The 61,725-nt window shown below is 31.8% G+C and overlaps 1 protein-coding gene across 1 annotated transcript; it reads left to right on the forward strand.

Annotated features, from left to right (window-relative positions):
- The first annotated feature begins 9,480 nt into the window (after positions 1-9,480).
- Positions 9,481-59,170, forward strand: LOC129226264 (uncharacterized). The gene is given in 11 exon segments (XM_054860868.1): positions 9,481-9,513; positions 9,666-9,730; positions 12,130-13,849; positions 20,751-20,934; positions 28,434-28,694; positions 36,647-36,811; positions 37,970-38,116; positions 45,099-45,220; positions 54,566-54,901; positions 57,804-58,160; positions 58,162-59,170. Coding segments are annotated over 9 exon segments (4,134 nt in total). The 5' UTR covers positions 9,481-9,513; positions 9,666-9,730; positions 12,130-12,142; the 3' UTR covers positions 59,017-59,170.
- Positions 59,171-61,725: the final 2,555 nt, after the last annotated feature.

The following is a 61,725-nucleotide window of genomic DNA, read 5'->3' on the forward strand; positions in this document are numbered from 1 at the left end:
TCGGTAAAGTGTATGTCAACAAGGTTGATACTCTGAACTCGAACTAAGAGTTACTTGGTACGGCACTAGTGAAAACTACACATCAAATACATACAATGTGAATTTTGAAGCCAGACTTTTATGAGTAATAGTTGGCTAACTTGGATTCATATTTAATTGTTGCAAAATTTACAGCATTCAGAGACTTATAAAACATTACGCTAATTTTAATATGGTAGATTTCCAAAAACTTGATACTTAATAACCCCATCAAATCCAGAAAACTCATCTACATTCTGGCAGGACGAAAACACCTGAGAGAAAAACTTTACATATGCATTCTCATTAACCTGGCATTTTTAAACGCAACCACTTTTTAGTCAACAGTGGGCTGAGTTTTCAAGCAAATATAATACCATTTGAATTTAAATAAAACAATTGGGAAATTGAAAAAAAATCATGCCAAAAAATGCTTATTATTAAGGAGGAGTAAGTGAGACACTTGGAATACATTGGTAAAACCAAAATTCCAGCATATTGAGATTTCATAGCTTTTAGGGAGAAATAATATTAATAGTAGTGCACATCTTGCTAATGTAAACGATGAGGTGCTAAAACATGAATGCAAATAATAAACCCAACATTGGGTCTTTTTGTGCCATCCGACAACAAGGGGAAAGAAAAAATGCAATCTTTATCTTTATAATGCAAACACATGTTCAAGCAATGTGCAATTGAAAAAATTAACAAACTGGATAGATGTTTTGGGGGAATGCATGCTTAAATTGAATGGTTAAACTGAACATTCATAAACATAAAAATTTCTAGAAAATAAGCCTTAAACATTTCCACAAAACAACTTTAGAGTTTTAATTGTTTCAGCAAAGTAACACAACACATGCAAAGAAATCTAAGTTAATAACCTAGTCTACTTGCAAGATAGATTTTTATATTTAAAAAAATGAAAAGTTAACATTGTGGAAGAAATGCAGATCGAACATTCACGAACAGAAATTAAAGTTAGGGTACCTGTGAACTTAACTCTTCATTAGTGAAAAAATTATCATAGAGTAAAAAAAAAAATACATTTACCAGAAACAAAGAAACATACGAATAAAGAAAAGAAAAACGTCAAAACAGTTTAATACTCCACTAAATTTTTAAAACAGCAAACAAAGTAGCAATGGCCGACATTCAAATCAAACGGAAAAGCGGTAGGTAACATACAAACGCTTGCCTTTTGCTGACCAACAAATGTTCTAAAATTTGAAAAACACAAAAAATCAGCAGCATCTGAAACACTTATCTAAGAAAAGAACATCTACATTAATTAATGTAGTAACAACAAAGAAAAGTATCCAGTACAAAATTGTTATCCACCAAACTCACGCCGTATCGCGATCGCGATTTTGTTGATAAACAATGAAGTTTAGAAGAAGTGTTAGTTTTCTCAGTTCACCACACTTTAAAAAGAAATGAATTTAAAAAAAACTCACCTCACATCAACAAAACTTTAAATTAAAAGAATTTTGTCGCAGAGACCTGAATATAAACAAATCAAGTAATATCCAACAGTCAAATATCTAGCAGATATCCGTAAATGAGACTTCGATGGATATTTATTTTAAACATTCAGGTTATTGAACAGTCATCCACAAGCTATCCAAATATCTATGTCTAAAACATGTAGAACTCTGGATAGCTAGACGACTTACGAAAATCCATATCCAAAATCTGGATATCCATAAGCTATCCGAATATCCACATCCAAAACATGTAACCGTTTGGATGTCTTGAAGATATATCAGAAATCCATATCCATAGACATAACCAGATATGGATATCCATCAGCTGTGTGGCAAATCCAATGGATATTTGGATATGCCATGGATCTTTTTGGATGTCTAAGGGCCGCCATTCACGGGCGCTCCATCCATCCGAATGGCGCGGCACCACTCCAAAATCCGGTCGTGAATGCCGAACGCCTCATCCATTTGGATGGCATGGCGCGGCTCGCTGGATATCCAGCCGAGCTGAAATCCATCGCACCGCGCCGATTTTCGACCGTTCCATCGCATCGTGAATGTGAAAACCCGCTTGGAGTGGGAAGTCGAGATCGCATGTACTTGAAGCGACTAATTGATATCAACCAATGAGATAGGCAGCAGAGGGGTGAAAATCGTGATGCAATATTTGTTTTTGTTGATGAAATCATGTTCTCTCGTGTAATGGATATGTTTTTTTCAACTTTTAGCTCTACAATTGGAAAAAAAGCAAATTCAATATAAAAATGTTGCCGTTTAAGAAATGCGTCTTATTTTCTACATACATATTGTATTTGTTTTGAATGAAACGCATAATGTTTAAAGGAAAGCAGACAATTTGACAATCATCCGTTGAGAATGAATCTGACAAGGGTCAAAGATTTTTCAATTATTTTCTCACAACTGAATAATACTTAGGGAATTTTGAATTTAAATTGCAAAATAAAAGCAGTATTATTTAAACCAATTACTGTTTGTGAAAATGCATTTCGTAAACAGAGATTAGGAGAACAAGAAATTGGAAATGAAAAAGATTAACTCGTATGATCTCACTACTCTCGAAAATTAGAGCCTATAAAAGTAACAATATGAAATAAATAGGTTTTATTAACAGTTGTTAGGTTCAATAGATTGTACTCAAGGTGAGGTTTTTTTTTATATGGCTAAAACCAACTTGTGCAGCACATTATTCATACTTGTCAAAAAAAAAAAAAAAAAAAAAAAAAAAAACCTAAAAATTTTATACGTATCTGTTCATCAACTTTAGTTAGTAACAACTAAAGCTGACTTTTTTTTACAGCATACTTTAAATATCTTTTTCGTAACTGTAATGTAAGCATTTTTTAGTGCTACATAATGCTGCACTAAAAACTGCATATTCTAATATGTTTCAGTTTCATCAATTAAAAAAAGAAAAAAAAATCCTACATGCCTAAATTCTTGAATTCAAAGAAAAAAAAAAGAGTCATTCTAATATTTTGAACACAAACAAAACAATATGAATTCTTTTTTCTTAGTGATCAAGATTTCATTGAAATTAATAGTAAGAGCAAATATTGATGGTTCTTAGCACTCAGCTAAATTTTCCTACAAAGACCTTATTACGTTCTTGCAATTAAATGAATAATCAAGTGCATATTTTTATGTTAAGAAAAACATGTGCTATAAATTTTGCACTAGTGCAGATTGAATTTTTTTTGTTTTTTTCATAACAGTTTTGGAATGACAATATATATTAAAACCAAATGTTCCTGGGGGGGGGAGAAGGGGCACGACTTTGTTTGCAGCAGTACAGTTATGAAAAACCTTACCTGGCAGCAATGAAATGGTAGGATTGAGATTTGCATAGCCTTTACAATACTGCCAGGTTAGGTTTGCCCTAACTGTATGTCTTTAATTGATAGCGATGTGCCAGATATCCAAAAGAAAATAAAGATCTGTATCCGTATCATGATTAGTAGATCTTAAATGGATTTTTAGCCGTAAACTCTTATTACATATTTGAAACTCTACATGTGGATAACTATAAAATAACATACAATTAAATTTGAATTAGCTTTACATTTTTTAAAGATATTATAAGGTAACATTTCAGCAATTTTTTTATACTGATTTAGGAATTGTACTATTCCTCCTATTGACTTTTCCAGCCATTCTTCGAAAAATTGAGACAGAATTCTCCGATTACTCTTCGTAAAGATGTTCTTGGCAGTGCTATGTCGGTAACGGCAGGTCGAGAGGAATGGAACAACAGCATTTATATGCCGAAATATTATTTCTAGCCAGTAGATGTAGCAGCTACTAGTATAGCTACAGACCAAGCTAGAAATAATTTTTCACATTTTACTTCGACTTAAATGCAATGCAGTCTCAATCTTATCGACTCTCCCCTTCTCTTCGTTATTTTCAGAATAAATCAAATTCCTGATTATGTTTCTGCTACAGATTGATTTTTTAAATAAATCGTGCTTTTACCCTTACGGGAATACCTTTCAACACAAATTTTACACTTGGACAAGGATCAAATAGGGTTAAAAATTCAAGGTCCATATATGTATTTGCGGATCTAGACATGAATGATCTATATGATTGTCTGCGGATCTACATTTTTATGATCCGGCAATTCACTAGTAATTATACACTGTAGCACTGTTCTATTTTCAGTAGGAGATTTATGGAACCACTGTCAATTTTATAAACACAATTTAATTTTAGAGAAAACTAAAAATATCAATTGTCAATATTCTGAAAATATTAATGATAATTATTTTTCTTTTATTCGTTCAAAAACAAATGCTTTTGATTTTTTTAAAATTATTATTTGTGTGTTTGTGAAGGTACAGGCTTTACAGAAAAAAACATAGATTGAAATAAGAAAAATTCTCGTAATAACAAAATAAGTTTATTCATACAGCATTTATATACATTAATCTTTTAAAGTGAACATTTATTACCAGGTGGTGTAAAGTTGCACACATCAAATAAAAGACTATATTACTAAAATATAAATAGTCAAAAGAATGTTAATATATATATATATATATATATTTAGATTTTATCAATAAGGAATTAAATTTCAATTTCCAAATTCTACAGCAGACAATTCTTTAGCAACAGCAATGGTGTTATTTACTTATACAACATTTTAAAATCAGAACACTCTCATTTTCGCTCAAATTGTAGCGAATTTGTAGAATTTTCATGACGTTGCCTGCGTAGAAAGCTTCATTTTTTAAAAAAGTACTGTGAACAAAGGCAACCAGTGCCAACTTGTATCCAAAAGTATGAATCGGTATGCCTTGTGTACTAAACTAACCTAGGGTAAACCTTTATACCAGGCAAATCGGAATTCTTTTTTTTTTTTTTTTTTTTTTTGAAAATTCGTAATTCCAAGAGGATAAAAAGTTCCCCTTTTGCCCCCACATGTACCATAAAATCATTAATCTCCGAGGCATCTCGTACAAAGCAAAAAATTTATAATTTTTCTTCAAAACCATCGATTATTTCTTCCTTTTTTTAAAAAATCAAACATAAGTCTAAAGAAAATATCAAGCTGAAAAATATATTAGCTAACAAACTTTTGAATCAACATTTGCAAATGAATAATAAAAAAATGACACATTTAAAACGAAAAAAACAACTGAAACTTACAGAAATCAATATTTTTAAGCACCATGCGGGAGATTTTAGTGATGCATGAGAGCAAAAACTATTTCACATTAATTACTTAACTACAAATAATCAAGATAATCAGTTACTACTTACTGTTTTTCTATCTAGCGAATGCTTCCACACTTTCAAAAGTAAAGAGGCATTGGCTTCCACTTTTCTAAGTTCACAATTATTAACTAATCGTAAAATAAAAGTACAGATCGACTATTGTGTTTACAGAAAAAAACAGACTTAAATATGTTTTACATTTTTCTCATGTAATTTTATACAAATTGAAATGGAAGGAGGAAGTCTCTACTGTGGCCATCCTCCTCGATTTTTGAGATTATGTCCCAAATGTATTTGAGAAGGTTATTTAATTAATAATCACGTTAAAATCCAACATAGTCAAATTTTCATTAAAAGTTGATGATAGAAGAGTTTACCGTAATCATCTCTTCCTGCATCTTTTTTGGTGCATCAGCCATCTATAAATCTTTAATGAGCCAACTTATAACTACAGGGCATTAAAATGTATATAATTTAATTAAATCAAGCCGATTTCTTTCAAAGAACTAGCTGTGTCGAGCGTTTTAACTTTTATGGTTCTTTTAAAATAGTCGTATATCTGTTGTTTAATTATGACCACCTTGCCCCATGTACCACTCCTTTTACCTCACCACATGGGGTAAAGCGGTCATAACTACATATGAAAAAGAAAGTGAATAAAGTATTTTTTTTCTTCCGAAAACTTAATGCAATGTGTTCTCTTAATGTAATGTTTCAAAACATATGTGAAGTTTTTAAAGGAAGTCTTAAATATTTATTACGTACATAAGATGGGAAGCAGGATTTTATGACAATTCCTCACCCTTTCCTGACCGTAATAAATGAAACAATATCATAGAGAAAAATAATAAAATACATACACCAAATTTAATTTTTCTTTTTAAATTAAAACTAGAAATTGCATTGCATAAAAATAGTTTTCATAAATATCCTATTTTCAATCACAAGTGATCATAGCCCCTACCACAAACTAAAGGAAACATAAAATTATAAGATAATTTTTTGTGCAGAAATTATTAAACGAAGAAAAACTGTTTTCCTAGAAATTGAAATTGCATAACTTCAACATTTCAAAACAGTAAATATAAAAGTAGTATGAAAGTCAGTGGCGCACAAAAGGGGGTCTAGGGGGTAGGGTGTATGGGTGGGGTCCAAGGGGTCCCCTCCCATAGCTCGCTTTTTTTTTCCCGATTAAATTCCCCGCATGTGAAATAATTTCAAACAAAGGTAACAATTGTTTCAGTTCCAATGAGTGAAAAAATAAAATCCTCGTGTTAAAACATTTTTAAAAATATTGTGCACTTTTCCAATAATGATTTGCCTTTTAGAAGCGCAACAGTGATTATAAATGAATATACTGTAATAACTCTGTTTTTAATTTTGACATTACAAATTGAAAAGAGATTCTATGAACTTGAATCTATTTTTTAATTATGAGAAATGTAAAAGTGTAAATTATTTTGCTCTCTGGTTATTTTGTGTATTTCATTCAATAATGCTAATTACTTATTCAAGTTTATTTTTTACTGTTTTCCATTTTCGGGCACTGATAAAATCAAGTCAATATGTTTGACGGCATATTGGGGTATGAGATAGGAATTGCGCTTTCGACCTTGGACCCTCCCCCTTGCAAAATTCCTGTGTGCGCCACTGATGAAAGTGCATGATAAAAGCGAAGTCATTATTGCAATACAAAAATTATACAAACCTTTCTTTTTTTTACTTCCACTACTGAGGGATACATCCTAAAAGCCAACAAAAGCGAAAGCCAAATTTAAATTAACAGGCAATCACCATCGTATGACCATTGGGACGAATTCCCTTTATGTCACTTACCATAAACATGCTATGCATCCTTTTAAGTTGCATGCATAGTGAACAAAATTGTCATTAAAAATATAATACTGCTGCGGACGGGAAGGTAAAATAATTACTTATTGAAATAAGAAATTTTAATTTAGGGGAGTAACTCAATATTAACAAACTCATATTTTACAGCATTAAAGCAAATGTGACAAGCTGTTTGCTTTTTTTTTTTTTTGAGTAATTGTAATTGTAAATATATATGTACACATGTGTCAGGTTTTTCAAATAGATCATAAAAGAAAGAGACGACTTTATTTTGTGAAGTTAGAGCACACGATAAGGACTTAGAAAATGCTTCTCAGTTAATGCAGTCAGTTAATGGCTCTCTCCTTGTTGGTTGCTATAAAATTAAGAAATAAATTATCTTAAAATAGGCAATGTAAGTTTTTTTACCTTCAAATGTCTGTTAAACAAGGTAGTTTTGCATAGCACATTTGGAGAAACGTCAATCGTTGTGGCGAACGATTAGCAAATTTTAGTAAATAGGTAATCTGATCTATGTTTGCAACGAAAAATCTTAAATTACATGTGAATACAAATGCTTCACCTCATCTTAGTAAAAAATCAAGACACGTTCACACAAATAAATGAAGAAATCTGGCTGATGAAGCCAGGAGATAAACGTATACAAAGCTATTTGAGGACTAGCTATCATTAAATTGACGTTATTTGACCAAGGACATCCAAATAATTTCAAATAAATGCAGGAATAGCGATTTTCTATTTCAAAACAAACATTGGCGCGGTGCGGTGTGGATGCGGTCGTGAATGCGGTTACAATTTTATCCCATTCCAAATGGAGCGACTCCGAATGGCTCGGCTCTATTCGGCTCGCTCGTGAATGGCGGCACTAAGGGACAATTGTGGTTGTCTGGGACGGAACCGTCTAAAAACGAAATTTTGAGCTATAGTGATTACATTGGAGAAAATTGGGGATCCGGGGAATTTCCCCCAAAGTTCTTCGAAACTAATGATTGAAAAACGCAATTTTAGTTTGTTTTTGAATACGTTAAGTGAGATGGGGGTGGGATTGGAGGCCTCTCTAGAGACGCCAATTCAGACTATCTTTGGTAGTAATGTTAGGGAATGGATTTCAAGGATCTCTACCGCAAAAACTTCGAAGAAGAAATGCGAAAAATGCCATTGAGCAATTTTTGATGACGTTATGGAGGGCTGTCTCCAGAAAAGACATTTTGGAGCCATCATTTTTAGGCTATGTTTGATTACATTAAGAAAGAAAGGGTGAATAAGAGACCTAATTGGATCCTTAAAATCGGAGATTCAATCAGCGAAATTTTCCGAAATTAAAGTCCTAAAAACGCAGTTCGAAGCTTTCTTTAGTCTCGTCAAGGCATCCTTTTGGATCTTCGTTTTGGAGCCACACTTAAAATTTGTAACCCGGGGCAAAGGCTCTGTCCTCCTACCTGATCTGAAACTGGGCAGTTCATTCGTGATTTTAATTAGAAAAAATTGCTGTAAAGGGGGAAAATTAAAAATTTTAGTTCGTTGATTATATATGTTTGACTCTCAGGGGAGTCGCAATTTTCCATTGTCTCTCCAGTCTCCACGCATCCACGACTGAGGAACACAGAATTTGTTGTTTGAAATACTTGCGAGAGTATCCTATCAACATAGTTTTTTTACACAAAATATGTCTTCATTGTTTAGGGATAATAAAAACTTGGGAAGCTGGGTGAAGCATTAGTGAGCTTTAAAAGGCACCCTTTCATGCTTCGGGGTGGGGGTGGGGGATTTTCGTCACTGCCCCTCCCCTGTATCCATGCCTGATTACCAGTTCTGTCACAAATTTTACAACCAAATGAAGCACGTGTGTAAAGAGTTGATATTAATGAATAATGGAGCAACACAATGTGCTCTAACATTCCATTTTTCTTAATATGCTATGCTGTTGTAAAATTGGCACTTTGATAATTGAACATTTAAAATTCAGCATATTTATTAGACTTATTATATTATCTTGTGAGAAATTCTTGAGGAATTTTGCTTGATTAAAAGAACTATATGATGCGGCCTGCGGCCGCCCCTTGCTTTGGCCGCCCTTGTGCGGTGCACACTCTGCACACCTGCTAGGATCGGCCCTGGTTGCAGTGTCTCCTATACAGTTTATTGAGCTGCGAATGTAGGAACCACTGTAAAGTCCCTATATTTTCATAGGGACTCTAGGAACAAGAGCAGAACAGGTTCCAAAAGTCGCCAACTGGATAAACGGTAGCTCTATTCAAACATGGTGTTTCCATGGTATAATTTGAAGAGTGCAGTAAAACTAGTTGGCAACAAAAACTTTATTTTGGCGCTCCAGTAGAAGTTTTGGTTTGATTTTGCAGTGCTGTGCTGAGTGATATATATAACCAGTGGTGGTGATAGCAACGTGTTCTAAGGAATAGTAAGATATTTATCTTCTATGTAAATACGTGTTTGTCATTTGCATGTTTTGTTTAGAACGATTACAATTTTATCATGTGTACATTACTTGATGGAATGTTTCAGATTGTGCTCTTGTGAGCAATCGAATTTATTCTGTCTATCATTTTTTACTGTTCTGAGCTTAAAGGATTGGTCACGTTTACTCATATATGCAGGTTCTTGAGATCTTGTTGAAAGTAAGCATTTCTTTAAAGAAAATAAAAAGACATGTGTCATATAGATATTTCTTTTCATTTTAGATATTTTTATTATGTTTGAATTGTTTTTTTGAACGTGACTTTTATCTGCTATCGTATATTTGATATTGTGTGGTAAAACCCTTCTCGATTTAGAAACGAATGCATTTTGCATGTATTTTGATGTCCCCTCCCCCATAAATTACATTAAGTTTTGTATGTACCGTACCCTTCGTCCGCCCCACTTCCCTCAAAAAATTTTAAGAGCGACGGGCCCGACTAAATCTTTAGGCATCTTAAAAAAATAATATTCCTTTGTTATCATTTTGGTAAGTCATTTTCTTGCATGAGAATTAATGTACATGAAAATGTGACGATCATGTCTTCTTCGTTTGAAAACATGCAATTTTGTGGAATTTAATATCGTGAACTATTCTCAGAAAAATATTTGGTTCGATAAAGTTAAGTGAATAGTTACGAAATTTGCTTGTTTATACTGGCCATCTTTTTCCAGTTTTTGCTTTATTCTCCTTATCTGATTTTTGACTTGAATATATAGTGTTTGATATATGTTGATATGATGCTTTATTTCTAAACTGCATTTTTAGAAATAATATTTTTTTGATCAACCTAGTTTCTTAAAAGACATTGAACTTCAATAATTAGTCAATTTACCCTAACTAAACTTAAAGTCTATATTTTTAAAATTTGCAAAATATTGCATTTCAGGTACAAAACATAAGTTTCCTAAAGAACTTCAACCAAAACCTTTCACAATGTGATGTAAAACAGTAGAACTTTTTGAATAGGATTGTCACCAGACCAGAAGTTTCATCAGCTAAAATGGGGAGGATTACATTTTGGAATTAAAAAAAAAGTTCATAGCAATTCAGTCAATTAAAAATATTAATTGACAATCGGAGTTTTGTTTTGCTCTGTGAAAACTAATACGATTTGGATTTATTTTCTATTTAAATGTGTTGCTATTCCGTTTGTCTTGCATAAAATAATGGCAATGTATATTAAGTAAGAAGCTAACTAACTAAATTAAGCGTTAAATTTATTAAATGTGAGTTTTATTTTACCATTGTAAATCTGTTTCTCTTTACAAATATTTTATTTGTTTGCTGCTCATCTCTCTTGGAATCTCTTTTCTTGAGAAAATTTCTTTTAAGCTCTTCACTACATGTGTTTTTGAAGTCCTATTTTTTCAGACCATTTCCGTTCACACTCACAAGTACACCTGTTTGGACGACGACCTTAAAAATATAATTTCATCTTTTAAACTATAATACGTACAAAACTTAACATAAATTTCGGTCAGTCAATGCTTACCAAGTTATTTTTCTCCATCAACTAACAGAAAAATATGCGCTTTTAACATTTAGCTTGTATTTGTAGTGAGAGTCTCGAAACATTTCTCTTTGTCATCAAAGATGACATGGAGAAATGGTTACTTGCATTTATGGGTTTATTGGATATATATAGAAAACAGATATATTCTTTGTTTGAATTTGTTTCCTGTGAAGAAAATCTGTTGAACTTCAAAACGTTGGGTAAGTGATTCATTTAACAATGCTTTAGTGTTTCATTTTATATGCAGTATGCATTAAAGTATAGAGGTTTAAAAAATCATTTTTTAAATGTATTTAATATGTTTTTAAGAAAATGATTTGTGAAACAAGTTTGAAATATTATTTTGAAATTGCATTGCATAAAAATAAATGAACATGCAATGTAACTAAACACTACTTTGAAGCCAAATTTTTAAATTCGGTATCTAGAAAAATTTCATGGTTGTATTTTGAAGGTAGTTTTTTTTTTTTATTTAAAAATTTATATGTTATTGCTTAAAATGATAAAAACTATAAAGGACAGGAAGGATAGATGTAATTATGTGAAATAGATGAAAGACACTAATACATAATTATATATAGTACATGAAGTTAAAGAATTTTGTTAAACCTCATATTTTAACCCCCCTCCATCCCCATTCCCCCATATGAAAGTGTATAAAATTTAAAGCAAATGATTGAAATCTGATTTAAACTTTGATGAAATTTTAGGAATAGAATACAATGAAATGATTTTTTTCAATCAAAAAAAAAAAAAAAAATAGTCATTTTGATTTTATGCAAAGTTTTCGAAAATTAGGTGTACTGATATGGAATTTGTGGTGCACGTCTGATTTTAATTCTTATTTTAGAGCAATGAAGATTTAATCATTAGGATTTAGAATTTAAAATAGCTGCTATTTTTTATTCCTCTGAAACATGAGAAATAATTATCCATTTTATTCTTGTGTGAAACATATCTAATTTGATTTGAGTATTTTCTATTATTTTTAATGTCCCATTGTAACTTTATTTTTAATTTTACGATGCATTATTTCTTTCCAGATATTTGACCAGAATGTATGATCTCAATTTTAGAATAACAATTGTGCCAAAAGAGCCCTTATTTCATGATAAAATAGCTCTAGAAACATTGCTCAGTAATGTTAAACAAATAATAATGAGATGTGCTGGTATAACAGATGTAAATTTAGCTCTTGGCCAGGTTAAAAAATCAGATAATGATGATTATCCTGAAATAGAAGAATTAGTTATTCAAGTGCAAGCAAGGAAGTTTTTTTCCAATAATAAAATAGCTGCATATAAAGCATTTCTTCAAGATTGGAAACGACAATACGATGCAGTGCGATACACAATACAAACAATGTGTGCCTATATTGTTTTATATGAAAATGATAGTTTCCAAAATTCAAGAAGAAAATCATCCAGCTGCAACATTGGTTATGACAATATATCGTTTGGGATTTTGCCCCACAATGGTCAGTTTCATAAATTTGCAGTACTCTTTTCTGATAGTTCTGATTTCATCAATTTTTTCCATGATACTCGTGATGTTAGTATTCGGCATAATAATCAGGACATGATATTTAAATATGACAATATAAGAGCAGTTTTTGTAGATCTTGATTCACAGACAAATAAGATATATTTTGATTTATTTAATCCACCTATGGTTTTTAGAGTAGATAGAAGAACTAATCGAGCTACTGGGGAAACTTATACTCTAAAATATCGCGCTATCACTGTACAGGCAAATCGTTATACTGTTGACAGAGATATTTTGGGCAGAGCTAATATATTGTGCTTGTCTTTTAAAAATCAATCCATTGTTGAAGAAATTATTTCTTGCATTCATCACCATTGTAGTGAAAAGCCTATATATTATTCTACTTTTTTGGAAGTTGATAAAGAGAAACCTAACTTTCCAAATGTTATCTTAGAAGATTTTAACTGTCATTATTTGTTAACTGCTCTATTTAAAAGAAATTTTGTGGTAATATCACAAGCATCTAAGGTGTTGGATGACATGTTGAATGTTTCAAAGTTATGTAATGAAAATGCTGAGAGCTTAGGGAAAGCTTTAGCTGTTGTTCTAGCAGCTCTCGACTCGGGCAAAATCATCAATTTTTGGCATGTGCTTGTTAATCAATATCAGTACTATTTATCAAATAAAGATGAAATTGCATTTAGCCATTATTTAATTCCCGAAAAATGTCGAATAATTCGCAGAGTGACTCTTACTCCAACTAGAGTATTGTTGTGGCCCCCTGAAGTAATGCTGAGCAATCGAATTTTACGAAACTTTGATTCGGAGTACGCATTAAGAGTTTCTTTTCGTGATGACAACATGTCAAGGTTGAGTTTTAATGCCGCATATGCTGATAATGATATTTTTCAAGCTGCAATTGTAAATCACATGACTATTGGTATAAATGTTGGCTCTAGAAAGTTTGAATTTCTAGCTTGGTCGAACTCTCAGATACGAGATCATGGTGTTTGGATGTATGCCAAAGACAAAAGGGGAAATACTGCGAGCGATATTAGAACATGGATGGGTGATTTCTCTCACATTCACACAGTTCCAAAGTACATGGCTAGAATGGGTCAATGTTTTTCACAAACAGAAGATGCACTCGGCGTTCCTTTAGATCCGCAACACATAAAAACAGAAAATGATATAGAAGGTGGCTATGATTTTATGAATCGTAAACCATACTGTTTTTCTGATGGTATTGGTAAAATATCTTCTTCATTAGCAAATCAAGTAAGTTCAATATATTTTTGTATTACTTATTTTAAAATTCTGCATTCTAGTATTAAATTTTTTCAGTTAACGTAATTTTCCTTCGAGACTCCTTCTGAATCCTGAAAAATTGCTTTAATGTATTCTTTCGCTGAAGAAGTAATAAACTAGTTTTGAAAAAAAAAAAAAATAGTTGCAGCAAAAAAGAAAGGTAAAATGAAACTACTTTTCATGAAAACCAGCCAAAATTAAGAATGAAACTTTGATACCGTCAGATAGATATGTTATCAATCAAATGTGTGAGTGCTATATAAGAAACTGGGTCCATTTCAGTTTACATTGAATTATGGGTAAGTATGATTTCATCCATTGCTTTTTGGCCAACTACAAAAATTATGCTTAAAAGTAATATTGATGGTGTTCAAAGATTAAAGTGAATTTTTTACTTTTTAAAGCAATTTCCTGCTACAGTTTGAAGTCTGTTTATTTTTTTATTTTCGAAAATATATATTTTATTTCATTCTTTTTAGTGCAATTGTATTTTAAAAATAGTATGAGGTTACCATCACAAAACTTCACCCTATTTGTCATATAAATGCTCTACATAAAAAAAAAAAACAGAACAAATTTTTAACAGATCTGAAATTTTAAGTGATTGGCACTAAAACATAATCTTTGTTACTCTCTTGGCTTTATTTGTGAACTAATTTAATTAGAATCACTAAAATATTAATGGTTTCCCAAAGTAATTCATGGGCAGTTCTCAAAAGGTGGGAACAAAAAAGTTAACTTTGAGCAATTTCAAAAATTTTCGAATTTGATATCAATTTTGCTTTTATTCTATAGTATGCATACCTAGAACACAATATATGAACATGAAAAGACAGCAGCTATTTGTAAAAATTGTTGATTAGCAAATTAAATTAGCAGTCTGTAGGTAACAGATTTTGGACATTGTTGTCCTGTAGGTAACGGATTTTGGACATCATCATAATGTAAGTTTCACCATTTTTGACAACTGTTAATCTGATTTTTAACTTTTCCAATGAAAATTTTATTTACTACTTTTTGAATTTTGCAATTTAATGATAAAGAGGATATTAATGAAGTACTTGAATGGCTATACATACTGCTCTTTACATATAATACAGTTTTGGAATGATTTTGAAGAAGTTGATGAAAGGTAGAAAAAAGCTTCATGGAAATAATTATACAAACTTGTAGTTTGATTTATTGGGACAAATAAGGAATGAAAATAGAGACAAATAAATACGACATATATATTTTTTAATTAAAAATAAACAAAATATGCTTTAAGAAAGAATGTAAAAAGTGACATCAGTTTTAATAATGGATATTTTTTCTAATGTCATAAGAATTAAAACGATGTCTAAAAAAAAATTATTGAAAAAAGATTCGTATTTTTATTTGGAGATCTTTAAATTATGTGTTTAAAAGAAAGAGAAAAAAAAATTCTAAAATAATAAAAGCAGCGAGGGAAAAAAAAATTGCTAGCGCAAGGTGATAAAGGCGCCAAAACTGGTGCAGCTGACGACTAACTACATTTGTCAAACTGGAATCTCCCTCTGGTAACCTTTAGCTTATCGTATACTGTGTTGTCGCCAACGGAGGTTTGCTTGGCAATTTTCGCGCAAAATGGCTTTCGTTCGATCATAACCAGCCATGTTTCTACTGTTATTTATGTATTGTTCAATGTGTAACGTATTAATTATGCAAAATACCAATGGATTAAAGGAGATAACATCATAATAATCTTTTTTATTAATGTTAGAAGACAGTGAATTGTAAAAAAATTATAAATAAACGGACAGAATTATCGGCGTCAAGATCGTAACGCCATTTGGACATCTCACATGTATGTTTAAGAAAAATTATTTTTCTTCTAAGATACTGCATAAATGCTTCTGAAAACACTTTAAAACAATTAAAAACTGATTCTGAGGATCGATAAATACCTTTAAAACGAAAACATCATTTACTTAGTTCTCAAATAATAGCATTGTAAAGATCGTAACTTTTGGACATGCATCAAATTTCAAACTTACTTTTTTCTAAAATCGTTTACAAAGTAAATAATCTGTCTTTACTTTTGTTATTTGTGTAAAATATTAACAAAAAATTATTCAGTGTAAGATTCATGCCTTTAATTTTTTTTTTTTTTGAAACGTATGGAAATAATTAAAAAAAATTTTTTTAATGGTACATTTGCTCAGTTAATGTTTTGGTATGTCCAAAATTGTGCCATTTAGCTAAGAAATTTTTTTTTTTAGGGCATTTGAAGAGCTTTTTTTCCATAATTTATGTCAATTCTTGTCTCTATACAGCATTATAATTTACCTCAAAAATTTTAGAGTTAATTAAAATTAAAGTTATTTGGTGTTGAAGCTTCAAAGTTGAAGTCTGTGTTTGCTCCCACCTTTTGAGAACTGCTCTCATACTTCACAGCAATACGAATTACTCCTGATAAAAACCCTATGTCTTCTTACTTTGCCCTGTTATCTATTACAGTGAAACTTCTATGAGCGACCACCTCCACTAACGACCACTTTTCTGAAGCACCGAATTTCCCCTGTATATGACTAATGTTAAAATACCTCTGGAAAAGACCATTGAAACCTCTCACAACGACCGGCAAATCCTAAACCTCAGCATTCGAAAATACTGGAATTTTGGTTAGAGAAAACTCAAAAAGAGAGAGACAACAGAAGAAAAGCAATAGAAAATAAAGTTCATATGGACACAGAACAGTTTTCTCATATTAACAAAGGTGGAAAGAAACCAGAATAAGGGATTAAAATCTATTCTCCAGTGGGTCCAGACGTGTTCCTTTCTTGCTCTCTCTGCTCGGAACCTTGTTAAAGTCACGAAAAGGAGGGCATTGTTTTTCGGACCCTTGGGAAGCTAAGGTGGCACATGCAAATCTCAAGGCAGGTCAAGTGTGCACCTTTCATTAAGGGAGGCTGATAAGAATAGAACTTTGTTAAAAGGTTTTTTCTTGGAATTTCTCGGTTGCTTACGGGAGTGGGGTTTAGAAGGGAGCATTCCTACTTCATCAGAGTGGACAAAATCTATTTTTAGTGTCTTTGAAAGCTCAAGAGTTGGTTTCAGTGAATTTGCATTCTGCTTTTCATCACCATACCATATATCACAGTCAGAATTTCGAAAAACCAAGCAATCTCATGCTTGAGAAACGTGCGAAAATCAGAAAGACAATTAAAGAAAATTAGCAGTAAATAAAAGAAAAAAAAAGCTGTCGGCACAACAAACTCTAACAGAAATAGATAATCTTATCTTGCACTAATAATAAGGACACATTATTAATTTATTTTTGCAGTGGAAAACTAAACTAGAAACTAAAGTTGTTTTTGGAAAAACAAGGAATCTGAAGCAGGCGAATTTTAAAGCTATTAGTTTTTAAATAGAAAAATCATGTAAAAAGTATATTTTACCTTTAAAATTAAAAAAAAAAAATTCTTTATTTAAATACATTCTCTTATGATAATGTTCTTGGTTAATACACTGCAGGAAGTAAGGTAAATAACAACTATGGTGCTACATTTGCATGTTCGAAAATGACCTGCAAGCAGGGCCTGATTAACGCACGGTCCGGCGGGTCCGTTGACCTGGGCACCACAAATTTAGGGGCACCAAAATAGCCTAGCCTAAATTAACTTACTTACTTCTTTTCCTTTTTTTTAAGCTCCTTTTACTTTTTCTCAACTTTAAGGGTGAGGGGGCTCAAAATGTTTTTAAAATCAGGTCAAAAATTCGTAAAATTAAAAAAAATTAGCAACAGTTCTAGTGGAAGTTCCTTTTCGTTTTTGAAAAGAATCAAAAGTCGTTTGAAAAGCTGCGTTTCTCAGGATAATATCAAAATTAGGTTTCGATGATGTGATCGAGACATTTGCCTCTGTTAAAGCGAGAAAGAAGCCTTTTTAAAACTTAATGTCAGAATTAGTAAGATTTTTTTTTTTTTGCAGTTTAAAATTGTTTTCAAACTTATTTTCACTTTAAGGTAAGGCAGTTTTAACTCTGATTAGTAAGGTGACTAGACTATCAAGTGTTTAGTATTCAAATCCCAGGTTTCCTTTTCAATGTAGTTTCTATTCATATAAGGTTTCTAGTATAACACACTGAATTTAAAATTGTGCGGATTTTCTCATGGAGGGGGGGGGGGGCACCAACTTCTACTCCGGACCTGGGCACCAATTTGGCTTGATCGGGCCCTGCCTGCAAGAGCGACCAACCTCCATTATCGACCACTTTTTTCAGGAACGGAGAGTGGTTGCTCCAGAGAAGTTTCACTGTGTTAGCATAGATGAATATAAAAATGCCACTATATGATAGCGAATGAATTTCATGTTTGCTTCAGAGAAGTCTTCAATCAAAATTTTCATAATTACTATTAATATTTTTGTTTATGGCAATCTGCTTTTTTAACAATAGGTTTTATATTTATTCACTTTAATAGAGATGTGGCTTGAAATTTATCATTTTTTGCCCATAGCTTTTTTTTTTTCTAAAGAACAAATATGATTGATCAAAGCATGGGATCTAAATTAGACCATCCCTTATCCTACAAAAAAGAATCATCAAAATTGGTTTTCTAAGTGAGGTGTTATGAGCTAACAATTAAAAAAAAAAACGTACATGCCTTCTTTCTGAAGTCTGTTAATGAAAAAGTAAAAGTACTCTGTGATGGTAAATTTATAACTGGCCTGTCATTGCTGACATAAATATCAGCTTGGAAAACTGCAAATTTAATCATCTGGTTTTTCCCAAATCAACCAGTATGTTAAGAAGGGAAACCAAGTTTTTAGATTTTTCCCTTCCATTCTGTAAAATATGAAGTCTGTGGGAAATAGTATGCATTATCACACATTAAACATAAAACATTAAAAAAAAAAGAAAAAAATCATAATTTTTTAATGCATTTTCATTTTTCAAACATGATGGTTTTAAGAACTACAGATATAAAGAAGTATAAAATGGTTTAAAATGTTTTCAGAATCAGGGGCGGCAAATAGGGGGTGCGAGAGGGAGCGGTTGCACCCCCAAATTTTTCACTAAGAATAATGTAAAATGGTAAAATTCAATTTAGATAACTTAGAAAATCATTTGCCTGAATTTTCAGAACAGAAAAAACTGATGGAGGATAAGTGTTTGCCTTAACTAAAGAAGTAATCGCTTCATATGGGTTAAATATTTCAAAATTGAGTAATCTATGTTATGATGGAGCATCTTGTATGAGATACCCGTACAGTGTAGAGTCTGCAATTTTTACGCGTAAATTCCATGTCATTTTACATAAATTTTTATGCTCATATTATAACTTAATGTTCAGCTAGTAAGTGTTCATTGACGCTATGTACTAGAAACACATTTTAGCAACTCGGTGTATCATATGCTTTCATGGGAACTTTTTGTAAAGATATGCTATTTTTGAAAAACATCTCACATCAAAAAATACTTTCACATCAACAAATGTATCTTGAGGCTCTTTACTTGACAATCTCCAAGTGACACAAGATGGTCTTCAAGAGTTATAAAAGCCCCCTGGAAGAATTACTGGAAAGCAACCTTTTCATTGATAAAAAATTTGATGTCATTTTAATATGTATGCCTTTGTCTGAATTTTTTGTTTACTTTATTTATACTGCGGAGCGTTTTTTTGATAAATGCTACACTCTATCATAAAAATTTTAATTCACTAATCTTAATTCTTGGATTGACAATTGAAACTCTTAGTAATTTTCGCATTAATGCATACTTGAACCAGGTATGGAACTTTGTGACAGAACTTTTCGTAACAGTTTTTAATGTATGCCAATGTGGAAGAGGTGACAAAACCCAGATGAAGTTTTAGTCAAAATATTAAATCAATATTTTGAATAAACTGATCAATTCAGTTTCTCAAGAAATTGAGACAGGATTTAATGAGATATATTTATTATTGGTCTTAACTTCAATATTATGTAGGTCGGTTATAGAAAGCGAAAAAGAAAATATTACACTTATAAGTAATGGCATGAGGGAAGAGGAATTGTTTTGTGAATTGTGATTATACTTTTTAATGACACGAAATAAATACTAGCCTATTTAAAAAGCTTTCTTGGTTATTTTTAAGAGAGGAATCTAAAGGAAATGTGCTTTTTTGACATAACTTTCTTGCTTCCATTGTTTTTTGACTGTTTCAATCAGGTCAGTCATTTGAAAGATGACTTCTGTGATTAAATTGAAAAACCGATGTAAATAAAGCACAAATTTACACGAAAATACAGCATATAGCTATTTCAAGGCTACAAAAATGGAGCCTCTTCATCGGTGTAAAAAACTATGCACACAACCAGAAAGTTGTAGGAGAACTGAACGTCAACCAATTTTGACTTGCGTGTCTCAGGAGGTTAGAGAATTGCCTTCGAAGTGCAATGGGGCAAAGCAAGACCTTCCTCTTTAGCTATACTCGCAATAAATCAAGACATTGGATATTGATTAACTATAGTTACAAAATTTTCTGTTCTTCCTGACTCCAAAAATAGCAGATTAAAACTTTACTAAAAAATAAAAACTAGTACCGAGATATTTTGTGAGATAACTTATAACAAAATAAATTTAAAGCTTCGGTCGAAAAATTTTTAATTGTTCTTTACAAGCCTAATTACTCTTAACATTAAAACCATTTAATTATTAGTTATTGTGAAAAACCATATGTATTTTATACCGTTTTGAGGAAATTCATGTTCAAGAAACTCGACCCCCCAAACGAAATGCTGAAATGCCGCCCCTGTTCAGAATCCAAAATAAAACACAGTAGGAAAGACAAATGTTCCAATTTTTTATAAAATCACATATTTAATTTATGGTATGCAAGAATATTAATGCCTTTTAAAATTTTTAACAGGTACATAATGCTCTTGGTCATGATAAGTTGTGCAGTGCATTTCAAATTCGATACGGTGGCTACAAAGGCATGCTGGTAATTGACCCAACATTACGAGATGTGGACATAGTTTTTCGCAAAAGCATGAAAAAGTTTGATGCACCTAAAACAATTAGATTGGAAATTGCTCGAACGAGTGCTCCAGGTAATAAACATTCTTCATTGCTGTTTAAAAACATGCAACATTGCTTGAAAGTAATGCCTTTATTAAATAATTTCTCACCTAAAAACAAATCTCTCAAAAATAGGATTGGAGGGAGAGGGGTCCTTCTTTCATAATAATGTTAATTAGGTTAGAAAGTAAAACATAAAAGTACTGTCTATAAATAGCACCAATACTTCTTTGGAACAATTTTCGAAGTCTGCAAAATTATGGACAAATTTTATATGATTAGTATCTATTTGAGGCGCCAGGCTTATTAAATAGCATAGAAAGGGACTTGATTTCTTTCTACCTGGTGCCTATCATCTTATGATCTGTCTTAGATTTAATCATGTATTTATATTGCTAGCAATAAGAAAATATTTGAGTAAGCCATACTATAAAAGTCTCAACATTTATAGAATTTTAAATGCACAATGAAAAAAATATTTTAATTTCTCTTTTGCCATATGGTAATGATTTATTTGTTTTCATACCTACTAATTTAGTTGGTTTTAAAACCACAAAACTTCTCATGGGCATAACTATTTGACGAGAGTTTGTCCATTATGCAAATATTTCACACAATAGAGGGAAGAAAAAAGAGCTTTAAAAAAAACTCAAGATAAACTTATTTAAGAAATATCAGTTAGAAATAAAATTGATCAAATTAAAAAAACTAAAATACTGTCATATTTTTGGCTTCAGTGTTATGATTCTAGTTGAAACTGAAATATAAGTAAGCAACGAATATAAATATGTTTCTTTTTTGCTGCCAATTAAAAACAAGTTGACTGTGTAGCAAAACATTTTGCTACACTATTACACTTTCGCTGTGGTCTACTACAAGGCTGGATTTTAAGTAGCATATATACTTGTTTTAAACTGGAGTTTTTAATTCTTTCCGAGTACCAGGGTTGAGCAATTATCAGCCCGATTTAGAAGTTAATATTAAAAAAATTTTTTTTTTGATGTACATCATAATTTTTAAAGATATTGAAATTTTTTAAAATTTCATTTAAATTTTTTAAATATCAATGTATAAAGTTTAACCAAATATATAAAAAACTGGTCTGTTCTGTTGAAAATTTGAGGAGCACAGAGTCAAATTGATAGTGTTATTATTATAAAGTGGTTAATATTGGACTGAAAAGAAATGCAGAAAATCTTTTAAAAGGATTGGAAACTATTGCTATAGCTTAGACTTTATTTCAAAAAATACTTGTACTATTGCTGAAATGGTAGGGGAATGTGGGGCAAAGTGAAATGGTTAAGATCACTTACTTTTTTCTAAATGAAAAAATTGGAAACTTGTTTTGAAAATTACTGTACACATAAAGAAAGAACACTATATTATTTACTAATTTTTAAGCTGAAAGTCTGGATCTCTGTAACGCGCATAGCGCCTACACCGTTCAACCGATTTTCATGAAATTTGGCACAGAATTAGTTTATAGCATGGCAGTGTGCACTTCGAAGCAATTTTTTGAAAATTCGATTTTGTTCTTTTTCTATTCCAATTTTAAGAACTTTTCACCGAGCAAATCATCATAACGAGGGCGAGTAAATTACCAAATTATCATAAGGTGGAACCGTTCCTTGGGCAAGCATAGCAAATTGGCTAGAAATTCATCATCCACTATTTGTAAATATACAAGTGAACCAAATGACCTTTTAATTTTCTACTACGTTCAAAGACATGCGAGTACCACTAATTTATAATAAAACTTGCACTAAAACATTATTTTCAATTTTTGGTGACAAATTTGTACCTAAAAAAAAATGGAAAGTTTCCCCTTCTTTTTTTCATGGAGCAAAGTGAAAAATGAAATAGTTTTCTAATGAAATATTTTCCATTTCATTGTTAAAGATATTTTTGATAGAATATAATGATAAATAAAACAAAATGAAGAAATGAAAATAAAATGAAACAATAAAGGAATAAGTATAGAAATGAGTTCATACATGAGAAAAATTGAATGAATAAAATAGTTAATGACAGGGGTCAATCCAGCGCCAAATTGGGGCCATTTGCGGCCCCTTCACAAAATTCCGCATGGCAAAAGCGGCCCCATTCACAAAATTCCACGTCGCAGACAGTGGCGGCTCGTGCCTTAATTTAGCGGGTGGGCTCGCTGTATAAAGTTTTATCAATAATATTTATACAGATACAATGGAGAGGACTGCAGTTAGTAATGCTGAACAATATAAGATAGTCTTTATTGCAGTTGTTTCATTTCTAACTTCTCTTCTAGTTCAAAGTTGAAATTGTTTTAGAAAAATATCCACTTGAGCATTTTTTGAAAATGCAAGGTAAATAACCTAAATTTAATGGCAAGACACCCACCCCATGCCAACTAGTAATAAACAACACACAGCATTAATTAAACTACTACATTACACTCTTGATGCCAACACGAGCACATGATCACGCAGAAGCTTTAACTTTCGTTTTAGCATGCTTCCTTATCTCAAATTACAAAATTGGTTACTATTTTTTTTTTCCAGAAGCACAGTTTCCTCAATCGCTAGTGCATTCTTCATACATCAAAATTAGAATTAATTATTTAATTTAATTAATTATTTTTATTGTGTGAAACTACATCACAATATCTAGGGGTCACATCACATTCATAGCATTTTTGTAAAACATTTCAATAAAATATGTAATTCTTTGGAATCTTTGTATGCGCTTACTTATTTACCAATAATTATTTTTCATGCCCTTTCATAAAATCAAAACACTGAAGAATATATCAGTTTTTTAAAAGTTTAAATTTTGAGATCTTGAATTCAAAGTATGGTTTTCACTATCGCGAATTGCGATAGGAGGAATTTCTTTTTTCTACTAATGGCTTTTATCGCAACCATATTTTGAATTCCTGACGTCAAAAGTCAAATGAATGCCTGGGGCTGGATGCTGGATATTATGTGCTGGATACCTTTTTCGCGTAAAAAGGATTGTGTAAAGTCCAGAAGGTCGTTAATAAATAATTCGATTCCGAGGCACATGGATGCCTGCATTACTGTCAGCCCCGCTTAATCGAGTAAAATCTCTAGGAACCAAATTTAAAGATGTGATGTTAGAGATCCCCGCTTAATCGAATAATTTCTTCGGAAAATCGAATAATAGTAATCGGCTTTCACATATATTTTTGCTGAAAATTTTTTTGAATACGTTAAAAATAAATAGGAGCAATTACTGACGTAAAAACTTAAAATAGCATTTTTCAGCAAACGACGGGCGGGAAAAACAACATTAATTTTCCATCAAAACATTTCCACTATTCTATCTAGTTTCTTCTATAGTTACCAATGCCATTACCAACAGACAGTCGATAAATAAATTAAAAAACACAACAAAATATCAACATTGCAGAAAATAAGAAATTGATAATTATTGATTACGTAAAACGCGGTAATTGAATTTAGAAAACTGTTCACAAAACACATTGAGCAAGGAATCCACTATTATGGACTTTCTCCAAAAAATATGAACTGAAAAAAGGTGTAGATTTAATACCTCAAGTTGTAAGTTGCATATTTATAATTTTCATATGTACTTGTATTATATATACTTAGTTATTATACATGTTGTTGATTACTTAGCTTATTTAAAACGCTTTTTAATCAAAAACATTTTTTTTCTATTACTTAGATATTGATTTATTATTACGTTTTAAGCAAAAGTTGTCAACCAGGGAAGATAAATAAAATTTCCCAGCTTAATCGAATATTTCTTGAAACCGACGGTATTCGTTTAAGTGGGGCCAACAGTATAAGAATAGAAAAATAAAATCAAAGGCATACGTCATTCAACGGTCAAGTGAACACAATAAGAAATTCATGATTGCTCAAAAACAGTTCGAAATCAAGAAAAAGCGCACCTATAGTGTGAGTGACCTAAAGTTAATAACTTTTTAAATAATTAAACTAAGCGTGGAAACCCTCTTCTTCATAAAGTTTGAAACAATCTGAAGTTTTAAAACAAACAATAAAAAAATCGAAAAGTTTGGTCATTTTTGAGGTTATGTGGCCCTACGCCTTTAAGGATTTAAAGCGTGTACCGGATCAAATTGAAATAATTCAGGTTTGTTCCGCCTTAGAGTACTACAGAATAGAAAACACATATCGATAAGACCTAATATACGATTAATACTTATTACTTTTGCCAAATATCAGAACAAAAAAGAAAATTGAATAGATCTCGCCCAATTGAAGTTTTTTTGTAAAAGTTTCGGACCAATTCAGAATTTTTCACACTCAAAACCAACTAGTATATTCGAAAACAAACTCTTCATTCAGAAATTCCGATCATATTAGTTCCAAACAGAAAAATAAATAAAAATACGCACGCATGCGATGCGGTAGAATCGGAGGGAACCCATAAAATTTTAAATGCCAGTTCCAGATACTAACAGAAATTTAAGATTAAAGACAAATACAAAAGAAGGACGGTGGAAAACGATAAGAGCACTTTCTTTCATTCAGTGGGCTTGTCATTTTTTGCCCATTTTCGAACTGTTGTTTCGTACAAGTGACGTGTGTCAAATCCTTCCCCACCTCCTATTGCCCTTCTACTGCTGTTGGGGGTAAAGCTATTTTTCGGAGGGCTAGGGAGCGGGAGCCCACACAGCAGAAATCGGAGTGACACGGGCTTGCCGTTTTGGTGTCTAATTGAATCGTCGTGATTGGTTAGGTGCGGAGGTGTGGCAAGTCAATCGAGGGGCAAACCAGTCGCAGCCCAAGAATCATTCTCAGAGCTTGCAAGCGAAACGCTAACATTTTAGAAGCGATATGCAAAGTGTTAGAGATTTAAAATGTGTTTCATGTCCCCAATTCGTTGTTTGTTTGTTGTTTTTTTTATTATTATTATTATTTTTTTTAGCGAAATACTAAACGTTATTTTGACATGATCTATTTAGTGGTGTACAATTTTTCTGGGTGGGCTTTGCCCACCCGGCCCATAGTGACGAGCCGCCACTGGTCGCAGAAGCGGCCCCATTCACAAAATTCCGCATCATAAAAGCAGCCCCTTCACAAAAATTTATAAAAAGGCAGCCTTTTCACAATATTTTTTAACCGCAAATGTGTACGCATCTGCACGGGAACCTCTTCCACCTTCCCCCATCTTATCTTTTTGCTTGCTGCGTGAGGTGTTTTTGCTTGAGAGCGTCAGAGGGGGGTACGGGAGAGGAACACTTGTGATTGGCAGCTTGTTTTCAGGAAAATCCTAAATTTTACTTTGATTACGCAATATATATTCAGTATTAATTTGTGTTGAGTTTCAAAATCCAATTCTAAAATAACTTTACTTTAAAATAAAATTATTTTACATGCTGTTTTTATATTTTTTATTTGTTTTGAAGATCTTGATTTCCTTACATCGGACATGGTAAACGAATTTTTCGCATTTTTGATGTTTACTGTACCTTGTTAAGAGGCAAACAAATAAAATTTCTTATATATTTATTAACATCATTAAATTGCAAAGTTTTTAAACGAAATACCTACTCTGTAAGAACGTCAAAAGTCAAAAAATTAAACGCTGAATGCTGGTGCAGTATTATTTTGGGTTTTAATTACTTTTAAGTTTTTCAAACACATACATGGAATCTTTAATGAGCATTTCACTTCTGTGTTAAGAAATATGTGATATCTTTGAGTCTGTTCATATTGTATTTATTAGGAGTTATCATTACGTTCAGCAGCATGTGCAATTTTCATTGCTCTTAAAGTATTTGAGAGGGGCAAACAGGAAATCTGTTGTGAGACTTTCACCTTAAGAAAGTGTGCCTTGCATATGTATATTTGTAAAAAGCAATAAATGTAATGTATGTGTCAAATTACGAATAAAATGTTAAGGATCTTACTTCCCCCCTCCCCCAGCGCATTTTCTCTTGCTTCAGGTATTCTTCAAGAACTTGCAATCACCCCTGAAACCTGTCTAGGGCTTTTCTATAACGATACGACAGCTAAAAATGCTTTAATATAATCTTTTTCGAGAAAAAAATCACGAGAAGGTCTTTTTTACAAAAATAAAGAAAATTTACAAAATTATTTTGCTTTTTCACAAAAATAACGAAATTTCACAAAAATATTTTGCCTTTTCACAAAATGGGGACCCAAAAAATAAAACCTGGGTCGACCCCTGAATGAAGAAAAAAATAAGTGAGTGAACTGAATGAGAGAGAGAGAGAGAAAGGAATTTTTAAAAGAAAGAATGTGAATGGAACAACTAATTAACTGATATGTGAATGATTCTACAAAAGATTGAATAAGTAAATGGGACTATATTTCACTTTGCCCCATCCACTTTGACCCACATGCACTTGACTAACTGTACAAAGCATTTGAAATACAAATAAGCTTAATATTAAGCAAATAAATACTTTACCATATATTAGTAGGTTTCAATTAATATTAAAAATATTAATAACAGTAAATTTATCCTTTAACAATAACAAAAATAATTGTTGACTTACAACAAAATATTACAATACAAGTATCAATTTTTGAAAATTGCTTGTATTATCATATTCTTTGATTTTCAGAGGTAATTTTTTCTTGACTGGAATAGACTACATGTTTTACTACATACTTAAAATATTACTAGGGAGATGGCGCTAAAAGCAGAGTAAATATTTGAACATTTCACTTTGCCCCGTATTCCCCTACATATTTAGAAAATTTTGAAGATTGAATTTAAAGGTGTGGATAACGATGAATCAATTTAACAGCTTTTAAGATTCGATATCTGCAAGCACTGGGAGTCTTCCATTTCTTAGCGTATCAAGTAGACCCTAGCTTTTGTGGAGAAATTCTTACTGATTTGGAAAGAAAAGCATCTTTAACATTTGAAAATGAAAACTCATCTCTTCTCATGAAGTTCATTGTTCATGGAAACATCTGATCCTTTCTAGTGATGTGCTTAGGAAGATTTCCACACTCAATTGCTGCAAAATCGTCTCCTCAATCAAATCTTCATGTCAGATTAAGAATTTAAAAAAAAAATTGTTCATTTGAACCACATATGTAATTGTTGACTGCAAGGGCTTTAGAGCTGTTGCTATCAAGAGGACTTTTTCCAACATATTGATTAGTGTAATCTGAAGTTCGAAACAGAGACGTGGAAATGACAAATCATCTGATCTTGGTTTCATTTATAAGTCTTAACCACTGTCACTAAATACAAAATTGGTTATAAAATTTTCATAAAAATAAAATTACTCGAAGTTATTTCACCCCTTTTCTAGTTCATCTTTCTAATGATTCTGGTTTGAAAGAGTAAATTGTTTAACATGATGCATCTTTTATTATGATTTTTGTAATCAACTCTGCCAAGCACGGTTTCATTGAAGCAATTGCTAGTTTTCTTATCCAAAATTGTGCTGTTTAAACATTGTTATTGATTCATAAAAACTTAAACCTGAGAAAGTTTATAGTAATGAAATTAGAGTTTGTACCTAATTTCATTATTTTTTCTTTCATTTCATTTTCAGGACGTCTACAGTTAAACAGACCTTTAATTACTCTTCTCAACGCTCAAGGGGTGCGACACAGAACCTTTCTGAAGTTACAAGATGAAATGCTTAAAAGGTTAACTGACATGTTATTTGATGAAAGCAAAGCATCAGAATTTTTAGAATCTGCAACACCATCTGACCTATTCAGCTATAAAGAACTATCACAGTCTGGAATCTTCTTGACAGCAGAACCTTTTTTTAGGTCACTTTTGCTTGCTCTTCATCGACATCACATAGGTAAATGAGAGTTAGTAATGCGGGTTAGATCTCCTATTTTCAGCACATGTTTCAGTTAAAAAAAATAATGAATCCCTTTTGAGAGGTGTTAAGCTTTTTTTTAAATTTTTTTTTTACAATTTACATTCAGGTCAAAGCAACTAAATACAATCAACTTTCAATAACTCGTGTAAGTCCCAAGGGGACCGGCTAAAAACGTTTGAGTTATGAGAAGCTTCCACAACAGTCTCAAGAGTTTGGGACCTGAGGAAAACTTCGAGATAAAGGAAGATTCGAGTTATAAACTGCTAGTTATCGAGATTCGATTGTATAAAGTAAAATTATCCAAATGTATTTGTCACAAAAATTGCTAGGGGTGAGTATGAGATGTAATTTGCTTATTTTTTTTCAACAACAAATATGAATTTTTTTGTTTTAATTATATGCAATGATTTGATAAAAAATATAATACCTATCCATAATGTGACTAATTCTACATGTCAGCATTATGCATTGATACAGGAGTCGCCATTTTTAGAAGAGTGGGTTGAATGGGATTTAGAGCAAGATTCAACACCATTTAAAGGGTTCGTACTTTCTTAAAAAACCTCTAAGAAACCCTTAATTTCATCAAGCAAAATTAAAATCCAGAAAGAACCCTTAAAAAGTCTTGAATTTTCTGAAAACTTCCTTAATTTTAAAAAACTATATCGTTTGGTCCCCGTTTTCTTTTTTTTTCTGTTTTACCCCCCTCAAATCTTCATCCTCTTCTATATCTGCCGATTCTGAGACATGCCAACGACGTCAAACATGTGTTCGCCGAAAATTGCATGCTTTGTTTGAGATTTTAATCTTTTTGCATCCTGCAAATATTTCAATCATTTTAATGTTGGAAGGTTTTTTTACCATATGCTTCTTTATATCTACTTATTTTATTCATTATTTCAATAATAGTTTTATTTCTTAAATTTGTTTTGGAAAAAAATGCAAAAGACAATAAAAAACTGTGGTCAACTCCCACAGTCTTGGATTATTTTGAAAGATGGTATTTTTACTTTTTTTATGTATTTATGAAAGCATTCAAAATATTTATGGTGAATCCCTAATGGTTGAGGTTAGGCTTTACAACCTAATTTTTTGGAAATTTCATGATTAAATGAAGCAACGTCAAGTTGTTTTTTTGATCCTGAAATAGTGTTATGAAGTTTTTTTAAACCAAATTATGAATTCTAGTGCAAGGAAAAAGGACATCCAAACTATATATCTTATACATATAAAATCTGAGTATCTATCTATCTATCTATCTATGTCCAAGCTTCTTCTCCCGAACGACAGTGAACTGACCATCGAACCAGATATCGATGGATTCGTAATCCTCCCGTCTTCATGTTTGGCTATTTAACATAATCCTCCGATAATAATTAGCGGAGATATCAATTAAAAACTATTAATTATGACTCTTAGATTTCAAAATCAAATCCCTATTTTTCGAAGGCTTTCCTCCATTCAAATTATTATTCAGTGCTTCATCTCAACTTTCCGCAACAACGCTTTTATTAAAATGTATATCGGGTGAAGAAAATCATTGAGATGAAAGATTTGTTGCCATTTTTTTTTTCTCGAATATGAACAGGTAAAATTCTTGTTTTTGTTTTGAGGCTTTTCCTGTAATCAGGGGATTTAAATTGCTTACTTTTTTGGGGGGTTTTCCGCAATCTGCCGCAAAACTACACTGACTTTTTTTTTTTTTTTTTTTTGGTTCAAGCCTGAGTGTTGAACTCGCGTCACTTGACATAACTTTTATTTTTGAGGTAGTCCGTGCAACGCCGGGCACGCAGCTAGTTTATTTTTAATTCTCGCTGTGAAACATATGTTCTACCACATAAAGAAAATTAGACTTTTTATTCTGTTGTAAATTTTTACATCACAAACAAACTTCACTTTAAAATTCATATTCTCATTTTCAATACCTTAAATTCAAATGTTTTAGTTAAAAAACATATTTTTCTCTAAAAAAGATAAAAAATTGATGTTCTGTTAAGTGATGCAGTCAAGATTTAACTTTGGTTCCATTAACTTCTTTATTCGAAGACTCGGGAGTTAGAAATTGCTGCCTCTCTTTTCAACCCCCGACACACAAAGGAAGGGGGTTATAAGTTTGACGTGTTTGTGTATCTATGTATCTGTGTATCTGTCTGTGGCACTCTAGCGCCTAAACGGATGGACGGATTTTGAAAAACTTTTCTTTGTTCGAAAGGAGAGTTGATCGAGAGTGTTCTTAGCTAGGTTGTGTCTTCGGATGGCAGGAATTAATGAAGATAATAATTAAGAACCTCTAAAAGTTTTTTTTGCAAATTTTTGCAGTGAAAACATATTTAAAAATTTTAAAATTTAGTTCCAAAATAAAGAGTTTTTTTTCTGCGTCTGATAGAATGTCTTTTGAACTTCCATGATATATAGTATTCGAATTATAACACTTTTTTAAAGCAGATTTTAGATACGGCTAAGCCTTGTTCAAGCGATTGGTAACTGAATTCATTCCTGGCCGACAAAGAAATTAAAAGCAATGATTTAGATTTTTTTGTCTGTTGCCAGTTTTTATTTGCTAACAAATAAAATACTTGTAATTGATTTTTAATAGCATAAGGCTTTTAAAGGGATTTTCAATTGTCCCTCTTGATTCTACATTTGCAACTCAGTTGGGGTTTTTTAAATTTCTAATTTAAGACGATCACTTGTTGAAATTTAAATTTATATAGAAATAACAGACTTAAGAAAAATGGTGCTATATAGCAAATTTGTACAAAATTTGCGATTTTAGTGAGAATAACAAATGAAAAGCAATAATAACAAAACCACAGTTTAAATATCTTGAAGAAAAGAGATTTTAGTTCTTTTCCTTCAATTTGCTTCTCACTTCAATAATGTATGCTAAAAAAATAATTCTTTGATATAAAATTTAATTTTCTACGGTTTATCCCCATTTTCCTGATCTTTTTTCTAACTGAAATTTGAGAAATAAATGCAATGCTTTAAGAACAATCTGTGCCATGTATTGTATTAATTACTACCCAATCATTTCAAGCATAATTAATAAGAAAAAAATCGTATTATTTTTAAAACTGATTAGTTAGCCATTTTTTGTTGAATTTTGGAATGTCATGGACTCAAACGGGCTATTTTAATCTTTTCCCTTTTCTGCTTTTTTTTTTTTTGGATTTCCTCCTTTTTGCTCTCTTACCATTCTCATCCCTGTGATGTATGAAATTTTAAAATTTTATTCACTGATAATGGGACATCCCAGTCAATTGCTCCTCCCTGCATTTTGGAAATAATGTTATGCCTTTGTGTATGTGTATATTTAATATGTAGCAAATACTTTACCCCCCCCCCCCACTGGAAATTTTTGAAATGGTGTACCTAAAGTTATCTAATCATTTCCGGTGAGTCCTTAAAAGTTCTTGAGACTCCTTAAAAAATCCTTACTTTAAAAATGACTTTTAATACTTTTAAAAATGAATATGAACCCTTTTTACTTTCTTCTATATCTAATATATAGAAGAAAGTATTGGATTCGTGCAAATTTTCGAATTTCGAATTTTGACGGATTCGAACGTTTTGAGGTGTGCTGAGTCCATTTCAACTATTTTTGGAAAATGTCTGTCTGTCTGTGTGTGTGTATGTATGTGTGTGTGTATGTGTGTGTGTCACGTCTGTGTGTGACCAGTTTTTTGTGGCCGCTCTACAGCAAAAACTACCGCACGAAATCGAACGAAATTTGGTACACATATGTGCCCCTATGTGAACTTGTGCCCATTGGTTTTTGGCGCGAATTCCTCCAAGGGGGGTGGAGCAATGGGACGTTTTTTGAGTTACGCGTGCTTGCTATTCCTCAGGAAGTAACTGGCGGAATCAAACAAAATTTGGATCATATGTTGCCATTAACAGGAACAGGTGCTGATTCAATTTTGGTGGCAATAACTCAAACGGGGGTTGAGCTATAGAACGTTTTTTGTCGTCAATTGTGACTGCTGTATCTCAAGAAATAATGAACGGAATGAAAGAAAAATTTATCGGCAAGTAGACCTTAGTGGGTATAAGAGCTGATTTTATTTTGGTGTCAAAAGCTGAAAAGGGGGGGGGTGGCGCAATCGAATGTTCTTTTTTTTCATTGTGAGTGCCATTTCTCAAGAAGTAATGCTACGTTCTGGATGAAATTTGGAATAAATGTGAATCTATTTGTAAATAGGCGTTGTTTCAATTTTGGCGCCAATCGCTCCATGGGGGTCTGATTTTTTTTTGTGTTAATAAAAATAGCTTTATAAATGCAACAATAAGAAAGATAAATTACAATATTCTCGTCTGCTTATTTCACGTGATTTTAATTTTCGGGAGATAATCGGAAATGTTATCGCAATGATTTAAAATTAATAACTGTTGCCATTTTATGTTTGTTAACAAATAAAACATCTAATTAATTCAAGCAAGGCTTTTAAAATAACTTTCAAGTCGTTCTTTGCTTTGCTTTTGCGGGAATTCAGGAATTCGGACGGTCGTCAAGTTTTTTTTTTGCTGGGAATATTGCATTCTTTTCAAGCATAGGGATTGATCAGAATTCACAAGAAAGATATAGAAGAAAGTTTCGTGATGGCCACAACATACTAGTTTAAATATATAAGCAGCCTAATAAATGACTGGGCTTACCATACTTTTGAGTTCTCAGGACTAATTCATTTGTGATCAACTTATATTCAATAAAACACCAATCAGCCCCACCCCCTCCTCTCCAGGGGGGAAAAAACCCTTATTACTAATGAAAAAAAAAGATCATAAGCATTAACTAAGTAGAGGTCTGAATTCATGTGAATTGTACTTTCAGTGCAGCTCATCAGATGAGCAGATTGTACCTACTTCCCGACATTTTCGGAGTGAATAACACTCTTAAAATCTTTCTCATTATGCATAATTTTCCTTGGACAAATGTTAAGGAGGAATGTTTTTGTCTCCAACTTTTTTGCAATTGATAAAAATTTCTGGTTATTCAATCGATAGATGAGAGTGTAGCCGAAGTTCTAGATATGTTTAGGAAAATTTATTCAAGATTTCTGTTTCAAATGCAAGGATATTGAAAAATTTCATCAGTGATAAAATTTTGGGGCAAACAAGTTTCACTATGTATTTGCTTTATCTTGATTTTTGTCTTGTCTTTATCTTGATTTTAAGAAGCCTTGTAAGTAGATGTTGTTTACATTGATTTTCAAAAAATTTTCGATAAGGTACCGCATGTTGCTCTACTTAGCAAATTAGCTGATATAGGAATAGGAGGGAAAACTTTCATTTGGGTAAAAAACTGGCTGACCGGAAGGAAACAAAGAGTAGTTGTAAGAGGAAATTATTCTAATTGGAGTGAGGTCTTAAGCGGGGTTCCTCAAGGATCAGTGTTAGGGCCTGTTTTGTTCATTGTCTTTATGAACGATATTTCACAAAAATATTTCTGGGAACATGAATTGTTTTGCTGATGATGTCAAAGTTATGGGGACTGTAGAAAATGAAGAACAAGCAAATCAGCTGCAAGAGGATCTAGATCATATTACGGAGTGGGCTGATAAATGGGGTATGGCTGTTAATGTTGGGAAATGTCAAGTGCTACATTTAGGGCATGGAAACAAGTGTACAAGTTATTATTTGCAAGGTTCAGTCATTAGTCAGGCAGACAAAGTTACTGATCTGGGGGTCCTAATAAGTCAGGATTTAAAGTTTAGCCAACAGTGCAGCATTGCTAGCAACAAAGCCAATAAGATGCTTGGGTTTATCAATAGATCTATTTCAAATAAATCTAAAGAAGTTCTTCTGCCCTTATATAGAAGTTTGGTAAGACCCCATTTGGAGTATGCTGTTCAGTTTTGGTCTCCTTATCTTAAGAAAGACATTAATGTATTGGAAAGGGTTCAAAGGCGGGCTACAAGGCTAATAAGTGGACTTTCCCACTTAGATTATGATTCCAGGCTTAGAAGGCTAAAAATGTACAGTCTTGAGCAAAGAAGAGACCGAGGGGACATGATTCAGCTGTTTAAATTTATTAAAACGAAAGATGTTACGGGGCTAAAGTTTAGCACTGAAAACAGGACAAGGGGTCATTGTTTTAAGCTATTTAAATCTCAGGCTAACATGGATATTAGGAAAAATTATTATTTTAGCAGGGTAGTGGAACCTTGGAACAGCTTACCGGAAGAGGTGGTAATGAGCAAAGGAGTAGACAGTTTTAAGAGGGCCATTGATCTTCACTGGGGATTGTAAATTGACTAGGACCAGTCTAGCTGGGCCCAGAGCCTGTTGCTGGTCGTCACTATTGTATTTGTATTTGTCACTTGTTACTTTTTCCTTTTTTAGTCCAGGGTTCGTACGGGTCATGGAAATCCTGGAAAGTCATGGAAAAACAATAACAGAATTTCAGACCTGGAAAAGTCATGGAAAATGAAATTTTCATTGAAAGTCATGGAAATTTATTTCAAGTCATGGAAAAATTTCCTGAACAAGGAGGAAGGAATAGTAGCGAAAGGAGCATTAGAAATCTTGAGTGATTTAACAGTATAGCACATAAAAGCTATTAAAAGTGAAAAATTCAACGATCTAAAAATCAATTCTGAATTTTGAAATCTCATTGCATCCACTTCTGTTGCAGCCGTTTGCCATTTTTTGCGATGTGATTTTACTGCCTGCACATCACTTATTTTTAATTTTCTGTTATTTTCAACACTTATGTTTCATATTCTGTAGTAGCAAAATTTCACGTTCTTAGTTTTGCCACGCCCACTCAAAAAAAAAAAAAAAAAAAATCAAATGCATGAAATACACCGCCAACTCAGTCAACTCCAGCCGAGGACTGCAGTTTCGTGCTTTTTAGTACTCATCAGCCCGGCATAGGAGTGACTGAGCTGGAGGTGGAAAACCGGTGTATTTCATATATTTCTGCCTTAGCCCTGGCTACAGGGCGGTAACTTACTGAATAATTCAAATGCATTCGAGTTCGATTTCATCACTCGTAAGGACTTTATTTTTAAATTTATCAGAGTTTATCTTAATTTGTTGAATGTTTTAGAAAATAAAGATCTTAAGTCAGGCGATAGAATACAGAAAAAGAGGAATCCTAATGCTCTAAAACAGTAGTGCCCAACATACTACATGCAAAACTAATCCATGCGACCCACTGCCACGTTCAATGTCCGGAATTAAACGTGTTCTGGAATTTCTGAACCTATTTATATGCATTTGAAAATATGCAAATTTGTAAACAAAACAAATATACTTTTGAATCAGAAGATTGATTCATTACTGAATGGTTTTTTTTCAAAAAAAGATCTGGTTTAGAAACATAAAGAACTAAACTATGTGGCTTTACTTCAAAGAACCAAAATACTGTCAAGTTACGTGGATGATTAAATGCACTGTTGACACTAAAAGGTAACTTTTGAAGCAAATTTATTGAAACTTAGTGATGACTCTTTCAACCCTTGTTCCATTCAATATCATTCTGCCTGTTTTTTAAAAAAATATCAGACATTTAACCATCATCATATTCGCATCACTGCATTTTTACTTTACTTAAATTTATATGATGAAGACAAATAAGAATAGTTTAGTTTTTTAAGTGTGCACTTATATTTTTTCCATTACGAGTAAGTGCTTCAATGAGGCTGTGGCATCCGTATAGACGTTTTGCTAATACTCATTTCCAGATATTACCAGGTTTGAGATTAAATAGTGCTATTCTCCTCGTGTAACAAGGACATGAAAATTTTCATTGAAGTCATGAAAAAGTCTTGGAAAAGTCGTGGAATTTTTTCATGCAAATAGAGTATGAACCCTGTTAGTCATTCAACAAGCCATGACTTTTTTTTTTGTGTTTTATTTGTTTAATTACTTTTTTGGGCTCTGTATTATAATTAAAAATATTTTCTCAATATTTTTTTTAGAAAACATCAAGACAAGGGCAAATATTGCTGTGGATCCAGATTATGGTAGGAATATGTTGGGTGTATTGGATGAAACTGGGATTCTGAAATATGGAGAAGTTTTTGTTAAATATACCAGAGACATTTCGGATGGTCAAACGAACAGGGACACTAAAGTACTGAAAGGTATTTTAGTTTAAGTACAATGGGTTCGTTTCCAATAGTTTAAAAGTTATTTTTTTTCTGAAAGAACATGCTTAAAAAAATAGACTCTAACCATTTTTTAAATAATTTGTTTAAGTTTGATATTTAAAAAAAAAATACTTAAATCGGTGATCTTTCCTTGTTTACATTTCTTGCCGATGACATCACAAATGATAAAGTGCCATTCTATGTTGCCATTCACAGAGCAAAATATTTAATTCGCATCTTTACTTACGTGTATTGGCAACAATATGGTTGATAGCAAGCATAGAGCACAATTTTAATTCGCTTCTTGATTATCATAACGTGGAAACGCGGTACAAAGATGGGCCAAAAAGCATCATTTTTGACATCATCTAGACCACGCCTTGTTTGAAAAATCAGACATTTAAAAAAATTAGTTACAAAATAACTGTTGGGGAAAATGAAAGAATTTTCTGGGTCCATGTTTTTTTATTTTTTGCTTTTTCTATCAATTTCAGTGAGTAAAAGTACTACTTTTGACTGAAGGAAACAACCCCATTGCATTCTTTTCCAACATAATACTCAAAGTTTTAGCTTGAATGTCCTTGAATTATGTGAGTTATTTTTTAAATGGTGCACTAAAACTCTTGTAAATTTTGTTTCCGCCATTTCCCCCCCCCCCTGAGCTTTTCCAATTTTATTTGTAGTTTCTCAAAACTTGTTTATCTGGGGACTTTTTTTTTTTGAAAACCCAGATTCATATTTAGTGCATTGAAAGAATTGATTAATTTAAGAGTTCCACTTTACTGAATTTTCAGTTAACAACTGATTTAATAATAATCTCAGATTTGGAAGCTTTCCAATGTCAAGCATATATTGTTTGCAATGAACAAAACATTTGTTCCTTCATGACAAGCGTTAAATTATGAAAGAATTGTTTTTTTAGTTCAATCAAAACGATGTACTTGTGCATTTTACTATAAAAAATGATTTTTGAAAGGAGGGGAAGCCTGTAATTATTTTGTTGTGAAACGTATTAATTTATTACAAATTGTGACAAATAGGCTTAGGGTTGGAAGAAAAGACACAGATTTTGTATGTTCACTGTTTTGGTTCTTTATTTTTAAAACCTTTTTTCTGCATTTCTTTTCAAAGAAAATTATTATTGTTGCATAGGGACAGTTTTAGTAACGAAGAATCCTTGCCTTCATCCTGGTGATGTTAGGAAATTTAAAGCAGTCGATGTTCCTCAGCTGCACCATATTGTTGATTGCATTGTGTTCCCTCAGTGTGGTTCTCGACCTCATCCAAATGAAATGGCAGGTAAGATGAAAACATATCTTTAACAAAAAATCAGTAATCCAACATCATAAAGCACAAAAATTCCAAAATATTGCAGACACGTGTTTTGGTGTTACAAGGAACACCTTTTTCAATGCAAAGTGTGAGCTTCTGGATGAAAAATCATGGGAAAAAAGCAACACGGTGGAACAGGAAATAGTATAAATATCAAAAAATAGAAATTAAACAAAACAAAAAAAATAAAATGACAGCTGGGGGCAAAATTTATTATATAATTCCATCAGGAAAAAACCGTTAAGTAATAAATTTTCCAATAAAACCCATAAACAATGCAAAAAGTCCAAAAATGAAACCACTCTGAATAAATTAGCAATAAATTTACCAGCGGGAAAAACTATATATGAAAGCAGTGTATCAAAAGGAGAAATGCAGGAAAAAACAAAGTGAAGGATAAACATATTGGAATTAGTTAATCACATAACAAAATAAGAAAGCAAAAAATGAAAAAATAAAAGTAAGAAATGTACGACGTTTACATAAAAATAATAGAAAAACTAAACCAATTTTAACAAAGGAGTCCACACAGAAGAAAAATAAATAGGGAATTGCAGTAAGATCATTAACTAAATTAGAACGGTTCCTCAGGATGTGGAAAGATTCCCAAAAATCAAGATCCAACGAATTGGGGCATTTTTGAATAATTTGATAAGAGTTAAAATCAAAAGAGTGATTTGATTCCCAACAGTGTTGGGCAATACTGGATTTATTCAGCAATTGTTTCCTCATATAGCTTTGATGTTCTTTTAACCGAAATTTCAAAGAACAGCGGGTCTGTCCAATGTATCCGAGTCCGCAATTGCAAACAATTTTACAGATCCCACAACAATTAAGAAGATGAATAGAATCTTTAAGAGAAGAGAAAGAAAGTTTAACGTGATAAGTGATTAAATTTAAAATTCAAATATAAAATGATTTTATTATAAACTCATTTGTAACTTTGTTGAAAATCAAAAGAATATTTTTTAGGTTTCAGAGTGAGTCATGAGGAAATGCAAATTTCTCAGCAAATAGTTAGATGAAACTGATGAAGATGGGAACAAAATTAAGAACTGGAAAAACAACAAGAAAATAACGTTTTTTTTTTTTTTTTGGTGTATGATAACGCTATTAAAAAGACAGGAATACAAGACAGAATATTATAAAAATAATTTTAAACTAAATAAAGATGAAGCACAGCTTCATCTATCCTTCAGTGAGACTACCAGCATCCCTGGTTCAAGTCCAAATGTATCATTAATGTAATGGCTGCCTTAAGTGCTGAATTAAGTGCCCCCCCCCCATCCAAATATTTGTGTAAATAATATTACTCAATGGATATAAAGATCAATTTCACAGGTGATAAAGGAATTGTATCATTATTATAGTTAATTAACGAATTATCTTCATGAATTTACAGCTGGTAATAATTTGCCTTTTGGTGCTTCCCTGGGTTTAACTATAAGTGGTCTTCCCAAGATCCTCTTTTTGATCCTAACTGATCTGCTTTAGTCCCCTTTTTGATTGAAAATGGTCCTCTTTTACCCTTTTCTGAAGCTAAAATGTGTTGGGAGCCCTGAATTTTGTGTTCTGGAAAAGGGTATGTGTAAAAACATTCATGAAGGTACAAAATTATTTTAGGCACTTGTAAACACCATCTCCAAATGTTAAAAACTATTTCTTAACTATACATTACTGTTTCTTACATAAAAGACTGAATTTTTATTTGTATTTAAAATTTTTTACTGATTTCCTTTTTTTAACTTTTAATTGTACACATGGAAAATTCACTCATACCTAATTGTCGTGCTTTCGATGCATTTTATAGTTGTTCAAGCACATAATCTTTAGCTTTTCTTTAATTGTCAGAAACTTTCTCCTTTTCTTTCTATCTTCACAAACTTTATTTGAAACAGCGTTTCTTATAGATGTCATTATATTTTATCAACTTTAACATTAAGAATGAAAATAATAAATGCAAAATGAGGAGTAGTTATTTATATAAGCAATGTTCAGAGTAGTACAATGTTGGAACATCGTCTCTCAGTGATGCTAAAGGTCCATTGACGAAACAAAATAGTTGCCAATAACAAAACCGATACTTACAAACTACGATTTCCTTCCAAAATTTTTCGTGTTGCGGGTGAGGAATTCACGTTAGGTCTAAAATTCTTTACTGAGGAAGATATTGTGTTATTGCTATTTCGTGTAAGTCAGATCACATTGTAGCAGGAGTCGACTGTATACTCAAATCAAAATAATCTGATTCAAGCAAAAAACTGATTTAAATCAACGAAGTGAACCTTTTTTTTTTTTTTTTAATAATAGGGGTTTCAAAAAGTATGGTAACAAGCCCATGCAGCATAAAAATTTATTCAGGAATTAGAAAAGTATATACAATGTAAGGAGGCAAAGGTACAGACTAATTCCCTTAGTCACCCTACTTATCGAAGCATTTTTTCCAGCGGTGCATCAAACCATTGAACTACTCTGCTGTAGCCATCGAAACCGGCAGGGATTTAATCATCGCCAAGGCACAGCAAGCATATGAGTTAGTGAGAAGCAAAGGGATGCAAGTGGCAAAATTAAAAATTTGGAGGTAACCAGTACAAATGGTAGGTGAACCTCTCCTTTGCCTTGCTGCAAGAGATTGTACTAGTAGCTCTGGTAAGTGCTGCTGTACAGCATGATTTAGAAGAAAATTTCAATGAAAGCCTACCTAGGATCTGATCTTTAAAACGCATTTTACTCGAAATGTAAAATAGTCCACTTGCATCCCTTTGCTTCTCACTGCCTCATGTGTCTTCCAATAGCCTAGTTCTGTATGAAAAATATTGTGTGACTGTTGATGGAGATAGTAAATTCTTTTGCAATTCTACTTTAAGTAATGCGACGGTCACTTTATGTCAAAGCTTTGGCGTGACAAACATGCCACCTGAGGTGGATGTGCTTGCTTGCCCTGCTCTTTCTTAATCTCGCACATCTGTTCTGCCTTTGTCAAGTTTTAGTGCACTAAAACCACACCTGTTTTCATTACATAACCACTTATATCCTACCAACCCTGCCGATAAATTTCAGGAGGAGAATCTTTCTTTAAGCACAAAAGCCTTATTACACTTCTTATTTCAATGGCATACTATGTTTCCGTCAACGCAGCCATCTCCTAACTGACATTTCGTCCTGCAGGTGGACATCCAGCTCTAATCTACTGGCGTTGTTTGACGTTTGAGAGCTCCAAACGGCTTCGTTATCATCAGCATAGCTTTTATCAAGAATTTTTATCCATATATTCCGGAATTACGAATTGTAGGAGTAGGGATTTCTGAGGTTTCAATACTTGATGTACGAATAAAACTTGTATAGGTTGCTGAGAAGAGCCGAGTCTGGGTGTAAATTATTTTGCTTAGAAACATGTATGTATTCATTACTCTACTGTAGAGATAGAAATTTCTATATCTAATTGCATCCTGCCTCTGAAGAGCTCACCAATTTTTTCTGTTACTATAGTCTAGGATGTGACTATCGATTTTAAGCTTAATATTATTTTAAATCTTTCATTTTAAAATAAATACAGTCAATCCTCTTTAGAACAACGTACCATTACTGCGACCCTTCCCTTACTAAGACCGATGCATGAAGTCAAATTTGCTGTTCCATAGCCATTATGTTATTTTAATGTCCATTATAACGTCCAAACCAAACCGCTCATTCCAATATAACGTCCAATATTAAGTTTTGAATTTTTTGTGATTCTCAAGATTATCAATTTGAAAATTGATAATTAAGAATTATATATTTCTAAAGATTAAATGTTTCAATTGAAGGGGGTTATTTGGGGGTGAAAGGTTTAATGACTTGATGAAAATTGCACACAGTATGAAGCTTTTTTTTTACTACTAGCTACTCTATTTTAAAAAAGTATAAATTATATTTGAGCCATTCCATTTCAGATCAGGCAGGGTCTGTCACATGACCATCACCGATTTTTTTGAAAAAATTACAGTAGTTACAACTAAGGGACATATGAAATATCCCAAAAGGATTTTGCAAGAAAAATTTTTTTTCTTCAGTTATAGCCTATTAAAATTCTGCACAAAATCCGCCATTTTGGAAAAAACCGGCAAAACACTCAATTTCAAATGGACATTATTTCAAAAGTATTTAACCTATTTGAATAATTCTTTTTTCTAAAAATAAATAAGGACCCATATATCCTCCAGACATCGTTTTTAAAAGTTTAGTTAGGTTTTTTGATAAAGAAAAAAAATCATTTTTGTCGCGAAAAAACTGCATTTTTACCGATTTTATGATTTTTTTTCTCCATGAAAAAAAAGTTTTTTTTACTAAACGGAGATGGCAGTCTAAAGCCCTTATATGATAGTTTCATAACATATTTTATTATAATCCTTGGATGCATACAGCCTCGGAAATAAAATTTGAAATTTTAAAAATTTTCAAAAATTAGCGATTTTTGAAGTGATTTTACTCAAAAAACCCATTTTTTAAAAATCTAAAAATTGGCTCATTTGAACCCCATATAATGCTTAACAAGTGGGTAGACACCGCATCCCGTATTTTTTTCCATAAAATGTTTTATGATTTTTTGAAAGTGACCTTATCGCCCATGGCATGCATGTAAAATAAAAATTTCTAATAATTTCAGTCACTGAAAATCTGATGAAATTAATGCTTAATAGCTACAATAATGGTGCACTTTATCAGCAACAAATAAAATTTTACTGACTTTTAATAATGTAGCAGTATCAAACCGCTTCTGATGATCCAGTCAATTCGTCTTTTGTACTTCGTTATATGAATATATTTTTCTGCTGATCAGCGCCTAATTGTTATGGGAGCTGAGATCCCATACTTCCTTATTTGTTTCATTCAAATTTTTGTATTTTTGACCGAATTCAGGCCACTTAAGCATTAAAATAAGTTCTGAAGACTCTAGGGATCCTGACCTTCTTTTGTTAGAAATTGGATCCCTGGCTATAATAGCTACCTTTTGTGATCTGTTTGGTTACCTCAACTTACAACCATGTTCAATTAATTATTTCTCTCATAAAACAGTGGGCTTTTTAAATTCTTAAACTACAAGTGAGTTTTGCGGTATGAATTTATTATACATATTCTTACGTATAAAAGTAATCATACCAGGTAGGATCCAAAAATTATGTGACAACATTCGCCAATGTCAAACCAAAGCACGAAATTAAAATTAATCGTTTTAAATGCATTGTATTGTTCTTCCCTTTGATGGTTTCCCCTGTCGCGTAATTGAGTTGAAGAGAAAGAGAATTGAAAGAGAAAAAATATGATTCGTTGCTGCATATGAAAGTAACGGTGAATGCATAGCTTTGGAGACAAAATAAAGTAATATTTATAAAAAAAATATATATAGATTTTTACTGTTACTGATAAAGTACATCATTATCGTAGCTATTAGTCATTAATATAATCACCAAAGGCTCTTCTATCTAAAGGCTACACACAGAGTCTTACAAAAAGACGAATTGACTAGGTCATCAACAGCGGTTTGTTACTGATATATTATTAAAAGTTAGTAAGATTTTAGTTGTTCCTGATAAAGGGCACCTTTATTGTAGTTATTAGGCATTAATATAACCAGAATTTCAGTTACTGAAATTATTAGAAATTTTTATTTTACATGCATGCCATGGGCGATAAGGTCACTTTCAAAAAATCATAAAACATTTTATGGGAAAAAATACGGGATGCGGTGTCTACCCACTTGTTAAGCATTATATGGGGTTCAAGTGAGCCAATTTTTAGATTTTTAAAAAACGGGTGTTTTGAGTAAAATCACTTCAAAAATCGCTAATTTTTGAAAATTTTCAAAAATTCAAATTTTATTTCCGAAGCTGTATGCATCCAAGGATTATAATAAAATATGTTATAAAACTATGATATAAGGGCTTTAGACTGCCATCTCCGCTTAGTAAAAAAAACTTTTTTTTCATGGAGAAAAAAAATCATAAAATCGGTAAAAATGCAGTTTTTTCGCAACAAAAATGATTTTTTTTCTTTATCAAAAAACCTAACTAAACTTTCAAAAACGATGTCTATAGGATATATGGGTCCTTATTTATTTTTAGAAAAAAGAATTATTCAAATAGGTTAAATACTTTTGAAATAATGTCCATTTGAAATGGAGTGTTTTGCCGTTTTTTTCCAAAATGGCGGATTTTGTGCAGAATTTTAATAGGCTGTAACTGAAGAAAAAAATTTTTCTTGCAAAATCCTTTTGGGATATTTCATATGTCCCTTAGTTGTAACTACTGTATTTTTTTCAAAAAAATCGGTGATGGTCATATGACACTTTTCATACCTGCCTGCCTGATTTGAAATGGAATGACTCATTTTTGAAAACAATCTCAAACATTGCAGAGGCAAATTATGGTCTATAATTTAAAAACTAGCAAATTTCTGTCAATTATTCTCAGTGCATATTTTGCTCAATGTGTTCCCCCAAATTTAGGATAGTATTTAAATGTAAATATTAAAAAAATAATTTTAATTAAGTTTAAGTGACAACCATTTATTATTTTATTAGTTTTTTTTTATGTTCTCTTTTAAAATGAAGCATAACTGGTAAAAGTTATTCCAGTATTTCTAAAAATATGGCTAAACAATTTTTCTGTACCACATTAAAGTGACATCTCGTTATAGCAAACGATTTTGTTTGATCTACAAGGGTCGTTTTAACTGATTTTGTTTGATCTACAAGGGTCGTTATAACTGATTTTGTTTGATCTACAAGGATAGTTACAACAAACGTCAACTGTATATAAAATCTTCTTTGCATAAAAAAGAAGAAAAAAATGCATGAAAGATTGTCACTTTTGTATGTTACAGGAAAAGTTACTGAAGGAATCAGAATTTTCAACTAATTTCTAAAATTATACCATTCTGCAGTTTGATAATTTTGCAATATTTTTTTAAGGATCAGATCTGGATGGCGATGAATATGCTGTTATTTGGCAGCCGGATCTAATATTCCACAAAGCAAATGATACTCCAGGACTCTTTCCATCTGTAGAGGCTGAGCTGGTTCATGACGTGACTGTATGTTTTATGATATTTATTTTTTTATGAGTAAAGAGTAAAGGACTTGATTTGAAATCAATCTGCAGAGATTGAAGAGCTTTTATTTTTTTGCGTTTTGAAGTAATCTACTTGGTATTGACTGTACAAGTAATGAAATATAACGTGGTTGAGGTCACGGCCACAACCAGACTTTTGTTTCGGGGAGGATTTTGCCAAACACATTTCTGGTTAAATCTATATGATTAATAAAATCATGTTTCATTCTAATCATATCTAATGATTCATATGTAATGATTTTTATTACAATATTCAGGGTTGGACATTTTGCCGGCAAAAAGGTATTTTTGTGGAAAAAAAAAACATGGAAAAAAAAGGCAAAAACAGAATTACAAAGAAAGTTGAATTGCATTCTGTTAATTAATGAATAGGAATGATATTAATACTGTAAATAAACTATTTTAGTTTTCAATTTTATTATTTATATTAGTTAATTAATTGAAAAATCTGCATTTAGAAGTAACAGCAATCATTTAAAATATGTTGCAATATAATAACACTATAATTATTTTTTATAAGTCTAATTCTTTTAATAGTAAATTTGAAAAAGGAAAATTTATTAAAAATTAGGGTTGGTAAGTTTTTGCCAAAGGTGGGGGAAAAAAAGGTGCAGGGTTCGTACGTTTCGGGAAAACCTGGAATTGTCAGGGAAAATGGCATACTTAAAAATGAGAAATTTCCAATTTTTGTCCCCAAAATTTTTTTTTTCAGTTTTTTCCCAGGGAATTTTATACCATGAGATCTAATCTTCATTTTTATCGATGTTTCCTGAAAAAAATTGTTAAAGTTTTGAGGCAAAATAAGGCTGACAATGAAAAAAATGCAACCCCCCCCCCCCAAAAAAAAACTTCTGCGGACGCCATTTTTGCCGCTCAATAGTTCACAAGAAAAAAAAATCCTAGGTTGAACAGGAATGGGGTGGTTTCCTTCAAACAAAAGGGTACTTTTAGTCACTGAAATTGATAGAATAAGCAAAAAAAAAAAAAAAAAAACTTAGACCCAGTAAATACTTTTATTTTCCTAACCGTTATTTTTTGATTAATTTTTTAAAATGTCCGATTTTTCAAACAAAGCGTGGTCTTGATGATGTCACAAATGATCCACTTTGCCGCATCTTTCCCCATGTTTCCACGTTACAATAATCAAGAAGCGAATTAAAATTGCTCTCTACTCTTGTTATCAACCCTATCGTTGCCAATACACGTGAGTAAAGATGCAAATTAAATATTTTGCCCTGTGAACGGCAACAATAAATGGCATTTCATCATTTATGATGCCATCCGGCAGAAGCGTAAACAATAAAAGTGAACCGATTTAAGTAATTTTTTTTTAAATTTTGAACAAAAACATATTATTTAAAAAATGGTCAGTTCCTATGTTTTTAAGCATGCTCTTTCAGAAAAAAATATTTTAAAGATTTTGGAAACGACCCCATCATGCACAAACTGAACAGGGAAAAGACAATTTACTGCTTCTTAAATACAAGTCTGCATATGGTAGGATCGATCTGAAAAATTGTTTTTTATTGATACTTTTCAGCTACGTGTGAGACTTAGTCGCCATTTTTGGTCGTTCATAAGATGGAAGTAGACACGATGCTTAAATGCCTAAATTTCCAAAAACAAAGCAGAATTGGATGTTTTCTTTAACTGCAAACTAATGAAAGTAACGCAAAATGTGCTTCAAATTGTTTTTTTTTTTAAATTTTATTTTAAATATATAATTTTCTTGAAAAATTAAAAATTTTGTTCTTAAAGCTTAATCTTATCCTCATATTCTTGGATGCAAATGTGCTAAAAACTTTTCAACAGAATTGTAGTTTCACAAATATTTATTATTTTTAAACTGTTTTCATGCTACAAATTCAAAAAAATATTTCTTAATTTTTGTCGTAGCCGCCATCTTTGGTCATTCCCAAGATGGCAGTACACAAGACTTTTTTTAAATACCTAAGTTTCCGAAAATGGCATTGGATGTTTATTGCAATGCAAACTATTGATAACAACGCAAAATGTGTCTCTTTTTTCCCTGGATAATTCGTAATTTTTTTGTGGGACAATGCAAAATTTTACCTCCAGAACATTTTTTTTAATTCTAATTGATTTAGACGCTTATGTGCTAAAAACTGACTATTTTGTCTTAATCGTAGTTTTTTAAGGATTATTAATTATTTACAACTATTTTAATGCTACAAATTCAGAAATTTACTTATCTGAAATTTTTTTACTTAGTCGCCATATTTGGTTGTTTGTAAGGTGGAAGTAGACATAAATTTACAAAAACATAATTGGGTGTTTATCTCAATGTAAACTAATGAAAGTAAATGTGCAATCAAATATGAATTTTTAAAAGTTAATTGTTTTCTAGGAAAGAAAACTTTTAATTTTAATGTGTAAGCATCCTTTATATGCCAAAGAAAAAAAATCCTGATGATTATTAGTATCAGCCTGTGATCGACGGATGTTGATTTTTGTTATTATGCATTATAGGGTATGCCCATAGATGCAACAAGTTAATCATATTTATACTGAAAAATAGCTTTTTACTTTGCTCAATATGTTTTGTGAAAATAAAAAAGACGAATTGTAATTCAAAAACAGACAAAGATTGCTACAGCAAAACACTAATATGCATGACATGTGGCATCAAAGAAACTCAAAAATGAGTTGAAAGTACTTTGTTTTCAACAAGTAGTAAACAAATAAAAACAATTTTGAACAAAATGTTTAAAAAAAAAGAAAACCCTTAAATTGTGAGAGATTTTTTAAAAAAATCCAAGATTTTAAAAAAATATACAAGTGGAAAGTTTCAGTTCTTACGCATTGGCTACTTTAACAATTTTGATTATTTTGAAAATATTGTTACATAAACTTAATTGTGAATGAAGCCAGTGTCCTGGAATTTTCTAAAAAATAACCTGGAAAACCCTGAAAAGTCAGGAATTTTTTTTTAACCACAAGTGTATGAACCCTGAAGGTAAGAACTGTCCTGGCAAAAATATTCTTGCTGATATTTACCTAAGTGGCAAAAATACATGTGCTTTGTTTATAAGATGTAGATAGTTTAATGATGCAATAATTTTAACTGTATTCTAATAATTTTGTTTGTTAAAACTTAAAATATTCAAATACATCAGTAAAACAGTGATCTACATTTTAAGTTTGTACTTCCGTAAACTGGGGCTACTTGGACCTGAAATTTCATATTTTTTGCATGTTTTACACTGATTTTTTTGGTTAAACTCACAATGTGCACTGATAACCTTGTTTTTACCACTTTTCAGACGTTCTGCTACCACCTTAAGCCTTTTTCAAACAACAATTTTAACTCTTTATATATATTTTCTTTTTTTTAATATTTGGGTTCAAGTACCCCGTGCTGGGCCTACAGGGTCCCACTAGCAAATCCATTAGAAAAAGTTGTAAAATAGGTATTGGTATCAAGAAGGACCAATGATTTTGAAAGAAAACTCAAAACATACATTCTAGTGAGCAAACTATTTATATAAATTGCAAATTATTTATATAAATTAATATGAAATGAACGTACATTCATAAAAACATATTTTTAGGCAAACATGAGTTCTCAAATAGAAATGTAATCTAACTACAGCTAAAACCAATTGAAATGCTAATTATTTAAACATTAGTACGAATGAAAACTCCTCTTTTTAATGGCTTGTGTTGATTTATTTTCTCTGATGCCCAGGCTTGTTTTGTTAACCATCTTTTAATTTCCTTTTTTGAATTAATATACTTAAGTCAAAATCTCTAAGATATTTCTCCGGAATTACTTGAATCTGGACACAGTTCTAGTTTTTCCTCTTATTTATCCTCATATTTCCTACTTTAGACGGTTCTCTTTTACTTTCGGACTTGATATCCTGTTTTGATTTAAGTTTTAGATTATGTGAAAAATTGTATCTTTTGTACATTTTATAACCGTCAATTTAGTTTTTTGTTAATTTTGCCTGGTTTTCTCCAATTTTTGCCAGTAAATACAACATTCATTTTTAGCTAGAAAGCAAATAAAACCAAAATTTTATCAAAGAATTTTATCGAAGCATGTTTAAGATTTTTTTACTAATTTGCCAAAGAAAAATTGCAAAAAAAAAAAAAAAAAACGTACATAAGTTGAAAACACAATTTTATTTTTGCCACTTTGGCAAAAAACTTATTTTTGCCAGAAGGAAAAAAACCGTGGTTTTTTCCATGGTTATTCCACCCGTGGCAAAAACCTGCCAACCCTGCAATTTATAGATTATTTAAAGGAAAATGAACCAGTTTAAGAACAGTAGCATGAGCGAATGTAAAAGATGACGCATTTATTAAATTCAGGAAAACAATCTGATTGGTATACTACATTCAGCCTAATAAAAATTCAATTATTTTTTCTTAAAAGGAATAGACACGTGTACTCATGCATGTGCATTTGAATATACACACTTCTTAAATTAATATTTTTTGACACCTTTAAAGTATGTTATATAAGAGTTTGGATACTTTCAAATTCAGTGAATTTGGATGTTTTTGTCAGCGTTATGTATTTAAAATCCTAAGGAAAACACCATTTTTTTTGAGAAATGATGTTCGTAATGACAACTGTATAGGAATATAATAAATACTGCCAACATAGCACTGAGGTTGTTTAAATAATTCTTCAGCAATAACAATTTCATTTTAAGCAAAAAAAAAAGGTGAAATGAAAATCTAATTTTGGAATAGTATTGAAAAGTTCTGGATGGGGTTTGAACCCTAAAAATTCACCCCTTAAATAGGGCCCTGGTTGAGGTGCAATTTTCAAATCTGTGGGCAGAGTTGAGATCAAAATTATTCAGTCGGATCACATAGATCGAAGCAAATGCATAGAAAGGAAATTGAATTCATTATTGCTATCTTAATACCAAATATATTTGATTTTGCTGTATTAGCACCAAAAATTAGACCTTTTTGAAATATATCTTGAGTTTAAATTTGTTTTGCTGCTTCCATCATGCATATTTTACCTCCATATATGTAACAGGTTTAAGCATTTTTATTTATGTGCATTCTAAAAACAGGCATGCTGTACATTGAATAAACTTGCATTGAACTTGGGTGTTCTAGTTCTGGAGTACTCAACCTTTTACTTAAAGTACTCTTTGAACTTTCCATTTTCTAGACAGAACCTCTTGATCAAAGAACAGAAAAAATAAGATATCAAAGCTTTATCATACTCATAGTTACAAAATTATTATTATGTATATCTTTATTTTGTCGCAATAGAAACATTTCAATAAGAAAATGCATGTTAAGGAAGAGAGAGCTAATGGGATTTTTTTGAAAGGGGGTTCCAAAATATATTCTGTGACTAATAAAGAAAAGCAATAACTTTTATCAGTGCATCCTAACCCTAATTTTAAGGTTTAAAAGTTCAGATTAAGGTTCCCTTTCTTCCCTTTTTGTTAGAGTTTGTCCCATTTGTCCCTAGGGAGAAAAAAAAAAAGGATTTTCAAGTTAGTTTTGTCTTTATACTCTGCATATCTATTTAATTATTGTTACCCTACATATCTCATGCTCAAAATCTTTTTTTGCCCCAATGATTGCATATAGGTTTCATTTAAAAGCTTAGAACTTAAAAGCATACTACTGTTTTTAATCAATATATTGTAGAATAGAGCAGTGTTATTTTAGCAGCGCAGAATATAGAGATTCTGAATGACTCATATAGGCTAAAAATAGGGTCAATTAATCACAAATTTATATTTAGCTCAGTTTTTCAATTGTAGTTCCTGAAATGTGTAGAAGAATCCTCAAAAGTTTGCTTTTTTACCAGGTGAGCTTCTACTCAAAATGAAGAATCAAAGATGGCAGGCCAAACATTTTTGCCATAGCCATTGTTGATATTTTCCCTTATATCTTAGCCAATCAATGTTATTTTTTGGTTCTGAAAAATGCTCTGTACCTGTATAATTTCCTATTGTTGTTTTATTTACATTTCCCCCTCAAAAGTGACATATTATGATCTTGCAAGTTGATTTTTGCTTGAAATGCAAAGTTTTCCTTTTGAAAATTTAGTGATGATCTGTTTAGCTCCTTAAAACTATAAATCAGTTTCTTAAATAGTGTTCTACGGAACCCCAGGTTTCCAAGGAGTTCCTTCAAGGGTTCCACAAAGCTTACATTCCTTCATTTTTTCGAAAGATTCAAATTAGTCACTTAAAACATAATAAGTAAAGTATTTTCCGAATGAACAAGGAATAAAAAAACCATTACAGATTAAAAATCCATTTATTATCAATGTCCTTCAATTGTGTCAGCTCTATAATACGAGTCTTTTATTAAAACGACACTTCATCCTTGATTGCACCAGAAATTTAAATTGATACCATCTAGTGAAATTCTTGTGCAGTTTAAAAGATGAATGTTCCTAATTGTGGCGAAATTCCTTGTTGGGACTTTTACATTTGCAACTCTAAATGTGTGTTCTCATATATGTCGACAAAAATCATGAATCAAACCAGAAGACGTAGTGATAAACCTGATCTGAGAATGCAATTTTATCCATAAAACCTGATATTAAGTTTGGATATGCCAGAAGAAAACTTCGTACCACTCACATATCATCAAAATTAAAATTTGAAAATATTGTTGGAAACATGTTGATGAAAGTCATGAGAGAACTCAGTTCTCTCACGACTTTTGGTTATGTTGTTGAGCTTTTTGCACTGAAGAGGCTCCATTGTAGCCTTGAAATAGCTATATGCTGTGTTTCCTTCACAACGTGTGCTTTATTTACATTAGTTTTTCACTTTAACCCATAACAGGGGAGGTGAAAAAGTAGGACAAAACAGGGGACGTAAGGTCTCAGTGACTGCTCTATTTACACATTTTTTAAGTGTAATTAAGATACATTCCTGTAATTTCCCGTAGATGTTTTTCTAACTTTTATTAGCATGGGGAAAAAAGATTTTTGAGTTTTGAATCAAAATGTACATTATCCGAGGAAATTTTGCTAGAGTCTTTAAGATTTTCCGAAAAAATCATATGCTGCAGTAAATAACTATCTACTCATAACAAAAATGAATCTATTAATTATTAATGATTTCATTTTAGTTCTTTAATAAACACAGAACATTTTAAGTGCCAGAAAATTCATTATATCACGTTACGGGAGCATTTTGACAGCTCTTTAACTATTAGTATTTCGCATCGCATTTCAAAGAACAGCCTTCATTCTCCCTAGAATGTCATTGCGTTACATTTGTGAACAATGAACCTATATCCGCAATTCTAGCGTTTAAGAGTCATGTCTACTACAGCCAAAAATAGTAATATTGAAGGGGAGGTGCGGTCTCACAGACCGCTTTTAAGAATGCAATGAAATTTAAACCAGATGCATTTGCCTAAAGATACTGATAAATAAGGGGGGTGTTCAAGGTCACAAAACAAAAAGCTATTGGGAAAAACCATTCAATCGAACTGAAAATGAAATAAGGGTGATCGGATGAACTTTTGAGTGGTCTGTGAGACCGCACCTTCCCTGTTAAGGGTTAATCAAATATCGTGTTAATTTAAAAATTTATTTTTCACGTCATAATTTTAAAAAAAAGTTAAGTTTATGGAGAACTTTGTTTTTTAGATTGGCTCATTATCAGGGTTCATTTTTTTGATTTTTAAAGAAAAATCAAAAAAATCGAAATTTTTTTCTTTAAATCGGATTTTTAAAATTTAAATTGGATTTTGTAATATATTTTTTTAAATGTTGAAAAATTTGTAGGTATTAATTACTTATACATTTATAAACACAATATATTTCATGCAATAGATGAATCCATTCAGCTTTCTTTTAAAATTAAAATACATTCTCTTACTATTCAATTAATTTTTAATATTTATAAATACATTATAATGCTTAAATAAGATTTTATTTTATTTTATGCTTTGCTTAAAGATAAGGTTTTCATCATTGTGAATGTTTTTGGTGCAAAATAATATGTTTAACAATTACTTTCCTAAAATTCTATATTAGTCATGGTGTATAAGAAAAACTGCAAATAATTTATTTTATTCTAAACTGTAATTTTTGAGTAGAAGCAATATTTTAAGAGTGAAAATCTGTTACACACACAAAAAAGGGATCTATGTACAGGGGTCGAAGTGGTCCTATATATCCTATATTTCCTATATTTTCAAAAAAAGTATGAAAATTGTCCTATATTTCCTATATTTTTGGAAAATGTCCTATATTTCCTATATTCCTGTTTTTTTATCCAATTTATTTCTTTAAAACAACAGAAAATAAACTGCGTGACTTCGGATTTTTCGTCGAAAATACGTGTGCAAACGAATTTCAAATTAAAAAATGCAACTCACTAAATCCTGCAACAGGCATCTTCTCTCATTAGCTACAGTAATATGACGTCACTAGTGGGTGGAGTTTCGAGAACGAATTCTAAAGTTGGTTTTAGAATTTTGCGTTTGGCAACAGCAGTTTGTTTTGTTTTCCAGCGTGTTTTTTTTCCGGTTTTTGTTTTCGGGGGTATATTTTTGTGTTCAGTGCATTTTCTGATCGGAATGTTCTAATAGTCTTTTTGCAATCTTGTCTTTTTGGGGAATTTTATCGAACAAAATATCTATATATTTCGGCTACAAAGCATTGGTTATTTCCTATTAGTTCTCAACACAAATTTTATTTATTTATATAAGCTATGTTTGTGACACTTCTATCCCTGCAAAAATTGTGAGTTGCTGTTTTAATTATCAATAAATTTAACTTTTTTTTTTGTCCACAAAGTAAACTTTTTTTCAAAAATTATTCTTTCAACTATAGGAAAGTCATTTCAGGTGTAAGTTATAATAAATAATATGTATGTATTATTTGTTTTTTCATAACGAAACTATAAATATAATGTGTCCTATATTTGTCCTATATTTTTTGTGGAAAATGTCCTATATGTGACAAGTCGATCACTTCTACCCCTGTATGTAGTTTTGCCTGTTGAAATTAAGATAGTATAAAGCAGTGTAACTAAATTGAGAGCAATACATTCTAAAAAATGCAAAATTAATTAATCAAAATAAAATCTACTGATTTTAATTAATGATTTTGTTAAAATAATCACTTGATTCAAGTGAATTGATTTAAATCAATGATTTTTTTTTTTTTTTGAAAAATCATTTGATTTAAATCGTGATTTTAATTGTGATTTAAATCAAGTTGATTTAAATCAACGAACCCTTTATAGATCCACTTTCTGCTGTATTGCACTAATACTGTCTGTTACTGGTATAGATGTCGTATGTATAATATCTCTCTCTCTTTCAGGTGGACCATATGATTTCATTTTTAGTGAAATATATAAAGAATGACCAAGTTGGTATTTTAGCTAATGCGCACTTAGCTCATGCTGATAATTTGGGCATTCATGCATCTATTCCTTTGGCAATTGCAAAAAAATTTTCGGTTGCTGTTGATTTTGCAAAAAATGGTAGAAGTGAAAATTTAGACCGCTCTGAACGACCTACAACGTATCCAGATTTCATGGAAAAGAATCACAGGGAAGTTTATAAATCTGAAAAGGCCCTGGGGAAAATGTATCGAGTATGTATTGATTTTGAGTCAGAAAATCAAAGTGCTAGTACATCTTACAAAGATATTCAGGTATTTGTATAATGTTTTTATTCCTGGTTTTATTTTATCTGCTTTAGTGTATAATTTTAGTTTCATAATTGATTTCTTGCTATCTTCTTATTGAAAAATATGAGCATTCTTCCGACTTCGCTTCAGAAATACAGTCGACTCTCGATATCTCATAGTACTAGGAACCAAGAAATTTTTTTGACATGACTAAAGTTCATGGTACTGAAAAATAAAAATCATTTCTTTTTTATGACACTTGCAGGTTTTCACCGCCAATTAAAAAAGCGACTATTGCTATTATTTTGAAGCAAAGGCAACTATGGTTAATATTTCATCCAAAATATGGCCAAAACTGATTTTTTTGCAATGAGTTGTAAAAAATGGCAACTCTTTTAGCGAAAAAGCGATTAAAATACATAAAGCTTTCTTTTATTTCTGCTCAACGCAAAAAAATTGTAAAAAAATTTGAAAACATGCTTATAAGTTTTCCTCCTGCTTTAAAAAAAAAAAAAAAAAAATCAGGAACATTTTACTGATTTTTTTTTTTGAAATTGAGCATTTTAAAAAGTAAGGAAAATGAAATGTATTAAGGTATTCACAATCGGGAAATGTGTGATATATGAAATCATTTTTTTTTTTTTTGCGATCACAATTTTTGGAAAAAGTTATGTTTCTGCTACTACTAGTTTTATTAACTGTTGTTTACATTCTGAATGTATGACAGTGAAATTTTGCTTTTAATTTCTTGCAGCCTTATTACATGCATTTTTTTTGAAAACCAGCACTATTTTTACACAGTCAGTCTTGTTCTGTTGTTTTTAATTTACAATGAGACAATGAGATGCAGTGCATTCTCTCTATCTGAACACTCCCTAATGTGAACTCCTCGATATTCTGAATACATTTTGATAGTCCGGCGAAACCCTATAGACTTAACATAGGCTGACCTATACTCTGAACATCCCAGTATATTCACGCTATTTTTCACACCGTTTAATTATTACCTCTATATACACTACCTTGCCATTCTTCACCGGACACCTCATACAAGTCACGTGAAGCGGGTTCACACAACATCAAATAGCGTGTAGGGCCACCATTTGCTGCAACTCTTTGAGAAAGACTTCCACCAAGTGATGATATGTTGCAACAAAAATCAGGCCCCATTCCTCCTTCAAAATGGCTTAGAGCTCAGTCTTGTTTCGAAGCCAGGTTGGCCTGGCTCTCAGCCACTGCTCCAACACATCCCAAAGATGCTCGATGGGGTTAAGGCCAATCAAGTTTTTCCACATCCATGACTTTGAACCAGGTAGTAATAACACGTGCAGTACAGCATGGTGCATTGTCCTGTTGAAAGAGAAAAGGGCCATTTCCGAAGTATTGCCACAAGGTAAGTAACGCGTGGTTGTCCAAAACTGCTTGATACTGCTCGGCATTCATGATTACATCCACTGCAACAAGTGGACCAAGCCCATACCACGAAAAACACGACCACACTACTCACTTTTCGAGGGGTGTCCGGTGACGAATGGCCAGGTATTGTATACTGAACATGTGCACAACCGGAACTCTGGATTTCCTGTTACTCAATTTGGAAAGCCTGCGATACATTCAATTTTATGATTGGACTAACAGGAAGATAAGGACAAATTATTTTCCTAGATATTGCTGCATCACTTGAAACCATTCAGTTGAGCAATATGAGCATCAAACTTCTGCCACTGAACTTTTTACTGGGTTGGCCAGGTTTTGGGCACTACGGTAAAAAACCACGGTAAAAGCCCTGGTTTTTATTCCCCTGTCCAAAAATATATATTTTTAGAGAAATTGTATTTTGTGAGAAAACATCAAAAACAGCATAAAATATATCAAAGTAATGTTTTATATTGAACATTTATTCAATGTGATCATTCAACTTATTTATGCAGCTGATTTTAATCTAGTTACATAGCAGTTGAAGTCTTGATTAAAATTTCAGTTTGTATGCATGAGTTTAAAAATCATTATTATTATTATTATTATTATTACTTGATAATAGTAAAGCGTCAAATCTGAAAACAAATTCTTTAAAACTTATTTGTACACCAGATAACTTAATAAATAATCAGCTTTAAAATCTTCAATCTGTTTTTTAGCATTTATTGTGGTGAAAATCAATAAGTTTTTTTTTTAGCATTTGGAACACCAAATTCTATCCTTTTAGGACTTGGGAACTAAACACTGGGGGTTCCACGTTCGTCTCACCACCTAAATAGAACATCTGCTTTTGCACCCCAGTACACTACTCTTAAGTTATAAAAACCAGTTGTTTTTTTTATATCAAATGCAAGGAACTGGGTTTCATTCTAATAATTCAGTTGTGTTTGCTGATGAAATCAGAGTAGTTTACTATGTTTGAACTCTTTGAGGGAATTTTAAGTACAGTCGAATTTTTATAACTCGAAGCTCAAGTATTGCTCAAGTATTCCTTTATCTCGAAGTTTTCATCGTGTCCCAAACTCATGAGACTGTTGTGGAAACTTCCCATAACTACCAATAGCTCGGTGGGAGGAAGTTATCGAGAGTTGACTGTATGTGTGTACTACTATCTTTTGTTCCATTTAAAAAGCTATTATTCGGTATTAAACTATTTTTTTTATGATGTCTTCTTTGATTTCAGGCTGAAATAAAAGTTTTTTGAATCAGAAAGCTGGTTTTGCTTTTTCTAGATTAAATATTCTGTATAAAAATTTTCTGTGTTTGAATCTGGAACTTCATCTGCATAATTTGAAATTTCCTCTCTCTATTACATGGAAAATACTTATCATCTGTAATACATGCACATTTAATGCATTTTATGCATGTGATGATCTTCTGTCTAATTGCAAGTTTAAATACTTCTTGTAGTTCTGATTTTTTTATTTTATCCTTTCATTTTATATAGGTGGACCCAGACTTGATATATCCTGGATGGCAGAGGTATGAAGAAAATGCCGTAATGAGTAGGAATAAGTATAATAGCTTATTGAGAACTGTATTGAGAAACTATGGTATTTTACATGAGGCAGAGGTATTTTCTGGAGCTTTTACAAATCTCCATTGTCGTTTCCAGGAAAGAAAGGATCGTGCTGAGATTGAAAAAGTTATCATTAAATGTATGAAAAAGTTATCAAAATGCATGCATGAAGAATTTTTGGAAGAGTTTGAGAACTCTGCTAATACTGCAAAAACCCATGAGTTGATGTTTCAGAAAGCTTCTGCATGGTATATAGTGACATACTCTGATAAAGATGCCAAAGTTTTTAAGTTTTCCATGGATTTTGTCAAAATATTTAGCAAATATCAAAATTGCAAAAACTCTGGGAAATGTCCCAGCATTTGCCCCTGCCGTTTTAAACATGGATGAACAAATCAATTTGTGTGAAGCAGAAAATAAATTGCCTGTCCTCCAAACGGCAGTGGCATGGAATGCCTATGCTTTTTACTGCGACCAAAACTTAGTGACGAAGGCATTGCAGGTATTGATCATATGGGCACAAGATCAGGAAATTATTTCAAAACCTGGGTATGGGATTCCTGGTACTCTGTATTATGATGTGTTTGTAAAACTTTTCTTGTTTGTTGCTGAGAAAGCTGGATATATTAGTAAGAGTATACTAACTACTGAAACTCCAAAGAGATTATGTTACTCAGCAGCTTCACTTTGTCTGGAATTTTTAAGATTTTGTATGACCCTGAGATTTTATAATAAGAATGAAATAGGTGAAGTAATTCCCTTTCCTGTCTACAAATACAGTCAATTGGCTAAGAAGGCCGTAGTTTCCTACCATATGTTTGCACTTTCAGGTAAATTTATGAATTTGTATTTTGAAAAGATATCTGAAAAAGAGATTACTGATATGAAACCAATTAATATAGACAGTAAAATATTTCCTCGCATACCAATCGACAATGTTTCCCTCCAAAATGCAGAGAGAGCACTGATAAAATATTCAAGAGTGGAGGATGTAACATTACGAGAAATAACACAGACTAAGAAAGTCTGTGTTAAAGCATGGGGCTCTGAACAATCTTTGAAGGCTTTAAAAAGCATTCTAAGGAAGAAACATGCAGTTTTGAGGGCACTTTTTACTACTGGAGTAATGCCAGAATATTGAGTTTTTATACATTGAAATTTTAAATCTCATTGATTTTTAAAATATATATTTCGCTGATCTTTTATACTGAATTTTTATACTGATGTTAACAAAGAATGTTTTGTTAATATGTATTTGTTATTCATTCATAAGCAATAAATTGTTTTCTTTTCCATGTTAAGTGACATTTCTCAAGTTTTTAAACACTATTTTATTTAGTAATTTACCGCCCTAAAGCCAGGGCTAAATTAGAAATACATGTAATACACTGCCAGCTCAGTGGGGGAGGGGGATCAAAACTACACCACTAACTACTTTTTCTCCAAAACACAAGTAAAATATTTTGAAACTATATTTCATGCATGCACACACAAAGCATATTTGAATAAAATCACTTAACTTCTCTACAAGACAAGTGTTTCTCAAGTTTTTTTGACCATCTGACCAACAAAATCTTTCGAAGATTTTTTTTTTTTTTGGAAAAAAGAAAATATGGTTTTTACTCCCTTGCTGTTAAAATTGTTTCGAAAAAAAATCGGACCTATAAGATTTTTTGTTTTTATAAAGAAAAACTTCAGCTCGTACGCTATTAAAAAACTTGTGAACCTCGTACCTAGCGACCTTCTTTTTTTTTTACAAAAATGAATGAATAAATAAAACTTTAAATGGTGTTAAAGAACGGGGGGGGGGGGTCACAAAAAAAAACCAAGTGTTAAGATAAGTAATTTTTTTAACGGTTATATATGTACAAGTAAATTGATATTTGCGAAAAATCATAAATTTTTTTAAAAAAATAATCACAAAATCCACCCAAAAAAATGTCTTGCAGGATATTATTAATGTGACTGTTAGGAATTTTTTTTTTTATGTATGGAAGCAAAAATCTCTGAATACTGGTGCCGGACCACCGGTTGTGAATCATTGCTATAGGAGTAATATTGTAGTTGGTGGTCAGGGTGGAAAAAACACATAAAACTCTAGAGTCTTGAATTCAAGGGCACTTGATATCACAACTAGTTCTGTGGTAATGCATATTTTGTTAATAACCTCTTGTTTTAATCACTACGGACAATTGGCAGTGATGGTAACTGGTAGCGAGTGGATCTAATTGGTTGTAAGAAATAAAAAAATAAAAGTAAAAATATTCTTTGTTCATTTGTGTGTTAATTAACAGTATGAATTCTAGAATACCCGTTCAGTACCAGAGGCGTGAAAGTATATGTTGTACGTCAGGCACATTTTCGATCTTATACGGAAGATATTGGTAAAGTTTGGTTCACAGAAAAGATCATTTTTACTCTAGTTCAGAACTAAACGAAATGAAATTACACAGATTGCTGTTCACATATTGTAATGGAAAGATTAATTTCCACAGCTCAATTGACCAAACATGTTTTGGTTTTTAACAAACAATAGGATTTTGTATGGCATGTTACTACAGTAATGCTGTGTGTGAGGGGGAGGGCATGGGCATAGTGGGATGAGGTTGCCCCTCCCTGCCCTCCTCTGCCTTTTATCTCCAGGAAGAGAGCCTTTTTTCTCCACGCTTGGGGGGGGGGGGGAGAGGAGCCGCAAAATTCTAATTTCCCATGCATTTGTCCAGAAAAAACTTCTGCCACTTCCGGGTCCAGACACTGGAGCAGAAGGGAGCATTAAAAACTACTTTATTGCACATCCTCTCCCTAATGGGAATCATGGCTACGCGAATTGGGGCGATTCCAAAAGTGCGATTAAATGTTGAAGGCTGAAACCCACATCATTTATCGCAACTAGCAACCTTCTTTTGCCAAACAAGAGATGCCAGTAGCAAAAAGTGGGTTGCGCAGAAACCGAATTTCGACCGCTTACATTTTATTTGCTATCGACCCACTGAGGCATGCTTCACTCTTGGCAGAGTGAATGGTCCTCTGTGAGCAGCTCTTGGCAATAATTCGAGCTGTGTAGTGTTAGCTCAGGTACATAGAACGTTTTTTACACATTGATATATTTTGATATTTCTTTTCTCCTCGCAAATTTTAATGAACAGGGTTCGTACGCTCCTTCAAAACTCCTCCAATACTCCTTCACTTATGAAATTTTTTTGGAGGGCCCTTCAAACTCCTTCATTTTGGTTTTAACTCCTTCAAAACTGCTTCTTTTAAAGTTCAAGACTACATAATCTTCCTCTATGACAGTAACTTAAAATACTTTGATCGATCACTAACGTTCGTCACAAGGGCGATTTTAATGTGCTTTCGTGCATTTTTTTTTTTTTATAAAGATGTGATTTACAAATTGACTGTTATAGTTAAGTCGTAAAAGTTGAAGGTTAAAAGACTAAAACATTTCATAAGTGAAGTAAAACTTGCTGATGATTGGCTATTTTTTTCAAGTTTTATCATTATTGTTTTTCCCACCTCCACATTCTCAGCAGCAAAAGTCAGGTTGTGTAATTATTATTTAAATATTTAAAAATACTTACATAGGTGTACTGTGTTAAGTGATTGTGTTAAGAAAAAACAATTGTTTAGTTAATCGTAGTTATGATATAGAAAAAAGGGTCCTCCACTAGCGATGTCATGCCCTGAGGGGAAGACAGGTTCATGAAATTGTGACAAGGGGAAGAGAGAGGGTGACAAACAGTGACATCACAAAACAATATGTTTATTAAAGATATTAAATGTGACAAGAGGAGGAATAAGGTGAAGTATGATACTTTGTGACAAAGGGGGAAGGGGGTCAAATATGTTG

Source organism: Uloborus diversus, chromosome 1 (assembly GCF_026930045.1).
Source record: "Uloborus diversus isolate 005 chromosome 1, Udiv.v.3.1, whole genome shotgun sequence".
In the NCBI taxonomy this organism is placed as follows: domain Eukaryota; kingdom Metazoa; phylum Arthropoda; class Arachnida; order Araneae; family Uloboridae; genus Uloborus; species Uloborus diversus.